Below are 72,089 nucleotides of genomic sequence, written 5' to 3'. Positions count from 1 at the left end.
AAAAGCAGTGGGGGATTGATCGTCTACCATTGAAACCCTTTTGGGGGTCGCAGAAGTTTCGGATCAATATGAAATTTGTTTTTCCTCTTCATCCATGTATTTGTGACCTTATTAACAGATTGGATGGAAAATAAACGTTATGGTGGGCCCTACGAATTTTTTAACAATGAAATCATTATCCTTGCTGTTATTTTTGGTGTGGTCCATTTGAGCTTTGGATATGATTAATTTTTTGTCTAATGCTCTAAAATGATCTAGAAAAATGGATTAACGGTGTGGATATAATAAATACATCATTGAGGCGCCCATGTAACTTTAATCTCCTTTGAACCGTTCGTACAACTCGGAGCTCGAGCAATGTCGGGGATCGCCTTCACATGACACATATCTACACCAGCTATATAGCTGGTGTGTGGTACACTAGCCAATCCGCTTCCATTCTATCCATGCATCCAAATGCAATGCATATGGGTCCATGTCTAACTGGGCTTGTATGCAGCTAAGTGAGTTGGATGCAGGGAAGGATGTGATGAGGTGGATCACCATCTTCCTCAAGGATTATTACTCCGAATTCACGGAGCTCTCTGGATTCCTCATAGAGTTTCCCCATATCCAAGGGAGATAAATAGAAATAATTTTTGATAAATTTAAAAATAAATTCATTGGTGATAAAAACAAAATTACAATCATTTAAATAATGAGTTCAAACCTAGGACAAAGTTTTAGACTCAAACTCTCTAAAAACATGACTTACTATAAATATTAAACTTATTATTTATAGACGGTCATAATTCCTACTAGACTTTATAGTTTTTGGCCAAAAAAAGTAAGTGTCAAAATTTTCCCAATTATGTTATTCTCCTAATTTTTCTAAGCCATTTTTATATTGGGCATGACTTCAACAACTCAAAATATCAAAAGTTATGATCGAATTAAAACTTACTATTTATAGTAAGAATGAAAATAAAATGAACTTTTGACTATCGATTTGATGGAATCTCACAAATCCGGCATGGACAACTCGACATAGTGGGGTTGGTTGGTTTCTTTGCATGCCAATGAAACTCAGAGAAGAAATTTCATTCCGTACGTATACATTTATTCTAAGAATATGACATAGTAATAGGTCCAAGCCTATCCAAAGCCAAGTTAAGCTCATCGCGCTAGGAGGGTCATGAGCTCATTGTTATATTATGTACCTAGAAAATTAATACGAGCTCTAATCTATTAGCGATGTAAATGGGACAGGGCTATCCTAGTGGGAGATCATGATAACAATGAGTACCTCATGGACATCTTGATATACTTAGTGTGTACTGACATTATGAACTCATACATGTGTGTGGGTTGGTTGAGGATTAAGTCATCTGTAGTCCTTAAGAACTAGAAATTGGCCATGATGGTCTTTAATCAAAGAAAATCACAGAGTTGTGAACATTCTATTATGAGATGTATGGTCATCTTGTGTGTGGGAACAAAATTGAGTTAGGATGGGCAGTCATCACCATCAGGAATCTGAATTGGTGTCAACGAGCCTTCTCTTTCAACCACTACGGAAGTGTGAGCGTCCCATGCATACAAGAACTAAGTTCAGACCTTTGGGACACTTACATTGGTTGGATCAAGATCAAGTCATTAATCATTAGCCTCGATCGAATGATCATCATGATTATGACTTGATGTTATATGAATTTGATTAATCCTTAGACTCGAGAATGTATAGGAGTAAATGACTAGTAGTCTTTAACTCTTTTTACAAGAATATATAGAAGTCATTGAAAGTTGACATGGTTGGATACTTCCCACAAGAATTGTTAATTCTTGCATAGGCCAATACTGAACCCATTAGGTTTACTTAGGGACTGTTTAATGACTTGATCTATTAGATTAGTGACTCATTAAGTGTTTTTTTATTAGGCACAACACTTCAAATGTTTTAATAAGCTTTTTAAAAGTTTTTGATCACAAAAGTTTTATTTTAACCATTAAAACTGCTTTGAATTACACTTGATAATGATCTGATGGTCCAAGTAAGATGATCCACTATTTGATCAGCATATGACACATATATCTAGTGTATGGCCACATGTAGATGCATGGATGAAACATATCAATGCACTTCTCTCACAATATGTTATGAAGTTGTGGTCAGGTTGGTGAAAACCATACTAAATATATGCACCCCTAAAATCCCTCCTTATCTATATGATTATTATCTCATAAGAGAATAATAGTAGAGAGCTAGCCCTGAACAACTCCACCCCTTAAGACATGTGAGAAGAAGGAAAAAAGAGAAAGAGAAAGTTTAAGAGAAGAAGAGGAGATCCACCCCATCTTCACCTTCATTCTCATGTGTGGCCGAGTTTTGTGGATGGTGTACTTCGTCTGCGGCACCTACCAGATGATAATATATTCAGTACTTATCTCAACTTTCCGGTACTAAGATATATTAGGAGGAGACCTGAGTTAGGACTAGGGTCGACTCTACAACGTTTTCTGCACCGTTGGATCATCTTCATAGGTATGATCTAAGCCTCTCAAGTTTAGATTCTTTAGAAAATCTGATATGATTGTCTACAAGATGTGTTGGATGAACATGCTTTTTGTCGTAAAACGTGGAGAAAAGTTTTATGTCTCTGGCAATCCATGAAAATCCATTACTCATTGCCACCCTTAGCCGCATGTGTTGAACTGAAAACCCAATAAGCTCAACATGAGTACATCTTTTAAAGCGCATGCGGTTTGCTGTCTTGTTAAGCCAACTCAAAATTTTGCCAATCACATGTATGTTGAGTATCATTTTTAAGTATTAACTTAATTATTAATCAAATTTTAATTAGTCAAGAAAGAAAAATAATTGGTTAAAAATTTTCTTTTTAGAGTTGTGGTGTTAATATGATTAGAAAATAAACCACATGTTCGAAGGGTACAAGAATGCCCATCAAGCCAGAATATCTGAGGGAAGGTGATCGCCTAAAGAAACATGCAAAAATCACACTGATGGTATGATCCAATCCATCATTTACTGACCTTACTTTCTACAGCCGTCTGTTTTCCAAGCTATCGATATGATGGTTAAGATTGCCTAATTAACATCAATGATTCTTTAGAAACATAAGCAATCCATGATGGGTCCTAAGAAATAGATGGATAGGATTGTTGATTAGACTTCTTTTTTTATGTAAACAAAATTTACGGTCCATACTAAAAGTCATGGATCGAATTGTTAATATTTGTATAAGTGTATTGGGTCCACACATGCCTGTGAGCATTTTCCGTAAACAACACAATAATTTAAGTTTTTAAGTAGAGAAAAAAAAAGTATTTTTCTAATAAAAATTGTAAATATGACTGTTTAAACAGAACAAACAGCATATGACACCATATCCATAAAAATAAAATTAAAAAAAATCAAAATCAAAATTTTACTAAAAAATCTTTAATTCCAAAGACATCCCGAGGCAATTCAAATAAAGCCATTTCATGTTACAATGCACATGACGCTCACAAAAGGACAGGAAAAACTAGAAATCATTCCCAAGGTAGAAATGGCTTGCTTGCATTAATCAAATACAACTCTGGAGTCCTAAAAATCCAAAAACACAGCTACTAAAATGAAATGAAATTCTACCTGGAGAGAAACTTATTTCTCCTGGCCCTTTATTCATACATAAGCTTTCCATATTAATAATGTGAATTAAGGTTGAAATTCATCTTCTCAAACTGCTCCTGAAACACAGAGCCACTGACCGACGAAGAGCTTATCGCAGTTGAGGTTTGGGTTGATCACACTGAAGAAGTTTGAGCTCAAGTTGAAATTCTCCGTCACTAAAGTGCACGTGTCACCCGCCTCTACGCCATAGACGGATGTGCATATCGGAGTCGAATCCTGCTTCCGAAAGCCGACTATTACATTACGTGATCAAAGAAAACAAAGACATTAATCAATATTGCAATGAGAAATGAAATGAATATCACTATAGTAATTAATTTAAGATCACATGAGCTATATATATAGCTAAACTACATGCATTTTCGACCATTCCTTAACTGATGATGACTCATCCACTGCAGTAATTTAAGATCACATGAGATATAGCTAAACTACAGCTGAATATCACACTGATAGATTTTGTGTGATGAGATATGTAATTCACGCCACAATTACAATATACATCTCATCCATTCATTGCTTGAATACTACAAGGATATATCCCCCCTTACGAGTGATTTGTGATAAATGGGCCAAACGATATTTGGCTGGTCTGATATGATGTATACATATGGCACGTTTTGAAGTGGATCAATCACTACCATTTGAGAAACTGCGGAAACAAACACATGATAGCATAATCCAAACCACTAAGATGATTTTACTTAAGTGACCCAAAACTCACATCCAAATATTCTGGCATCAGCCATGGAAATGAAGAGAAGAAATGAGAGCATCAAAACCAAGTTGAAGAACATGACCATGTTCTTGTTTTCCTTAGACATTTTAGCTTCTTCTTCTTCTTTCTTTTTCTTTTTTTCTTTTTTTGGAAAATGTGTGGAGCTCTCTCTTCTTGGAAGTGGCTTCTATAAACCTCTCTTATTTATAGTAGATATTGATGGAAGGAGCCAACATATAAGTCACAAAAAGTTCTTCTTGTGTGCTTTTTACAAAGAGGCCGGCCTCTACATAGTTCTTGATGTATCATTTGTAGTTTATATCTGTAATTTTGTATTTTCTTAAGCCCTTTGATGAGGATAAGACGGTTAATCAAGATTAAATCTAAATTCTACGGTTGTTAATCCATCTCAATCAGATCTTTGTGAACACAGTCACTCGATCTATGCTACTCGTTTGGAAGTAAACCCAATTCAAATTTTGATTGATTGATTGAGTTAGTGGGGCGACTCAATTTCAAAAACACCGCATCTTTTGGCCGGCACAGAAAATGCAACCCGAATGGTTGGCCTATTAAATAATAACTTTGCCCTTTTTAATTACTACTTGAAAAAAATGAAATTATAATTAGAAAAAAAAAAAAAAGCATTGGGCGGGCCGCTAGTTCCCGTGTTGCTCACAAATATACCTTCAGCGTCGAAGTATTTATTTACATCTATGTGCCTTTAGGAATTTTCTTGGATGCGAAAGTTACTCACTTAAACTTGGATTTCCATGTCCAATTGCATTTGGATGCTCTTAGCAAATATTTGATTTCCCTTTGTGTATTATTTTTTCTAATATATATCTATATATGGTAAAAGGTTCTATGCGGTCCAGCTCATGGGAACCTCCCATGAGGTCGAGTTGTATGGGCCCACCGTGATGCGTGTCGAAAATCTACCCCATCAGTCAGATGCACCATTCCATGTTAGGCCTAGGACTTAAAATTCAAGTCAATCTGTGACTGTGTGGTCCACATCACATACAGAAGTTGAGAGGGGCTACCCTCCATTAAAACATTCATAATCATTTTTTGGGCCCACTGAGATGTAGTTCACAAATCCAGCCCATCCATTATGTGTGTCCCACTTGGATGAGGGGTCAGACCAAGTTTTAGATGCATATAAATTCCATGTAGGCCCCCCCAAGTAATTTTATATGTTTTAGGTATGTCTTCACATGATTTTAGATGGTATGGCCCACCTGAATTCCGTATACGGTTGATTTTTGGGATATCCCATAATTTAAAGGGGACCCATCAAATGCACGGTGTCAACGTTGGACATGCATCACGGTGGGGCCCACGCAGTTCAACCTCATGGGAAGTTTCCCATGAGCTCACCCGCATAGAACCTTTTCCCACACACACACACACACAAATATATATATATATATATATATATATATATATATATATATATATATATATATATATATATATAGAGAGAGAGAGAGAGAGAGAGAGAGAGAGAGAGATGCAATATTAAGATAGATTTGTCCATTTGGACAGTGCTGTGAAAACCAATACGAGCTCTAATAGCCATGTAAATGGAATAGGGTTATCTAATTAGTAAGTACTGTTATCATGAAGTCTTACATGTGTTTGGGTTGGTTGAAGATAAGTCCTATATATAATCATTAAGAGTTAGAGATTGGCTACAATGGTCTTTAATCGGAGAGAATCACAAACCATTGATCTCAATATCCCGTATATGCCATGATTGTCACAAGTATGTGGGGTGCACCTATCAACATTTTATTATGAGATGTATGGTCATCCTTTATGTATGAATAAACTTGAGTTAGGATGGACAATCTCCACCATCAGAGATCTGAATTGGTATTGGCGTGCCTTCTCTTTCAACCCATATGGGAGTGTGAGTGTCTCATGCGTACAAGAACTAAGTTTAGACCTTTGGGACACGTACATTCTTTGGATCAAGATCAAGTCATTGATCATTAGCCTCGATGAGATGATCATCATGATTACGACTTGATGTTATATGAATTTGATTAATCCTTAGACTTAGGATATATAGGGATTACAATCTTGACTGGTAGACTTTGACTCTTCTTACTAAATTATATAGAAGTCATTAAAAGTTGACATGACTGGATACTTTCCATAAGAATTGTTGATTCTTGCATGGGCCAATACCGAAGCCATTAAATTTACCCAGGGATTGTTTAATGTCTAGATCTATTAGATTAGAGACTCATTAAGTAGTTTTTTTAAATTTTTTATATTTTAAATATTGGGCGCAACACTTGAGATGTTTTAATAAGCTTTTCAAAAGTTTTCGATCACTGAAGTTTTGTTTTAACAATTAAAACTGCTTTGAATTGCACTTGATAATGATTCGATGGTCTAGATCAAATGATCCGCTATTTGATCAACATATGACACAAATATCTAATATATGGCCACATGTAGATGCATGGATGAAACGGATCAATGCACTCTTCTCTCTTAATAAGTTATGAAGTTGTGCGTAGGGTAGTGGAAAACCATACTAAATGCATCCGTTAAATCCCTCCTTATCTATATGATTCTTATCTCATAAGAAAAGATTAATAGAAAGTTAGCCCTGAACATCCCCACCCCTTAAGACTGTGAGAAGAAGAAAAAAAGAGAGAAAGTTTGAGAGAAGGAGAGGAGATCCACTCCATCTTCTCCTTCATTCTCACGTGTGGATGAGTTTTGTGGATGGTTTACGTCTTTCTCGACACCTACCAGAGGATTAGATATTCAGTTATCTCAACTTTCCGGTACTAAGATATATTAGGGAGAGACCTCTTGGGTTGAAGCACTTGCATCGACTCTACAACATTCTGTACTGATGGATCATCTTCATAGGTATGATTTAAAACTCTCAAATTTAAGTTCTTTTAAATTTTTTGGTATGATTGTCTATGAGAGATATTGGATGAACATGTTTTTGTTCATAAAGCGTGGAAAAAAGTTTTACGTAGTTGGCAATCTCCATGAAAACCCATTACCCATTGCCACCCTTAGCCACATTTGCTGAACTGAAACCCAATAATAAGCTCAACATGAATACATCTTTTAAACACATGCGGTTTGCTGTCTTGCTAAGTCAATTCAACTGATTGCCAGCCGTACTTATTAGTCATGGCCCATGGTTGTAGCGGATACCAATCACATGTCTGTTGAGTATCATTTTCAAGTATTAGTTTAATTAAAATATTTAGTTATTAAGTAAGTTTTAGTTGGTGAACATAGGAGAGTAGTTGGTTAAAAAATTTCATTTTTAGAATTGTAGTGTTAATACGATTAAAAAATAAATAACTTTCTTCTGTATATTGAAAAGCCCACATGTTGAAGGGTATAAGAATGCCCTTCGAGTCAGAATCTGACAGGATGTGATCGTCTAAAGAAACATGCAAAAATCACACTGATGGGATGATCCAATTCATCCTTTACTCACCTTACTTTCTGCAGCCGTCTGTTTTCCAAGCTATGGATATGATGGTTAAGATTGCCTAACACCAATGATTTTTTAGAAACATAAGCAATCCTTGACGGGTCTTAAGAAATAGATGGATAGGATTATTGATTAGACTTATTTTTTATGTAAACAAAATTGACGGTCCATACTAAAAGTCATGGATCGAATTGTTAATATTTGTATAAGTGGATTGGATCCACATATGCCTATGAGCATTTTCCGTAAACAACACAATAATTTAAGTTTTTTAGTAGAGTAAAAACAAAACCTATTTTTCTCATAAAAAGTGTAATCATGACTGTTTAAACAGTACAAACAGCATATAACAACATATCCATTAAAAAAAAATTTAAAAAAAAAAAATCAAAATAAAAATTTTACCAAAAAAAATCTTCAATTCCAAAGACATCCCGAGGCAATTCAAATAAAGCCATTTCATGTTACAATGCACATGACACTCACAAAAGCACAGGAAAAACCTAGAAATCATTCCCAAGGTAGAAATGGCTTGCTTGCATTAATCAAATACAAATCCAGAGTCCTCCGAGGAATCCAAAAACACAACTAAAATGCAATGAAATCCTATACCTAGAGAGAAACTTATTTCTCCTTTTATTCATACATAAGCTTTCCATATTAAGAATGTGAATTAAGGTTGAAATTCATCTTCTCAAACTTCTCCTGAAACACAGAGCCACTGACCGGCGAAGAGCTTATCGCAGTTGAGGTTTGGGTTGATCGCACTGAAGAAGTTTGAGCTCAAGTTGAAATTCTCCGTCACTAAAGTGCACGTGTCACCCGCCTCTACACCATAGACGGATGCGCATATCGGAGTCGAATCCTGCTTCCTAAAGCCGACTGTTACATTACATGATCAAAGAAAACAAAGAGACATTAATCAATATTGCAATGAGAAATGAAATGAATATCACTATAGTAATTGATTTAAGATAACATGAGCTATATAGCTAAACTACATGCATTTTCGACCATTCCTTAACTGATGATGTCTCATCCACTATAGTAATTTAAGATCACATGAGATATAGCTGAACTGCAGCTGAATATCACACTGATAGATTTTTTCCATTGGGTGTGGTGACATATGTAATTCACGCCGCGATTACATCAAACATCTCATCCATTCATTGCTTGAATACTACAAGGATCACCCCTTAAGAGTGATTTGTCATAAATAGGCCGAACGACATTTGGATGGTCTGATATGATGTACACATAAGCCATGTTTTGCAGTGGATCAATCACTACCATTTGAGAAACTGCGGAAACGAACACATGATAGCATAATCCAAACCATCAAGATGATTTTACTTAAAGTGACCTAAAACTCACAGCCAAATAATCTGGCCTCAGCCATGGAAATGAAGAGAAGAAAAGAGAGCATCAAAACCAAGTTGAAGAACATGACCATGTTCTTGTTTTCCTTAGCCATTTTGACTTCTTTTTTTTCTTTTTCTTTTTTTTTTTTTTGTGAAAAATGTGTGGAGCTCTCTCTTCTTGGAATTGGCTTCTATAAATCTCTCTTATTTGTAGTAGATATTGGTGGAAGGGGCCAACATATAAGTCACAAAAAGCTCTTTCTTGTGTGCGTTTTACAAAGAGGCCGGCCTCTACATAGTTCTTGATGTATCATTTGTAGTTTATATTTGTAATTTTGTATTTTCTAAGTCCTTTGATGAGGATAAGACGGTTAATCAAGATTAAATCTAAATTCTACGGTTGTCAATCCATCTCAATCAGATCTTTGTGGACACAGTCACCTGATCTATGCTACTTGTTTGGAAGTAAACCCAAATCAAAATTTGATTGATTGAGTTGGTGGGTCAGCTCAATTTCAATCACACAACATCTTTTGGCCAGCGCAAAAAATGAAATTTTGATTAGAAAAAATGCATTGGGTGGGCCACTAATTCTCATGTTGCTCACGGATTAGTTACATCTGTGTGCCTGTAGAGGTTCACTTGGATGCAGAGATCACTCACTTGGATATTCATGTCCAATTGCATTTGGATATATATAGTATTCATTTAAGATATATTTGTCCATTCTGGTAAGGTTGTCCAAAAATAAATAAATAAATAAATAAAGATTCCGTTATCTAAGAGAGACCCAAATAAGACCCGTGTGAGACAAACGTGTGGCATAAGACCCGCATATTGCAAGAGTGCCATGGAATCACCCTCTTCAATAAATGCTCCTGCAGTGCCATCTTTAGTAGGAGGATATCAAACAACAGCATTTTATCCAAGTGGGCATGTAGGCAGTTATATTAAGTGAGTTCTCGGTGCATACAAGTAACCTACTAGGTGTCTTCTGGGAAGCAAATGGTTCAGCTGACAACTCGGCAAAGCTTGGTAGCAAGCAGCAGATCAACTGCCGATATGTGAGCCTTTCTTCCTTGCCCCGTGTCACGAGAGGGCAGATTCTCCTAGACAAAGTAGGCATTGGGGCCATCAGAGATCATGCGCCCCAGCCTCCTTTTTAGTCCTTCTTCCAGGCTCCTCTTTTCTGTTCTTTCGTTGGGATTGCTGGGTGTTAGGATTCCTTGTTGTATAGCATATGATAGGCGGGCAGGATATTTTTCCTTGTTTCCCTCCTGAAGATCCTAGGCTAGCTGTAATTGTGCGATATTTATGACAGCTCCTTTTTGAAAAAAAAAAGAAGAAGAAGAAGCAACCTACTAGGTGGGACATTTCATCACTCTCTACTTTTTATTTTTATCAAACAGTAATGTTAATTTCAACGAGTCCTAAGCTTGAGTAAAGGAGGATTAATGTTGTCACGCCCCAAATTCGGAAATCGGACTCATAGGAATTTCGATTGCCGAATCTGGTGCCGACAGCCTCCGTAGTACTCCATTCTCGGTTCCTAGCGTTCATACGCCAGATTTTGATCGTGGGATCCTACAAGGAGGATTTTTTTTTTTTTACATTTAACTCGTAATAAGCACAACCGCAAGATTACCCAATTCACAAAAGCAACATCATCATCATCACATATCCACTAATATAAACGTTTTGAATACAATGTTGAAAGGGAAAAACATAAATCGAAAATCAAGCTCCAGAAGACCGCTGCACGCTCCAAACTCAACACTGTTGCAACATAACATCACCTGCACACATCTATCGTGCATAAGCTTATAGAAAGCTTAGAGGGTGGTGTAAATGTGTGCACAAGGTAAGTACCAAGTATTCAACGCAATGCTATAGCCATACAATACCGAAAATACTAGTAATCCGTAAATCATACCATATCGGAATAAGAAGAAATATTGACAAGATCATGAATTATCAGGGTAAACAGAAATACTGACATGATCATGAATCATCAGGGTAAACAGAAATACTGATAAGATCATGACAAGATCATAAATCATATGATAACAAAGTAAGCAGAATACGAACAATTCCATAAGTCAATCAATATCAGAATACGCAATATAGAACAGCTATGCAAATGAGGAGTCGAAAAGAGCCAGGTATCAGATGCCGAGGATGCGATGCAATATGCGATTCCTGATGAGTCCATGAATAGCATCGGTCGTATCTAGACCATATAATGCAGAAACACAGTAACCTAAAATGTCATATGCCATGAATGTAATACAATATGCGGTGCAAATAGAACGACCATGCTGGAGTGTGAAGTCGGGATGATAGTACGCAGTATCGCAGGCTATGGGGTCCATCACAAGGGACTTCTATCCAAACCAGTCTCATACCTAAATTTGGATAGCTAGGTTGAATGTGGTAAACTCCTGATATCAGGTTAGTCGCGCGCCCAACCGAAATCTTGGCCATGCGAAGGTACACAGCGATTAGTTGTGCACCACCAGCCCGAGTGGATAGTGAATGAAATGAATGCATGAGTATGCAACTCCTACTCAAAAAGTCTACAAATCAGTACGGTTCTTCTCTGGGATCATCACCGGGGTTTAGTACACTCCAAATGGCACTGTCTCTCTCCCAGCAGTACAGTCCAAGTGAGCGTAAGAAACCTCACTATCCGTCTGGCCAATAGTCTGCCAATACCTATCTGGCACGTCGATAGCAGACCCATTCACGAGCTGGTCAAACTCAGCCTAGTAATGCCCCCTACCCTCGGGCGAGTAAGGCCACACCCCCTCCTAACCGACCACGACACAGTGGGAGACGCGGCCTCCTGGTATTTGGCACTCGGGCGCTCATGTATCCACTCGGTCTCGACGTTGGGGCGTCTCCTGGCCTCAGAGGTTTAGAGATTTTCACCCAGGGACATCTATGGCGCCCGCATGCTAAAACCAAACATTTCCGGTGTCCCATCTGGCCATCCACGATATGCCTGTGGAGGCTACAACCCTGATGTCGCTAGGGCACCAAGTAATCATAATGCAAGATGCATGAGTCATACAATCCAGTCATGCATCAATCCTGCGCATACCGTGTGCTTATGCGAGATAACCTCCGCCTATCAGGGAGTCTCATAACAACACGCTCAATGATATATACAATTATCACACACATCTCATAACAAACATGCAGATGATGCGTATGGGCATGTATCATGATGCTATGCTATCACATACTCATAATCGGTATCAATAATCAGCATCGACAATCGACCTCGACAATGTGGACATTTAACCGACATTGCCCCAAGGAATGGTCCACATAGATCCTAACATATAGTGGACCCATGACCTCACACAAGGGACAAATATACAACATTATGGGCCTCACTCAAGAGCTTAATACACATCACGGTGGGCCTTTCAAATGGGCCTAACATACATCACAATGGGCTTCGTACAATCATAATGGGTCGCGTCACATGGGGCTAATACGCATCCCATGGGCTACATCACATGGGCCTATATGCATCGGATGGGCCACATCTAATGGGCCCCGAATACATCACAATGGGCCACAACCCATGGGTCTCAAGTACATCGCAATGGGCCTCTCACACGGTCCATTATGCATCACATCCAGATGGGCCTTAATGGATGGCCATAGATACGTCACATTGGGCCTCATATACATCAAGTGGATCGCATTACATGGGTCACATATACATCACAATGGGCCACGCCCATGGGCCTTTATACATCACAATAGGCCTAACCCATGGGCCCCAAATATATCACAATGGGCCTCAACCCATGGGCCCTAACACCCCACAATGGGCTCTACCAAATGGGCCCTAATACATCACAATGGGTCTCAACCCATGGACCCCAAATATATCACAATGGGCCGCAATACATGGGCCCCATACACATCACTATGGGCTGCATCATATGGTTGGATATACATCATAGCGGGCCTTACCAAATGGGCCGGAAATACATCATAACGGGCCTCATCATATGAGTCGAAAGTATATCACAATGGGCCTCACTCGTGGGCCTTAAATACATAACAGGTGGGCCCAACACATGAGCCTCAAATACATAGCATGTAGGCTACATCAAAGGGTCACACCAATGGGCATCATATACATCAAGTGGGCCGCATCCATGGGCCGCACCAATGGGCACCATATATATCAAGTGGGCCGCATCCATAGGCCGCACCAATGGGCATCATATACATCAGGTGGGCCACATCCATGGGCCGCACCAATGGGCATCATATATATCAAGTGGGCTGCATCCATGGGCCGTACCAATGGGCCTCGCGTGCATCAAGTGGGCCGCGACAATGGGCCGCAATACATGGGCTTCAAATACACAATAGGTGGGCCCTGCACATAGGCCTCAAATACATCAAGTGAGCTGTATCAACGGACTACACCAATGGGCCTCAAGTGGGCTTGGGCCACACCAAAAATCATTTCAATAGTAGTTGTAGGTGTAACATGTGTATCACTGTAGACTATCATTCCATGGGGCACATGGCCCACTAACAGTGATCAACACTGTCCAAACATTGCCCGGGTAAAACAGCACTATCCAAACATTATCCATGTAAATCGGCACCGTCCAGCCATTGTCCACGTAAATCAATCACCACCCAAACGTTGTCCAGCATCGTCCAGCACAATCTGGACGGTATGGATGATATAAATACATCATGGGGTCCATGCTAGTGAAACAGATGGATGGACTATATATAACACATACATCCCACGGACCTACTGATGTCAATACAACAGCTATATAGCTATTGTAGGCACATCAGCCAATCAATTTCCCTCAGAGGCGGGTCCCACGTAAGGTCCACCATAATATAAAGATATATTATAGTATAATATACTATAATATAATACAATATAACATAATATTATAATATAATATAATATAATATAATATAACATCAAAATGCCCAGCCACAGCACGTTACTGGCGTACTTACAGCAGCTGTATAGCTGATGTGAGGTACACAACCCAATCCTCTCCCACCGTCCTTGGATTGGACGGTGCGGTTATAACCCAAATAAATCAAGGTGGGCCCCACGTCCTTATGGATGGTGAAGATAAAACCCATGCTGCATGGTGGCTTCCACAAAATTTACAGACTACAAATACTGCAGTTGCTGTTGGAGCTAGGTCATCCATCGGATGAACGGGTGGGATCTATCACATCCCTCATGCTCAGCCACAGTTTACTGACGTGGGCCCAGCAAACTACTGGCCCAGGTGAACAGACGGCATGGATTTCACCACATAAATTATGTGGGCCCCATGGAACTTGCTGACTTTTAGCAGCTATAAAGCTGCGTGCCGGCCCACCGTCCATCAGATGGACGGTCTGGATGAATGACAGATGGACGGTGGGGGTATAAAACACGCCACACGGTGGGGCCATAGTACTGCTGACGTCAATACATCAAGGTGGGTTCAACATGAGCGTGGCCCACCATTCTTAAATCAATCTGACGTTTGTGTGTTTCCACCACCATAAGATAGGGTCCACATGATTTGGACGGTTTGGATGAAACATACCTCAAGGTGGGGTCCATCTAAGTGGGCCACACATTACACAAAAAAAAGAGAAAGAGAAAGGAAGGAGCACCCACCTCAAGATCTCTTCGTCCTTCTTTCGCCAACATGATCTAGAGCTCCAAGGGGACGATTTCAAAGGTCGAGATGAACTTTGGAGGGTGGGGATGAGAGATAGGAAGGTGGGCCACACCAAGGTTCTCCATGGAAGCCATGGACGTTGGAGTTGCTTGAGCTTGCCTTTGGAGAATGAGAAAGAGAGGGTGAGAAAGAGATGGGTGATGGGAGAGAGGGATGGTGGAGTGACATGAGTGGTAAGGTTGTTCACACCCCAAGTGCAGGGTTGTGATGTAGTAATAAACTCGGTAAGACCGAGGTCGAATCCACAGGGACTGATACCTGTACGTTTCCTGAAACTAGGTAGAAATAGAACTAGTCTAGGATGCGATCTAAACAAAATAGAATTTAAGAAATAATTGTGGAATAATTATCTAAAACTTTAAGGAATTCAGAGGAAGGAAACTAGGGATTCAGAGGATCCACTTGTAGAGATCAGGGAGAAATTATGCCTGCTTCAGAAACCATGGAATTTAACTAGACTTCCTTTGATATAGTTTTCAAGAGGTGAAGGGTATATGAATTAGAATGGATTCCATCATCTAACCATGCCCAGGAGACAAAGCAAACAACATGATTAAACTAATTACCAACTAATCAACAATGTATGAGGATCAGGAAGGGTACTGTCATCCTACCATGCCCATGGAGCAATGATGAAGAACAGGGCTTCCTGACTTCATAAACATAAAAAGGGAAAAGAAATATTCAAAGCCATTGCAAACCCATTGTAATTTCAGTCACAACAGACCATTAAAGACTAAGAAAAATATTCCTTATAATAATCAACTAAATCAAATTCAGTTTATGAATTTTAAAGGCACAAAGTAGAGTCTCCCATCTCGCTACAGGCTTCACCTTTTAGCCCTAGCTAAGAGGTTTAGCCACACATGAATGGGCTAACTTAAAAATCAACAACAGAAGAAGGAGAAAGGAAAAAGAAAAACAACCAGGTCCAGGTCCAGCCCAAGCCTTCAGCAGCCCCTCCTTCTAATGCTTCCTCCACATGCTCATCTCCAAAACCGAGCTCACGTGCCGCCAAGATCATGCCAAATTCCACGTTCCAGCCGGCAGCCCTGTCAATCCCAGCAGCCAAACAAACCTCCGTTTCTCTTTCTCTCTCCCTGACGTGCAGCAGCAACCCACCTTCCACGTTCCTCTCCTCACGGCTACACTCCCCCTTTCCTTTCTTCCTCTCTTCTCCTTTTATAAACAATAGAGATGGTGGTGGGTGGATGTTTGAGTCGGTGCGTAAGTCGGTTAGAAGAGAACAAGGAGTCACGCACTCCTCTTTCGCAGCAACAGCGAAAGCGGATCCGGTTTCCGCATGCCCTGTTTACGGAACAAAACGCAAACGACCTACGTTTGGATGGATTTTGGGACAGCTGGTCGTCCTCACCGTCTGTTTGGCCTTCATGGATGGGGATAGTCCCGCCTTTTAGAGTTTATGGACGGTTCAGATCGCGGGTCCAATCACCGCCATGATCACACAACCCGCCGCGAAAGTCGGACGACGTCCGGCGCTAAAACAGAGCCTGCGAAAGGCTTTCGCTGTGACTTGGTGGGGCTCAATAACGACAGCGATGGAAAAATCCACGCCATCCATCGGTTTTCTCCCGAAATTCCGGTCGGGAAAGGATGGTTTCTGCCGTCCGTTGGTGCGGTCCACCGATGTTTCTCTTCCACCGTCTATCGTCCATTTTAATGATAGAAAACGGATCTCCAGAGTCTTTTCAATTTTTATCCACCTAGGCCTGAGTAAGATTGGCGGTGTGAGTCTCATGAACGGCTCGGATCCTTCGAAGAACTGCTGTGTGGGGCCCACTAACGAAAAACGGACGGACAGCGTAAAGACGCTATCCGTTTTTTTTTCGCAGAAGCGAGAGGGAGACGGGTCGCAGTCGGTTTGACCAAACCGGCTGGTCCGGTGCAGCGCACGTGCTTGTACACTATACGCACTTCCAACTCGTTTGGGGTCCATGATGATGGATCCCGGAAATCCGCTCCGTTCATCCGTTTTGTCTCCTCAGATAATGGGTTGAGACCAAATTTTAAGCATATCCAGATCTCAGGTGGGCCCAAAATCAATGGTTTATGGGCTGCTCTGAGCGTTGGGCCACTTGCAGAGGGATCCAATGGCTAAAATTTGACGTGTACGGTTATTTTTTTGTCCTCAGGCCACGTATGGAGTTTCAAACTGATCAGATGGTGGGAACCCTATGATCTTGCATTCTGGACACTTTTCAGGCCACTTAAGCTTCAATTTCTCGATTTTCTTGGATCCCTGGCGTGCAAATCTGTCGATCTTGGTCTTTTAGGGTCCGTCGCTTACCTGAGTGACTTTAGACTGTTAAATCCATGCTTTTAGTACCCTTTTCCAGTCCAAGCTCGTGAATACGCCCTGCATCACAAACATGATTAAATCAGGCCGTTAAACAATACTATGTTTGAAAATTCAGGCAATAACAGGGTCTGATATGCAATATTTGACCCTCAACAAAGGTACTTGTTGACTTTTTTTGGGGTTGCTTTGTACTTGGGTATGGGGAGAGTGATGGGTGTACTTTTGACAAGTGATGTGATTGATGTGATGGATTTGATAGATTCTCTTGAAATTTACAACGTGTGGTGTTTTCCTCAAACTGAACACGGCCCACACTTCCTGGCACGGGTATCGCCTCGGCGAGCGAGACGCGACGTCGGAACCGCGGCGACGACGCGGTCGCAAGGGTATAGGTCTCGGGTCAAGCCGACTTTGAAAAATGGGATACGAGCTTGGGTCGCGCGCAACTGCTGATTATAGGTCGCGAGCTGCCGGAATTCGAACGAGAAAACCGCGGAACCCTACAGAACGGTATGGGCTAGGATACGGGTCTTACAAATGTCATGTGGGTCAAAAAAGAAATTACTAAAATAAGTCAACTGTGAAATAGCTAGACTGACGACAATATGTGAAATTTGAAATTTTTAAAAGATTGTTATTGGATTGCCTTTTATGCATGCTAATGAAATTTGGAGAGAATTTCATTTTGTACATATCTTAAATTCTACAAATATTTCATGCTAATAGGTCCATGCTTGTCCAAAGCTAGGTTAGGTTCATTGGGCTGGGCAGGTCATGAGCTGACGCAGAGGTGAAGGTGATGAGGTCAATCACCGTCTTCCTCAAGGATAACTACTCTAGATCTATTGAGCTTCTTTGGACTCATCACAGAGATTCCTCGAATCCACGAAGAAAAATAGAAAAATAGAAATAATTCTAAAAAATTGATTGATGATGAAAATGAATTACAATCCTTTAAATAATGATATCATACCTAGGAATAAGTTTCAAAATCAAACTCCCTAAAAAAATGTGACTTACTATAAATAGTAAACTTACTATTTATAAATGATCATGATTTCTACTAGACTTCATGGTTTTCGGCCAAAAATAATAAGTGTCCAATTTGGCCTAACAACATTAACAACATTATTCTCCTAATTTTTCCAAGCCATTTTCATGTTGGGCACGACTCCTAAAACTCAAAGGATCAAGAGTTATGATTGAACTAAAACTAACTTTAAATAGTAAAATGAAATTAAAATGGACTTTCGACTATAGATCTGATAGAGAATCTTGCAAATCTGGCATAGGTAACCCGACGTAGCAGGTTGGTTAGCTAAAGTAGGTTTAGTTTGCTAGTCTTTAGGGTTCTGACAGTCCTGATCACTTCTACCTCCAATCAGGCCTTCTCTGGTCCATCTTAGCCATGAAAGTGTCCACGACCCCCTCTACATCATGAGCTCATTGCCACCCTTAACCATGTGCTGAACCCAAAACCCAATAAGCTCAACTTTCGAGTCCATCTTTCAAATGGATGCAGCTAGTTTCCTGCTAAGTCAACTCAACTATTGCAAGCTGTACTTATTTGTCATGGCTAGCAAATTGAAAATTATTATCAATAAAGTCTTAATTTAGTCAGAATACTTAGTTATTAATTAAGCTTTGGTTGAACTAAATTAGAAATATAGTTGGTTAGAAAGTTTTATTATTGTATTTGTGGTTTTAGTAAGATTATGATGAAATGAGGAGTTTTCTTCTTCACCCAAGTTAGCTAATACATACACAATACATTACAGCTCTTACCCTCTTGCTTTTTGAATATATATATATATATATATATATATATATATCTTTTGATCTTTTTCTACTTTTTATGCACTGTTTTTTTAGTTCTTCCCCATGAACTCAAGAGTGTCTTCTTTGTAACCTTGCTTATATGATTAATTTTCTACACATCTTTTCCAATCACGGCATGAGGCATGCCACATGCAACCCTTTCATTGCCATGTCATCACTACTACACAAAAATTACAAACTAGGATTGGGCATACTACCCCTATCTCTTTCGAGCTTGGGATGGGCTGGGGCTCTGAGGGGCCATTGTGATGTATGGCTTTTATCCACACTGTCCATCCTTTCTACCATATCATTTTAGGTTTTGAGACCAAAAATAAGTATATCCATGGCTCAAGTGAACCACACTACATGAAGCACTGGTGCTAATGACACCCACAGTTGAAACCTTCCTAAGGCCCACCAGGATATTTACCTGCCATCCAACCTATTCATAAGGTCACAGAGACCATAATTTTCTGCAATGTAGATCACAATGGCATGTGGATCAATGCCTAATTGGGAGAGCGACCACAACAAATCTTTTCCAACCATGACATGGGGCATGTCAGGTGCAACCCTTACAAAAGTTACAGACACGGATTAGGTACTACCCTCACCTCTTCCGAGCACGGGATGGCCTAGGACTGAGGGGCCACATTGATGTATGGCTTTTATCCACACCGTCCATCCGTTCTACCATATCATTTAGGTTATGAGCCCAAAAGTAGGCGTATCTACTGCTCAAGTGGACCACATCATAGGAAGCAGCGGTGCTAATGATGTCTACCATTGAAACCTTCCTAAGGCCCACCGTGATATTTACTTGCCACCCAACCTGTTCATAAGATCATATAGACAATGTACATCACAATAGCATGTGGATCAATGCCTAGGATGGTAATTGGCAAAGCGGCCACAACAAATTTGTTAAAAGTGTGACACCAAAATCACTATAGGTTAATTCACTTTTCCGAGCTCATATGACTCACGTTTCACATGCTAATAAGGCTCAAATGTTAATATATAGACCCTTAAAAGAGTATTTTTGATAATTTTCTATTGAAAGTGTGACTTTTAAGGTTAATTATGTTAGAGTTAAGAGAATTAAAGTTATAATTTTTATTTTTATTTTTTAGAGCCCTGAAGGGGAGAGAGCTAGAATTTTTATTGTTAAGTTCTCTCAATCCCTATAATCTTCTCTAAATATAGTACATTAATTGTTGCTTTATATTGTTTTTTTTTTTTCTATACTGGTTTTCCATGTAAAAAAATCATGTGCTCTCTATATGGTTGCTTGGAAATTTTTTTTCTTACTTGCTTTAATTCAGATTAAGGTACTTTCGCAAAGATGATTCTCCAACAGTATCTTCTCCAACCAAAACATGTGGTATGTCACATGCAACCCTTTTCATAGCATGTAATAGCTACTATACAAAAGTTATTAACGCGGATTGAGTACTACCCTGGGCTCTTCTAAGCTTGAGAGAGGTTAGGGTGTTGAGGGGCCACCATAATGTATGACTTTTAACTATGTCATTCATCTATTTTACCAAATCATTTTATCAAAAGTAGCATATCCACTGCTCAAGTGGACCACATCACAAGAAACGTCGGTGCTAATGATGCCCACCATTGAAACTTTACTAGGGTGCTCACATGTTCATTTGCCATCCAACATGTTAATAATGTCATATAAATTATGATTGTCTACCATGTAGCATATGGATAATACCTAGGATGGTAATTGGTGAAGAGGCCACGTGGCATCTTCCTGACCATGAGACGTGGCATGTAACTTGCAATCTTTTCATTGTCATGTCATCATTATTGGACAAACCCTTTCATTATCATGTCATCATTACTAGACAAGCGTTATGTACATAGATTGGGTACTACCCTCGCCTCTTTCGAGCAAGGATGGGTTGGGACTCTAGGGGCCACCATGATGTATAGCTTTTATCCACACCGTCCATCCATTTACCATATCGTTTTTGGTTATGAACCTAAAAATGAGGCATATCCACTGCTCAAGTAGACCACACCACATAAAGCAGTGGTGCTAATGACATTCACCGTTGAAACCTTTTTAGGGCCCACTATGATGTTTACTTGCCATCTAACCCATTCATAAGATCATATACACCTAGATGGCCATAACTTTGGGGTCCCTAACCAATGGCCCAACCTTGATGTATGTTCCTTATACCATGCTATCCATCCATTTTGAAAACCCATTTTAGGGCATGATCCAAAAAATAAACCAAATCCAGGTGGATCATAATACAAGAAACAGTGGTAATTTACCATTAAAAACTCCCCGGGCTACGGAAGTTTTGGATGAAGCTGATATTGGCGTGGCCTTTTAATTCATGTCTTTGTGACCTTATTAACAAGTTGGACCGTAAATAAATACCGCTGTGAAGTTTTTAATGGTGGGGAGTCAATCATGACTGTTTATTATGGTGTGGTCCACCTAAGATTTGGATCTACTTAATTTTTGGGATCATCTGGGCTGTTAAAATGGATGGACGGTGTGTGGATGTAAGGCACATACATCATAGTAGGCTCCACAGTTAGGGTCCACCAATCTGCTATGTGCCCGACCTGGATGAAGGGAAAACTCAGATATAAGCTTCATCCAAAACTTCTATGGCCTCTCATAAGTTTACAATGGCTGGTGTTTAATCTCCATTCAATTGTCTAGTCCACTTGAGCCTTAGATCTGCCTCATTTTTAAGCTTCTAACCTAAAATGACATGGCAAAATGAATGGACGGTGTGGATAAAAGCCATACATCACGGTGGTTCCTCACCGGCCCACACCGCGTCCAAATGTCACAGGCAAGAGTCAGCAAAGATATTGTGATCCGGAAATATAGATGTTTGTGTTTTGTCCACAAGTAAGAGTCAACAAAGACTGTGGAATGGAAATATAAAGCCAGCAAGAGTCCTGACTCCGTGGGCCCACCGTGATGTTTGTGATCTACCGTTCATTTGTTTTGCTAGATCATTATAGGGCACAGGACAAAAAATGAGGCAGATCAAGAACTCAAGTGGACCACACCAAAGGAAATAATGGGGATAATGATGCTCGCTGTTGAAAGCTTCCTAGGGCCCACCATAATGTTTATTTTCCATCCAACCTATTCATAAGGTCTTCGGCTTGAATGAAAGGAAAATACAAATATCAACTTGATCCAAAACCCATATGGCTCTTAAGAAGTTGTCAACAACAGACATTTAATCCCCTTCTTTTTTTTTTCCATAATTGTTCATATCCATTGTCACTAATTCTTGTGAAAGCCAATTAGAATGGATTATGTGTAAATAGGAGGGATTTGGATGGTGTATTTGAAAATCTTCGAGATATATAGAGAGGATTATACGATGATACAACTAGTGTTTATTGGACAATGACATGTCATCCACTAAGCGATTAAGTGAAGAGTAATTATGGTGAAGCAATTACAGGACATGATAGGTTTAGAAGCAAATAAAGTTAATTAGCGCTCAGAACATGGGAAGCATCCAAATTGCGAGGTTAATGGTATAAATAGCTAAGGAATATTAACAAAGCAAAGTGTCTCGTACAAATCAAACTAAATTAAACCAAACTTATCATTCAAATTATTCTTTTAGTTATCAGTCTTTTATATTCCTTAGGGCCTATTTTTTAGCGTGAATTTGGAACCCCCTGGATTCGAAATCCCCTGGATTTAAAATCCTTCTATTGTATTTAGCACCCTGAATTGGGAGTCAATTAACTTTAATCCATAAGTAGCTATGTATGGTATATTCACGAGGGTTTGAATTTAATTACTATATCAATTTTAATATCTTTAATTAGTGGACGTGTGTAATGTTTGACACAATGGTTGTTATAAGCCCACTAAAATATATGTTTTGCTCGAAAATGATGAAATCCAAGTCTCGCATGGGCCATAAGCACAAGATCATGTTTGAGTGACTAACCAATCATTTTTAACCGTTGATTTACATGGAAAATGTTTGGACTGTGCTGATCATAATGATATTAAAGTAATTATAGTGATGCAATTGATAATCTAATTCTTTTGGGATATGATTAGTGGGTTATGTGCCCAATAAAGTAATAGCCTAGTGACACACATATTACACATGCAACTCTTGAAAAGATTTTAGATGTAATCCAAGCTTTTATTGTAGATTTCAAACCCGCTCTTTGAGTAGATTTAAAATCCCTTGTTTGTTTGGCATCATAAATTAACCGAGGGTCCAAACAAATCAACCCTCGATTAATTTATGGTGCCAAACAAACAAGGGATTTGAAATCCCCTCAAATCCCCCCAAATCTATGATGCCAAATGATCCCTTAGTACAATCATTTTATCTTTATATGCTAATTACATTCCTTAATATAATCTTTATCTTTACCTGCTATTTATATTCCTTAGTGTAATCTGTAGTAGCTACTAAGTAGTTGTTAAACTTTAGTTGTAATTCAAGTATACGCTTATACATTGGATTCAGTTCAAGTGTCAAGTAGAGTTTTCCATTCAAAAAGATATTTTGCAGTGGTTCTTTGCAATTGACTATAATTTTTTTATTATTATTATTCTTTTATCTAAACTGAAAAATCCTTTCGTTTGGAAGTCAAAGGTGTAACCCATTTTTAAAGGACAAACCCACTCTTTGATTATCGTCTAATCATTTTAAAACACTGTGCAAATTACTACATAGGCGACTGATCCTATTCGATCTTGGTCACATTCTATATATTTACATATATTAGCATTTGCGGTCATAGTTGTTTGGCTTAAATTGAGCGCTTCACACTTAATTATAACATGCCCATATTTAACGGGTAACTGAATCCACTGTGTGGTCCAGTAAACCTTTGTTTCTGCCTCATTTATAGTAGCTGGCAAAACACATCACGATCAGCCCCAGAGAGTTAGGTCCTTGGTAGCGGATTCCTCGGGCAAGTCCGACATGGAGTAATGAGTCTGTCACGAGACATAACCCATTCATACCCATTTTCCATAAAAAGAGGGCCCAGTTGCAATTAAAACCATTGAGATAGTAAATGCATTTTTCTCAACATACGTAGCAATGCTGTGGATGGACGTGACTACTGCTTTTGTTCATTTGATAACTCCTCAACTGCCTTTTCTTTTTTCTTTTCACCATTTAAACAGAGGCCCATTAATCTCAATCCTAGGATGGAAATTCAAATTTCTTAATTAGGTTTTTGATGATTTTTTAGGAGGATTTGATAATAAATTAAAATAAAAAGGCATATTATGTAAAACAGAGGTCTCAAGTCGAACTGGTTGGACCACAGGTAATGGTCCAACCAGTGAATAATTTCCAACCTATGAAGTAAATTTTAAATCTAAACCTTCCAATAAGTTGGTTTCACAGTGAATTTTACTATTTGAAAAAAATAAATCTTATTCATATATCAACTGGGCCACACTATAAGACAAATTTAGTAAATGATAAATAGAAAAATGCAAGTATGATTCACTTAATGAGTATATGTGGCTGATTTGTTTCCAAGATGATCCTCACGGAGGGGCAAATTTATTGGATGGATTGGATTTTTCATGAAATTAATAAATTCGAATTTATTCTCTGGTTGGACTTTTTCTGTTGGTCCAGCCGGTTGGACTTGAAACCTTCTCAATGAGAGCGTGTTTTTTTGTTGTAAAATTACATTCATGTCCCTGATCGTCACTTTTTCATAGGGGAGCTATTTGATACTCTGGCTGCCTGTGACGCTTGATATACATGCACTCAGAAACGTTAAGCTTGGCATATACTAGCTCAAATTAAACCGAGTAAATTGTGGAAATAATACCCGTAATTTACAGTAAAAAATTCATATTGGTTGAGCAATCGTGATCTCTGATTCCCAGACATTGGTTCTTGAAATAAGACATTGGATATCCTTCATTTTTAACCGTCCAATTTATGTGGGCCAATCCGATAATCAGATAATCAAATAATCGTAAATTTTGGATATATGAAAATTGAAAACTACAACCCGTAATTTGGACGGTTTAATGTAAATTAATTTTATTCCAAATGTATAACTTGTCAGTAAAATTTTAAATGCCTGTGCAGCATCCATCACAGTTTGCTTGAGTATCAAAGTCTTCACTTTTCAAACGAGTTGAATATTGTTTCACTGGCAGCGGAAAATCCTATACTCATAATGCTTGTGTGAAATCCGGGCCGTTCATCACGTGGGTTTGGTCCCAAAATCAGACCATTCCTGTCATCAGGTGGGCCCCACGAGTATGAAAAATTAGATGGGTAGCGATAATTAATCAACGCTCCAAATTGAATGTAGTATTGTAGCCCATCTGATGACTGGCCGGGACGTGCGCATTGCCAGTTTATCTATTCGAATTCCTGACCTATTAAGTTCGGATGGGTGGACGGATGATATCCCCTATGTGGGGCCCACCAGATGAACTGCTTTGTTCTGCCACATGAGTGGAAAGAATGGTCAGGAACTCAGAAGATCTCTGCAATGAAACTTGCCACGAGTATATATCAACATTAAAATCCCCACCAATAAGAGAAAAAAATGGATTAAATATGTGGGGCCCACTTGCAGGTTTTGCTATTGGATGGCATGTGGTTTTGCAAGATATGGTGTCAGATTTGCAGGGGTTCTGCTGGGGCAACAGATGATGGGAAATAGTAATCTAGTCTTCCTATGTAGGGCCCACCCTGGAGATTCAATGTTGATATAGACCCATCTGACCTCACATTGGTGATGGATGGACAGCAAAAGTTGTATTGATCAGACCATCCTGACCGTCCAATCTATGAGCATCGGTTGGATGGTTATGATGAAAAAGCTCAAAGGTCCAAGTTTAACGGGCATACTAGATGGATAGAACCGTGCAATCACTGTGGTTGGACGGTTGTGATGCATCCACATTGGGGCCTATTCAACGGTTCAAAATTAACTGGCATGTGTGGCATGTGTTCTATGGAAGGGATGTGGCACTGAGTTTCTCTACAGCTCGTAACTGGGTGATGGATCAATCTGCACTGTCCATCTAGTGGACCTCGCTGCGGATGGAGCCTTTTTTGGTAAATCACACTCATCAGTCATCGTAGGATCATAGGCCTTGCTTTTCTTCACTTCACAGCACTTAAAGGTGGACGCGGATTTCCTGCGCATGGAACCAGGTGGGGCCCACTGTGATGTTTGTAAGAAATCCATCCCGTCCATCCGTTTTTTGAGTTCATTTTAGGTATCGAGTCAAAAAAATGAGCTGGATTCGATACTCAAATGGGTCGAAAATGTGAAAATTGAACGTCCACAGTTGAAATATTTGTGGGGCCGTAGAAGTTTTGAATCCAGCTAATATTTGTGTTTTCAGTTCATCCCAGTAGGAATGACCTTATGAACGGTATGGATGGCATGTAAACATCACTGTCGACCCCAGGGAAGTTTCAACGGTAGGAATTTTCCTAACACCTTTTCCTTTAATACGGCCCCCCTGAGTCTTGGATCCTGCTCAATTTTGATCCCAGATGCTAAAATGAGCTCAAAAAAACGGATGGAGGGAGTGGATTTCTCAAAAATATCACGGTGGCACCACCTAGGTTTCCAGAACTTCATGCGAAAGGCTTTGAGAGGAAATCCACAACCGTTGATTTGAAGGTCACTTTCAGATGGTTAGAATCATTCAATATATGTGCGTCTTGATCATCCAATTTTGATCCAAGGTAAGGTCACTTTCAAATGGTTAGGATCATTCAATCTGCGTGCATCTCCCTTGTCCGTACAGGTGGACCCATTTTTAGGTGATCCAGGCAGTAGATCTGATGGCCCCGGCAGATAGTAGCATCCTAACCGTTCAGATCTTTCCCCTTTTTATGGGACGGTTGTTGTATTTTTCATGGGAATTTGGAGAACTTTTCAGGTACATTTCTTCACTTTTGGGGCCATCGGATCAAGATCTGGACTGTTAAAAAATGACCCCACCTCGGGAATTGGAATTTGGGATATAAAACAAAGCTTAAGAAAACAGAAGGCTCGGATTTCCTGCATAAACAACAAGGGCCCACCATTCAGCTATCTACGCCACTGGATCCTCCCTGGATGGACGTCTTATCTGTTCACTTTGAGGATGCAAATAAACTTTAAAGAACACATATACAGCAACGGTCTATATTCATCTGACGAATGGCCCAATATCTGTGGGTGGGATCTTTCAATCTAGGAAATATCTGGGGCGTGGTCCATTCACAATATGTCTAATCAGATCAATGGTTTGGATCATTCAATATCACGAACCATTGCACGATCATCAACAACAACCATGTAAAAATAATAATAATAATAATAATAATAAATAATGTGTAGCCCACGTATTTGCGCAGTATGCACATGATTTCAATTCCAACCAGTGGAGCCCATATTTAATTAATCTAGACCGTTGGATATTCTTTCCACATCGTAGATAGACTAGTCCAAACAATTTCATCCATAGAAAAATCTTAGCCGTTAGATTTATGGCCTACTGCAAGAAGCACTGTAACCATAGTTCTCTAAGAGCACTGGAGCATTACTCGTTATTTGTAGAAAACTCTGGAGAGAAAAAAGAAAAAAGAAAAAAGAAAAAAAAAGGATGCCAGCGTAAAAAATAAAATATATAAAGGACTATTTGGTTACTAAAAACAGATGCCAAGCACTTTTTAGTTTTTTTTTTAAAAAGTACTATTTATCTTTCATCCCAGGTTGGTGGGATTGCAAAGGAGAAATTTACAACTGTACGACCCATTTAAGGCCCATTTAAATTTCTAAGCCCACTTCTTTTTACCTTTCAAAAATAAGCCCCAGATGTACGGACGGCTGGCCAAAGGTCGAAAATGCCCCCGCTTTTTCCTTCAACCGGATCGGTGGCGCTCGAAGACGAGCGCTGACGCTCCTCGAACTCCGAGTTGTACGAACTATTCTAAAGATATCAAATTACATGGGCCCCACACTTATGTATTTATTATATCCGCAGCGTTCATCCATATTTCGAGATCGTTTAGGAGCATTATCAAAAATAATAATAATCATATCCAAAGATCAACTGGACCACACCACAAAGAGCAGCGGGAAAATTGATTTTCACAGTTAAAAATTTTGTAAGGCCCACCATAACATTTATTTTCCATCGAATTTATTCATAAGGTCACAACAAAGACCAAGATAAAGAGGAAAAACAAATTTCATAATGATCCAAAACTTATGTGACCCTAAAAGGGTTTCAATGGTAGACATTCAATCCTCCACAGCCTTTTACGGTGTGGTCCACTTGATAGCGAGATCTGTCTTATTTTTCATCTCAAGCCTTAATACGAGTTCCCCAAATAGATGGACAGTTGGGATATAGCAGATACCTCATAATAGGACCCACAAAAAGTGACGGGGATTATAACAACAAAAAATAAAAATTAATAATAATAAATAAATAAAACTACGAACTTATGGCTTAGGGGTTTTCTATGGCTATGGATTATAACCATAGCAATATCGTAGGCCATTTCGATATGTCCTTTTATATGTATCGAAAGTTTGTATCAATGGTTTTTTGATTATTCGAATAAGGTCCAGGACTGTCGAACGAGTTTGCCTCAAAAATCTTATAATTTTCAATATATATCCAAGAGTATTCGATATGTATTAAAGGTTATTTTACCAATAACTACGAATTATAACCGTAGCCATAACTATAGTCTGTGCCAGTCTATGAATTTTTTTATTTTTTTATTTTTTATTTTTTTTACATGGAGAACTTTATTCTACCTACAATTTTCTCTAATACATATTTCTATCAATATGTATATATAAGCATATAAATTTTTTCTCTCACTTTTTTTCATTTCTTTCTTTATTCATTTAACAAGAATATCTTCTAAACCAAAATTAGTTACTTGACGTACCCTTGTGATTTTGGGGTAGAAGAAGCAACTTTAGCCAACCAACCTGGTTATTTTTCAAGTTTGCATCAGGTCAATGGTTGAAAATCTATTTCATTTACTTCGCGGTCAATTTCAATCAGTTCGCAGTCAATTTTATTCATTTCATGTACTTCGCGATTAATTCCATGCATTTCACGGTCAATCCCGGCGATTCCGTTTTGATTCATGGTCATTTCCATGCATTACATGGTCAATTCCCTTCACTTCACGGTCATTTCCATGCATTTCACGGTCATTACCCTACACTTCACGGTCATTTCCATGCATTTCATGGTCAATCCTGGCGATTCCGTTTTGATTCATGGTCAATTCCCTTTACTTCACGGTCATTTCCATGCATTTCATGGTCATTTCCCTCTACTTTACGGTAATTTCCATGCATTTCACGGTCAATCCCGGCGATTCCGTTTTGACTCACGGTCATTTCCATACATTTCACAGTCAATTCCCTTCACTTCACGGTCATTTCCAGGCATTTCAAGGTCAATTCCCTTTACTTCATGGTCATTTCCATGCATTTGACGATCAATTCCCTTTACTTCATGGTCATTTCCATGCATTTCACAGATAATCCCGGCGATTCCGTTTTGATTCACGGTCATTTTCATGCATTTCACGGTCAATTCGCTTCACTTCATGGTCATTTCCATGCATTTTATGGTCAATCCCGGCGATTCCGTTTTGATTCACGGTCATTTCCATGCATTTCACAGTCAATTCCCTTTACTACATAGTCATTTCCATGCATTTCACGGTCAATTCCCTAAACTTCACGATTAATTCCATGCATTTCATGGTCAATCCCGGTGATTCCGTTTTGATTCACGGTCATTTTCATACATTTCAAGGTCAATTCCCTTCACTTCACAGTCATTTCCATGCATTTCACAGTCAATTCGCTTCACTTCGCGGTCATTTCCATGCATTTCACGATCATTTCCCTACACTTCACGGTCATTTCCATGCACTTCACGGTCAGTCCCCGCGATTCCATTTTGATTCACGGTCATTTCCATGCATTTCACGGTCAATTCCCTACACTTCACGGTCCTTTCCATGCATTTCACGGTCAATTCACTTCACTTCACGGTCATTTCCATGCATTTCACGGTCAATCCTGGCGATTCTGTTTTGATTCACGGTCATTTCCAAGCATTTCACGGTCAATTCCCTCCACTTCACAGTCATTTTCGTGCATTTCACGGTCAATCTCGGCGATTCCGTTTTGATTCACGGTCATTTCCATGCATTTCACGGTCAATTCCCTTCACTTCACGGTCATTTCCATGCATTTCACAGTCAATTCGCTTCACTTCACGGTCATTTCCATGCATTTCACGGTCAATCCCAGCGATTCCGTTTTGATTCACGGTCATTTCCATGCATTTCACGGTCAATTCCGTTCACTTCACGGTCATTTCCATGCATTTCACGATCATTTCCCTACACTTCACGGTCATTTCCATGCATTTCACGGTCAATCTCAACGATTTCGTTTTGATTCACGGTCATTTCCATGCATTTCACGGTCAATTCCCTTCACTTCACGGTCATTTCCATGCATTTCACGGTCATTTTCATGCATTTCACGGTCAATCCCGGCAATTCCGTTTCATTTCACGGTTAAGTCGCTTCACTTCATGGTCATTTTCATGCATTTCATGGTCAATTCCCTTCACTTCACGGTCATTTTCATGCTTTTCATGGTCAATCCCAACAATTCCATTTCATTTCACGGTCATTTCCATGCATTTCACGCTCAATTGGCTTCACTTCATGATCATTTCCATGCATTTCACGGTCAATTCCCTTCACTTCCCGGTCATTTCCTGTAACACCCCGGGTTTTCAGGGGCCGTGTAAGAACTCGGCTCCCGAATTTCTAGGTGTCATGGGTGCCCTAATGGGCTTCATATTTTAATTACATTTGGATGATTTCATAGGCAATGAATGGATTTAGCAAGGCATGAAGCAGAAGTACGTCATAAGCAATATCAATTGCTACTAATTATAAAAATATCTAGACAATGAATACAAAGTCATCTAAATAGGGAACTAGTCCCACCCATACACGACCCAAAGCGACTAAGGCCCTGGTCCATACCCTACGTTAGCCCGAGCTCAACTAAACGGATCCGTCAAAAGTCTAGAAGCAAAGAAGCTCCTCTTCCCTATCCTTGCTCACCTCGCTCGGCTCATCGAGCTCCGCCTCACCTGCATCTAGAAAAAGGTCTGGTTGGTGTTTTAAAACACCGTCACAGAGTGGTAGTGAGTGATCAACTCAGTGGGTGCTATTACTCTTAAGTTATCATAGGCATCAATTATAATATGATCTTAATGAAAAGCAGTCAATCATAAACATTTAACTAATCTTATTAACGTGCATGCATGCAGGATGATATGATGCATGCCCTCGCCACAACTCTCCCTCGAGCGATCCATCTAACGATCGCATATGATAACACTCCCTCAGTGCGACCTCGACTGCCGAGTCACCACCCTAACTAGTGCGATGCAATGCGGTCGTGTTAGCCAAGTTATTAATTAGATCCATTCATCCAGCAGGTTGGGAAATCTGGTACACCCCACATATCAATGCCTTAAACTGGTTGCGAGGCCAAGACCCCCCAATGCGTGAGGCCGAGACCCCGCGGTCCGTGATCCCGTCGGGTTCCTCATCCCCGACTTCAAGCACATGAGGAGTGCCGAGAGAAAGGGATAGCTTGCGGTCACTACAGGGAGGCGCGGTACCCCAGCGTAGGCCGACAGCTCGGACACAGTGTCCCATTCCACCATGCCCGGCTCACGAGGCTGTGGACCAATTTCAAGTGGGTTATTGATGGGCTACAACGGTTATAAGGTGTTCCAGGTTCCATACATGTGTGAGCAAACGGGGTTAACAACAAGGTTGGTCAGATAGTAGGCTAGACCGCATGAGTCAGGCGAGTACGTGACGAAACGGCATCGGGTGCAAGCAACCCATGTAGTCTAACTACTGCCGCCCACGCACACTCGTCCAAACCAATGGGTTTAGCCTCGAGGTGGCCTTCCAACAGAACCACCTTTACTCTCCTCATGTTCCTTACCAACCCAAGGGTACAACTAGTGATTCATAGCACGTCAACTACCAATGTATCATCTAGCATAAATAACATCATGTCCTTATACCTTTCCCATACAATTCAAATTCTCATGGCAAGCAAGGTTAACAGTATCATGAAACAAGTGCATGTGAGATGTGGGTGTGTGTGAGGGAGTTAAGCACTTCCTCCATCTTAAGAAATCATATACACAAGAGTAATGAAATCATACATAATATGAAGCAACAATATATAAAAAATTAACACGGCATGAACATATGATCATCTATACACCAAATCATGTGAGAAACACGAACGACATCATGAGAGAGAGCCAAACATGTAAATCCATACAATTTCAACCTACATACAATTCCTAAAATTTTCCTAGACTTTCAAATATAACATCCAAACAATCAAAATCATTAAGCTTGTACTAAAATTGGTGCTAGGCCACCTAAGAACAATAGTCCGCACCTATAGATTGTTGGAGACTTGGAAAACGACCTAGGAATAAGGCTTTTGGGGTCGGACGGCCGAATTCCCTAAAACAACCATTTGCATGTTAAAAATCCATGAAATTCCTTCTCATCACAAGGGTTTTAAGGAAAAAGGGGTGAGGAATTTACCTACATAATCAACGAAAGCGGTTCTTGCGGTTGTGGTGGAGGGTTTTCTTGGAGAAGAGGTGGAGAGTTGCAAGGTTGAGCTTCCTTGGGCCCCACCATCAACAACACCCTCCTTCACTCTCTTCTTCCTCTCTCTTTCTCCTCCTTTCTCCTCTTTCTCTTCTCCTTTTTCTCTCTTCTCTCTTTCCTTCTCTAGGGCAAAATCATATGGGGATCAGAGAGGGTGCCCAAATGAGGCCCTTTTATAATGCCAGATTTGGTGAAAACGGCCCCAAGTGTTGGGTTTTTACTATACTAGACCTATAGGAGGGTCTTTTCAAGATCTAGGGCCCACTATAGGGTGTACATATTGATATACACCGTAGGATAGTTAGCCCTAATGATGATCTACGTATGAACATGATCGGCCCGCCATTTAGATGCGTCGATCGACAGATACGATTAGAAGTCTGTTCAACGGTCACCGATGGTCGATTGGGGCCACGACTATACGGATATGACCAGGAAAATATCTTTACTCTACGTGTGAATTTTGGTCGCAAACCGACGGTCCGAAATCCTCAACTTTGCATAAGAGTAGATGAGTCAATTCACTTAAATTTCAGATCCTTTCTTTAGGGTATTTGCGCTTCTCATGCACTTATCCTTTGGCTCAAGTTGAGCGGTTCTGGACACTACCCAAGTCTGACTCCGCGATGGACGTCGAGCCCAGTAAAATGAACATTACTCTATAATTTTGGAACTAATGGCCCACCAACGAGCGGTCTAGAGCTTGTTCGGAAAATTGGGGCGTTTCTGAAATGAATTAGGTATTGAGATTTCTCATAGGCAATGATCAGGGTTTGGATTAACTATATTTATAGGGTGGCCTATTTACAACTAGTAGAAGTGGAGATTTGGTCATGATCACTCTAAACTGTCGGTTTTAGGCTAAAAGAGTAATGAGGTTCCTTTGGTCTATTAGCCAAGATCCGGACCTTGTCTAACTCGGCTTCGGTTGGATTTTTAATTTAGTTATGATTGTCTTGATTTATTAGTGATGGGTTGGTTAGATTTGGGCCTCCCGTGAGTGAATCATGGGGTTAAACTTGATGTTCAGGTGATCGGGAAGATTTGTTGGCTTCATACTGTTGATAAACAGACTTGTGCGGTTCTTTACTGGTTCTACCCGTGTTTAAAATATCATTAAGTGCTAATGGTCATTAAGTGATATTATAAGTTAATTAATAAAAAAAATTCAAGATTTTTTTTGGAAATCCAAAACAGTGAAAATCCATGATGTTACATTTCCATGCATCTCACGGTCAATCCCAGCAATTCTGTTTCATTTCACGGTCATTTCCATGCATGGAATTGATTGTGAAGGGAAGGGAATTGACCGTGAAATGCATGAAATGACCATGAAGTGAAGGGAATTGACCGTGAAATGCATGGAAATGACCGTGAAGTGAAGCGAATTGACCGTGAAATGCATGGAAACGACCGTGAAATGAAACGGAATTGCCGGGATTGACCGTGAAATGCATGAAAATGACCGTGAAGTGAAGGGAATTGACCGTGAAATGCATGGAAATGACCGTGAAGTGAAGCGAATTGACCGTGAAATGCATGGAAATGACCGTGAAATGAAACGGAATTGCCGGGATTGACCGTGAAATGCATGAAAATGACCATGAAGTGAAGGGAATTGACCGTGAAATGTATGGAAATGACTATGAAGTGAATTCAATTGACCGTGAAATGCATGGAAATGACCGTGAATCAAAACGGAATCGCTGGGATTGACTGTGAAATGCATGGAAATGACCATGAAGTGTAGGGAATTGACCGTGAAATGCATGGAAATGACCGTGAAGTGAAGGGAATTGACTGTGAAATGCATGGAAATGACCGTGAATCAAAACGGAATCGCCGGGATTGACCGTGAAATTCATGGAAATGACCGTGAAGTGAAGCGAATTGACCGTGAAATGCATGGAAATGACCGTGAAGTGAAGGGAATTGACCGTGAAATGCGTGGAAATGACCGTGAAGTGAAGCGAATTGACTGTGAAATGCATGGAAATGACCGTGAAGTGAAGGGAATTGATCGTGAAATGCATGGAAATGACCGTGAATCAAAACGGAATCGCGGGGATTGACCATGAAATGCATGGAAATGACCGTGAAGTGAAGCGAATTGACCATGAAATGCATGGAAATGACCGTGAAGTAAAGGGAATTGACCTTGAAATGCATGAAAATGACCGTGAATCAAAACGGAATCGCCGGGATTGACCGTGAAATGCATGGAAATGACCGTGAAGTGAAGGGAATTGTTCGTGAAATACATGGAAATGACCGTGAAGTGAAGGGAATTGACCGTGAAATGCATGGAAATGACCGTTAAGTGAAGCGAATTGACCGTGAAATGAAACGGAATTACCAGGATTGACCGTGAAATGAAACGGAATTGCCAGGATTGACCGTGAAATGAATGAAAATGACCGTGAAGTGAAGGGAATTGATCTTGAAATGCATGGAAATGACCGTGAAGTGAAGGGAATTGACTGTGAAATGCATGAAAATGACCGTGAATCAAAACGAAATCGCCGGGATTGACCGTGAAATGCATGGAATTGATCGCGAAGTAAATGAAATGAATAAAATTGACCGCGAACTAATTGAAATTGACCGCGAACTGAATGAAATGGATTTTCGACCATCGACCTGATGGAATCTTGAAAAATAACCAGGTAATTGGTTGGCTAAAGTAGCTTCTCCTACCCCAAAATCATATAGGGTACGTCAAGTGACTAATTTTGGTTTAGAAGATATTCTTGTTAAATGAATAAAGAAAGAAATGAAAAAAAAAAAAAACAGAGAGAGAGAGAGAGAAATTTTATATGCTTATATATACATATTTATAAATATGTACTATAGAAAATTGTAGGTAGAATAAAGTTCTCCATGTAAAAAAAATAAAAAGAAAATAAATAAATAAATAAAAATTTCATAGACTGGCACAACTACAGTTGTGGCTACGGTTAGAATCCGTAACTATTGGAAAATACCTTCAATACATATCAAATACTCTTCGATATGTATAGAAAATTGTAGGATTTTTAAGGCAAACTCGCTGGACAGTTCTGGACCTTTTTCGATTAACCGAAAGACATTCGATACATATCGAAACACATATCGAAAGACCTTCAATACATATAAAAGGACATATCGAAATGGCAGGGGCTACGGATATTGCTACGGTTATAATCCGTAGCCATAAGTTCCTGGTTTATTATTATTATTATTATTATTTTATTTTTTGCTGTTGTAATCCCACCGCTTTTTGTGGGTCCTATTATGAGGTATGTGTTATATCCAAACCGTCCATCTATTTGGCAAACTCGTATTAAGGCTTGAGACGAAAAATAAGATAGATATAGCTATCAAGTGGACCACACTGTAAAAGGCTTTGGACGATTGAACGTCTACCATTGAAACCCTTTTAGGGGTCACAGAAGTTTTGGATCACTATGAAATTTATTTTTCCTCTTCATCCAGGTCTTTGTGACCTTATGAATAGATTGGATGGAAAATAAATGTTATGGTAGGCCCTACAAAATTTTTAACGGTGAAAATCAATTTTCCCGCTGCTCTTTGTGGTGTGGTCCAGTTGATCTTTGGATATGATTTTTTTTTTTTTTTTGATAATGCTCCCAAATGATCTCGAAATATGGATGAACGTTGTGGATATAATAAATATGTAACTGTGGGGCCCATGTAACTTTGATTTCTTTTGAACCGTTCATACAACTCGGAGTTCGAGGAGCGTTAGCGGTCGTCTTCGAGCACCACCGATCCGGTTGAAGGAAAAAGCAGGGGCATTTTCGACCTCTGGCAAGCCGTCCGTACACCTGGGGCTTATTTTTGAAAGGTAAAAAGAAGTGGGCTTAGAAATGTAAATGGGCCTTCAATGGGTCGTACAGTTGTAAATTTCTCATTTTAAAGTTCCTGACAGCTATATATATGCATGCAAGTATACTCAAATCCCTACTCTTGAGAGCTTGCATTTGAAAATGAAGAGAGTGGCTGTAGTGCTTTTTGTAGTCTGTATGATTTGTTTTCATGAGGTTGATGGGGTTGGCCTTTCTTATGATTTCTACGAGAAATCCTGTCCACAAGTTGAGATGATTGTGAAACAAGGGCTGGGATCAGTTTTCTTATTGGACCCCACTATTCCTGCTGCTTTGCTCAGGCTCCTGTTTCATGACTGCCAAGTTCAGGTGCATCTCTCTCTCTCTCTCTCTCTCTCTCGAGTTCAGGCGCATCTCTCTCTCTCTCTCTCTCTCTCTCTCTCTCTCCAAACATGTGAAGCGGGAATCCCCGCGTACGTTTCAAATTGAAAATATTAAAATTGCACGGACGATTGATAATTACACATGCTTGTCCAGCCTCACGAGCAAACAAGGTACGCGGGTGAGAGCTGAGCTTTTCAGAAGGTTGGAAATAATGCTTGGATATACTACTGTAAAAATCAGGCAATTTCGCTCTTCAGGTGGGCCACATCGTACAAAGTAAATTGAAGGTTGTATGCTTGTTCTAGCCATTCATTTGTTTTGATGTGCTGTGGCTCACCTTATCTGTAAAATGGTCTAATTTTCAATCCACAAGATCTACAAAGTTCAGCTCACCTAATGGAAAGCTCGGATCTCACACACGTCACGTGAGAGTACACATGCGCCCGCCCATGGATGTGTACGGCTCCCACACGTGTGCGCAATTAAACCTACATGCTACAGTGCACACTCTCTCACCTATCACACGCATGCACCTTCTCACACGATTTTTCGGCCATTGGATGCATTAAATAGATTTTTTTGGTTGTCTCGCATTTAATACATCAAAAGGCCATTAAAAAAACGAGCCCTCTGGGAGTGTTGCAAGCCCCAGTAAGTGATTAGTTCTCGTGGAGTTTGTAAATGTGTGGCCCACCCATAAATGACTGACCGTGACCCAAGAATCTGTCCATTGAATGTAGACCGTTGGTGGGTTCGAGAGAATTTATTGGCATGGTCCATCCAAGGTGGGGCCAGTTAGAGCAATGGTGTAGATCACCTAAACTTGCACCTCTCATGTGGAGGACCCATGTCCAATCTTGAAGTTCTCTATTGTTGCCTTTAGTGAACTTGGCCCTAGTAATTTAGTGGGAAAATCACTGAAAAGACCTGATTTGGCCTTTTGATTGTTCCAAATGTCCTCTAAAATAGCATATATGCAAAAACATCCTTGTAATGACTTCATTATATTTTAAGTGACTATTTTACATTAAGGGTTGCAACTTGGATTACTAAGCATGAGTTTCGGTTAGGCTGACTCAGTTATTGGGGTCCTCAGATCAAGTTAGGGTTGGAAAACTCCATCCTAACATGAATTTGATTGGGTTTGTTTGACACATGTGGGTGTTAGGGGGCAATCTCTAGTGGGCCCCATCCACACATGGTAGGGAAGAGAGCTGCCAGCCCTCCACTGCCCACCGCTTCTCCCTCTTATTTAGGGCATGTTTGAATTTCCAAACCATTGGTAAATTCACGGGAAATGAGTAATGATTACTCTTATGTATGTTTGAAAACTCATAGGTATTTCCACTTGGAAAACCGGTCCAAATAGATTAGTTTAAATTTGTGGGCCCCATTGTGATATATATGATGTATTTGTGCCGTCCATCCATTCTAGAGACGTGTGTGTGTGCAATAGAGGAGGAAGACAAGAGGGGAAATGGTTGGACCCACTCGCGTTCTCAATCGAAATCATGTTCATTGGCTGTAATTGTTGTTGTCAAAGTAAGTAAATTGACTCGTCTTCCCATTTGTGGTTGATTTGAGTAGGCCACGAATTTTCTTGTTTCAACATATTAATTCGATCGTAATTTAATTTAATTGTGTCACTCGATCCATAATAACTTAAAATGAAATGTAACATATTATGTTATCTGCATGGCTTTACAAGGTTGACTTAGTTGTTAGGGTCCTCAAGTTGAGGTAGAGTTAGAAAACAGATTTGAAAGCTGGTTGAGTCTGGGTTGAACAATTCAAGTTCATGTGTTATGTCATGCTGACAATAATTACATGTATTCAAGTTGGGTTGGGTCGGTTTAGGGTTAAGTATAGAGGAACTCAGGTGTCATTCTATTTATTAGGCATCTTGGATGGGAATTTGGGTCAAGTTTGTAGATTCAATCCTCTTAAGGTGTGTTGGGAAGCACAGAAGGTGAGCCCTCAAGATCCGACGGTCTACACGAGTTTTGGAAACCTCACAAAGTAGAAGATTAATGCTCCAACGGCTAGAGCTGGGCAAAAGAAACCCGATCCGGTGGATCCGACCTGATCAGACACAATCCGACCCGATCAGAACCGAACCGACGGTCTGGATCGGTGCGGATCGAGTAGCTCCATTCAGATCCGAAATCTTTTGGGTCGACTTCGGATTGCCCCTGATCCGACCCGACCCGACCCGAAAACTCAATCCGAATGGATCCGGACAGATTCGAACCTACCCGATCCGGAGTAGCTCTTATTAATACTTCTACTTTTCCCTGTGGTATGGTCCGCTTGAGCTTTGAATATGCATCGATTTTGGGTTCAACGACTAAAATGATTTTCAAAAACGAACGAACGGTGTGGATAAACCACATGCATTCAAGGTGGGCCCCAACAATACTTACTATGTATAATAAGAAAGTGTTTGCTGGTGTACCGCACACAACTATGTACAGCTAGCTATAGGCACGTGTCATACCAAGACGATTCGTTGGAAAGTGAAAACGAATTCGCTACTCCCCTGCCACCAGCCAATGGCTGGCGGTCGATGCTCTGTGGGCCCCACTATGATGTATTTGTTTCATCAATGTCGTTCAATTATTTTTTTAGATCATTATATGGTATTACACAAAAAATGAGGTATATCCCAATCTCAAGTGGACCATATTATAAGAAACAGTGTTGAATGTACATCTAAAAAAATTTTGGGGCCCATAAAAGTATTGGATCGAGCTAATCTTTGGTTTTTCCCTTCATCTGGGTCTTTATGACCTAATCAACAGATTGGATGTCAAATAAACAATACAGTGGGCCTTAGTATGATTTAAATGATGGATATCTAATCACTATTGTTTTCCTATGGTGTGGTCCACCTGAGATTTATCTCCCCATGATAATTCAGTTAAAGCCCTAAAATCTTCTTTAAAAATGGATGAACGGAAGGGATGAGATACATACATCATGATGGGGCCCACAGATCACCAACCACTGGCCACGGGGCCGGTGTCAGGGAGAGTAGCCAATCCGTCCCGTCTTCAGTGCGCCGGCGCTCCTCGAGCTGCGAGTTGTACAAACGGTTCAAAGGTGATCAAAGTTATATGGCCCTACAGTGATGTATTTATTATATCTACACCGTTGATACATATTTAGAGATCATTTTAAAGCATTATCCAAAAAAATGGATCATATCCAAAGATCATCTGGACCACACCACAAATAGCAACAGATAATGATTTTTAGTATGGTCCCACTACTTTTTCTAGTGTGGTCCACTTGATAGTCGGATCTATCTTATTTTTTGTCTCAAGCCTTAACACTAGCTCGCAAAATGGATGGACGGTTTGGATATAACATATATTCCATGATTAGACCTACATAACTAAAGACATCTTTTCGTGGGCAACAAGTTGCCGTAGCTGTCGTGCAAAGCACGTTTGCCGCTGCAGAGCCTCGTGCTCTGAGATGTACGAACAGCTCAAATGATATCAATCTCATATGGGCCCCACAATGATGTATTTATTATATCCATACCGTTTATCCATTTTGCATGATCATTTTAAATCATTTGAAAAAAAAACATATCTGAAGCTAAAATGACCACACCGAAAATAGCAATGGGATAATGATTTTCACTGTTTTTAACCATTTGAATTGCCCAACCCGATCCGACTCGGTTTCTCCAAACGAGTCGGACTCGGTTCGGGTCAGACCAACCGTGTGTCGGGTCGAATTGAGTCCTATGTTCCGGACTCGGTCCTGGATCGGAACGGATTCGGGTCAGCCTAGTTAGATTCCGGACGGGATCGGGTTAGCCCTAATCCAATCCAACTCGGTCGGATGCCCACCTCTACTAACGGTCCGCCTATCTACTACTGGAGCAGATGGATCTATTCACACATTTGATTCTACTGTATAGATGGCCCCGGATCACGATTTATGGATTAGATCGTCCCAAAGACAAGCCAAAATGGACAGAATACTGTGCACATTATATCTTTCTATATACTCTCAGTATTTCTTATGATTGATTGCATTTTACGAGAGAAAAGAAAGGAAAAAGCCGAAAGAAGCCTAAACATATGGGACCCACCCACTAGTGATTGCTCACCAGTGGGCCCCACTAGCCTACGTCCAACAAGGTGTGGGTTGAGCTCATGTTGATTTTCAACTTGACCAAACCCACCCGAGTTGCATTCCTAGATAACATTGAGATTAGCTGGCACTGTAAGCAATGGTTGTTTTAGTTACTGCTTTAGTTGGGGTTAAGGGCCTGTTTGGATGTACTTCCTCAAAATGAGATTTTGAGAAAAGGATTTCAAGCCTGCTTTTCAGGTGATCTCAGTAATCAAGTCAATGTAGGGGAGGAGATGGGGATCCACAAATTACATCCAAAGGCACAACAACAATAACCATTTGGATCAAAATAGAGTTTCCGCCCCCCAAACCTCTTTGGAGGGTACATCCAAATGGGCCCTAAAGGTAATAATAGGGCCAAAGAGGAAAGAACAAGAATGTCTAGCAAATACTTTTTAGAGCAAGGATTTTTTTATTTTTTTATTTTTGTAAATATGTGATACTTGGGGACATTTTGGGCAAACAAAGTCTTAATCAAGATTTTGATAATATTCCCTTTTTATTTATTTGTTGTTTACAAAGTTTTCAAATACATTATTGAATCCAACCTTTTTTTTTTAACGAACAAAAAAAAAAAAAAAAATCTGATTTTTGCATAAATGAATTATATACCCCCGTGATCACATTGTGGCCTAACAAATGTAGGGCAAAAGCTAATATCTCTCTCTCTCTCTCTCTCATGGTGTGATTATTAAAGGCATGTTTTGATTCATAGAGAGCATGGGAAAGAAAACAATGTTTCTTGAAAAATCTTATTTCTAGGAAATCATGTGAAAGGAAGCATTATTTTATTTCTCTATTTTTCAAGATTTATTTTAGAAATTTAAGATCTATATATTTTCAAATTTATTGTTTGACAAAATAAAAAGATTTTAAGTAGTCACTAACCTGTGCCAAATTAGCACATGTGGAATACTTGAAGATGACTAGTATCATATATGGCATATGCAGATGCTTGAAGCTGAATTATGATACATATAAGGTACTTGAAGTTATATATCGCACGGGCACATTTGGCACTTGAGCAGATAATAGTACTTGTGCATATTAATACCGTGGGCAAATGTGGCATATTTGGAGCTATTGAAGATTAATGATGGCAGATATGCCACATTGGTGCATGTGGAGTGATCACATATAGGCTTTATGAGAATGTGAATAGTGGTACATGTGGCACATTACCACATATTGGTGTAAGGAGAAGATGGATGGTATCATGTGACACATTAGCACATGTAGGAAGCTTTACACATGTGAGACACGGGAAAAGATAAATGGTGACATATGTGGCACATTAGCACATATGGCATAGTGGCACATCCGGGCCTTAACCAAAGTTGGACAGTGATTCATTTGCCACATTGCCATATATGATATGTGAGATAATTAAAGATGAATGGTTGTACATTTGAAGTTAACCTTTAAGAAATCATTTTTCTTCGATCATGAGAAAATGTGTTTCTCAAGGGTAGAGGAAGGAAGACAAGTTTATTTATTTTTAAAAAATAAAGTGAGAAATAATATTTTTAATATTTACAAGTTCTCACGAAGGATGCATTGACAAACAATAAAAAGTTAGTTTAATGGAAAACATTATTTCTTTTTCTTTTCTTTCCATACATTCAAATAGGCCCTAAGATATATGTAGTTACCTTCACTAATGCATTTGACTTGCTTGCGAAAGGGCTGTGATGCTTCAATCCTGCTTGACGATACAAACATAACATCTGAGATGGCATCCGCCAAGAACTTTGGGATTCGAGGAAGGGAATCGATAGGCATCATCAAATCGATGGTTGAAAAGGAGTGTCCACAAACGGTCTCTTGCTCAGACATTCTCGTGTTGGCGGCCCGTGACGCTGTCGCTTCCTCTGGTGGGCCTCAAATAAGAGTTCCTCTGGGTAGGAGAGATGCCATTACTTCGAGCTACCATCTTGCCGATGCTTCTCTCCCTCTCTCAACCACAGGAGTAGACGAAATGCTTCGCATCTTCACCGCAAAAGGGATGTCTGTGGAGGAATCAGTTGCAATTTTAGGTAATGGATCGGAATAACATGTGTTCACATACAAATGAATCCCATACAAATAAGGGCATCCACATGCATAACATGGGAAAAATATATGTTTTACCTTTTTTATTTATTTTATTTTAGTGAAGGAAAAAGCTCAATATATTATTTTTCATTAATAGAATTTGCTACCGAACTACTAAATATGAATAACATGTGTTCATATATATATATATATATATATATATATATATATATATATATATCCGAATGCTCAACTGTGTACCAGTTCGCATGGAACTCGTGGGAATTATTTTGAGAACTCATCATACATGATATGACTCTAAAATTTGAACAATCCACGTAGAGCATCACCTCATGAAACCCTAGGCTTAATTTTTACTTTGACCTGAAACTTTGGTGGGCTATGAAAAATGAAAATAGTTTCCTCCTTTGATTTGCATTTCTCTTTTTTAAGGCCCACCGAAATTTTATATTACAGTGAGAATTTGTCCCTTGAGGTTTCATCGGATTCCGCATCACATGGAGCGTTCATATTAGACGCCCATAACACGTGTGCAAAGGTGTGCATGTGCGTAGGTGCGCAAGTGAGCATGACTACTCTCTCTCTCTCTCTCTCTCTCTCTCTCTCTCTCTCTCTCTCTCTCTCTATATATATATATATATATATATATATATATATATATATATATATCATTTACTTGATCAGCAGGCCATTTCTTTTCTTTTCTTGTCTTTTTTTTCTGGTCCAACTCATGTTTACAGGCACTATCTAATTAATGGCCTAGATCTCTGACATCCACTCCATCTAAAGGTGGGAACCTACTCTGCATGGTAGATGTGATTAGTGGACCCACATTTTATCAAAACCCATCATCAGTACCACTTGTATTTTGTAATCCATATGACAAACCTTCCCTTGTACATAGAATTGTATGTAATACAAATGACAATATTCATGCTGTTCTAATTTATTTTTTCCAATTTTATTTCTACAGGCGCTCATACGATTGGAATTACACACTGCATAAACGTCATTGACAGTTTGGACAGACCCAAAAGCCACAACAGGCGAACAGAATCGCATTTCCAATCGTTCTTGAAATTCAGCTGTCCGAAAGCAATCCCAGCTGCGAAATCTTTCTTCGTTGGAAATGATCTTACCAACTTCGCATTCGACAACCAGTATTACAGGGACACAATCAGCGGCCGTGGGAATCTGAGGATCGATTCTGATATGACCACAGACCCACGAACAGCTCCGATCGTAGCATGTTTTGCAGTGGACCAGGCCTACTTCTTTCAATCATTTACATCTGCTTTCTTGAAATTATCTTCTTATAGTGTCCTAACTGGAAATCAAGGTGGGGTGCATAGGAGCTGTAATAGAGTAGATTGACAGGTATTATGGTTATGAAATAACAGTAGTGGCCAAACGAATTCAATGGTATAGATTGATTTCATCAAAAGAAAGGCCAATGAAAAAGCAACCATATTTGTAGTTGATACTTAGTTTATTGTGTTATAATGTTCCATGTGTAAATTGAATGCGGAATAGCAAAGTAGAGATCATATGAATTAATTAGCATACCTTGTTGAGATGCTATTCTTGTTGGGTTAATGCCGTAGTCTTCCTCTCCTTACACCCTTAAAGAAGTTAAATTTTAACTTATGTTGTATGTAGTATTAGAGACTCAGCCTTGTTTATATACATTAGAGAGGGTTAAGGATTTTGGAACCCTCTCACTCCACACAAATTTGGTATTTACAGTTCCACTAGAACACTGTCTGTGTGTCACACTTCTAGCATACCACGCTTTGCACAAATTTAAATGCATCACAACTTAGTGGGGTCCACTGGTACACCCGATCACACTATCCAACCCTTAGGATAATCCAAACCGTTGACCACTAAGGCTCACTTTGTAGAATTCTTACATTCTATGGTTTCAGATGTGTGATATGCAACCTCAAGACCATTTTTTAGAGGGGTGAAATGTTAAGAATGCCATTCTTTTTTCTCTTTTTCTTTTTCTTTCCCTGATAGAAGGGTTGGAGTAAAGCATTGTGGGGTCCACAAGCATTGTGTATGAGATTAAGCCCATAAAAAAGGTCGAAGATGACCACTATTGTTTGTTAGCATGAGCATGCACTTGACGATTCTAACTGTCCACTGGCCATCCTCCAATCATCCAGTTAGGATCATATCCTCGGTCTAATTTTTAGGTTATGACCATCACTAGTGGAGCCCAAAAATCTTCACGATTTAATTCAAGATAGATGCATGACACGTGTGCAATTTCTGTGTGCATGGCACATGGAGCATCACACCTTCGCAGAAGAGCATCAAATCTTTATTTTCAATGTGGACTGGTAAGCCAAATGCATTACAATGAACGGCTGATAATTATTCAAACATATCATGACATTGAGAAATGAAAGGCGTAAGATCGAAGAATGCGTGCGACCCAAGTGGGCCCCACCTATGAATAACAAAGACGATTGGATAGGAGGAATTAATCCACCTTAGATTGCAAATGAACTCAAAATATCCATGGTTGGATAATCACAACCATATAACCAAGTGCATGCAAACTAGCCAGCAAGAGCATAAATGCATGGTCTCAGGCCCTTATTTGAATGGTCGTGATCATCCAATCAGGATGATATCAAGCCCATGTGCAAAAGATGGTGGACCCCTCTTATCCAAACCGTCCATCAAGAACAAAGGTGGGCCAAGATGGGCCCCACACATGTACTAAGTTCTCTCATTCTTAAGGTTGTTTATAAAGCCACTCTTCTGCATCAATGAAAGACGGACTCAGTAACTCAGCCCACTCTTTAGCACTGAGTTTCTTTTCCCACCGCACGCGCTTGGACATGTCCGAACCCGATCCTGTGTTACCCAGCTCCGAATACGTTATATTATTCCTGAAACCGTTACATCACAAAAATAGCTTAGATACGTGCGTAAGTGATTGCGTTGTGGGGCCCATTGTCCATAGACCATATTTGATTATCACATTGATCGAATGATCATGACCATCCAATCTTAAGTATAAGTGATTGGTGGTATAAATTTGATGAGAAAAAAAAACTAACGGTTAAGATCATTCGATCATGCCAAATTTTTGCTGTGATCTATACACACTGGGGCCTGGAATTTGGATGGTTTGGATGATATGTCACTGTTTAAAAAATTGGGGTGATCGAATCGTCACCATGCGATGATATATACCATCTTCCATTTAATCCAGGGAATGTTGGGGCCCACCAGATCAAAGGTCTAGATCCACTGATCCATTATTGTACAAATTTAAGGTTTGACAACACTGTTATGTGCTGTCATACTTTTATGAGGATCATATAAATCCTCCCTGAATGCAATTTTCAGACATTCCATCTTCAAACAAACCATAAATGTCACACATGCAGACATGGCACATGTGCTTGATATCCTGGCCGTCCAGTAGGGTGGTCCCACAGAGAATCTTTCAAACTATGTAACATGGCATAGCAATCACTGATCAGACCATCTTACGAGCGTACCAGATCCCATAACACATGTGGGGTGTTTGTATTTAGTGATTGAAGATGGTGGGCCTTAGAATCAGGTGTAGGTGAACTTACTCATGGCCTGCATATGTCCATGCATCCCAGCCTTCAGGGACCACAACATCTGAAATATCTGAATTGTGGAAAACAACCCTAGAAGAAGGCCCCCAAGCTCTTCCAAGAAAGACCTTCCCAGTCCCAGCCACAGTACAGAACTTGAACACAAACCCATTTGGGTCAGTTGGGTTTGATCTCCTTTGAGCCGTCACATACCCCCCATGAGGCTCGTCCTTCACTGCTGTTACATGCAGCGTGCATTTCTAAAGCAAAAACAAACAAGAGATTTATAACCGCCTGTTACAAGTTTACAACACTGGGAAGTGGGAACATAAGCCATGGTTTGACGACTCGTCCGAGTCGAATCTGAGTCATGTGAGTTGACTCGGTTTCTGTCATGAATGAGTCATGATGGTACCAAGATTCACCACTGACTCGGCTGAGCCCTGACTCGACTCAGACTCTAACGAGTCGCTGAATCCAGGGTAAAAACCGAAAATGGATTGGCTACTCCCCTGCAACCAACCAATGGCTGATGGTCGGTACTCCGTGGGACCCATCATGATGTATGTGTTTCATCCATTCCGTCCATCAATTTTTGTAGATAATTTTAGGACATGAAACAAAAATGAGGTATATCCCAAAATAAAGTGGACCACATTACAGGAAACAATGTTGAATGAACGTTGAATGAACATCAACCATTAAAAACCTTTTGGGGCCCATAAAAGTTTTGGATCAAGCCCATATTTTTTTCCCCTTCATCTACGTCTGTATGACCTAATAAACAGATTGGATGTCAAATAAACAATGCAGTGGGCCTTAGGAGGATTTTAATGGTTGATATACAATCGCTATTGTTTTCCTGTGGTGTGGTCCACCTGAGATTTATATCGATCTAATTTTTGAGATAAAATCCTAAAATGATCTGTAAAAATGGATGAATGGCATGGATGAAACACATACATCATGGTGGGGCCCACAGAGAACCGACCATCAGCCCCCGGGCTAGTGGCAGGGGTAGTAGCCTACTGACCATGCGTGAGAGCTATCCAAACCGTCCATTAGATGCACCCATGTTAGGCCTAGATCCCGAAATCCAGCCGGGCCACGCCCGAGGAACAACGGGGGAAATTGGGTAGGTGGACCCCACCATATAAACCTCAAGTTGGAATGTGGGGTCCACCTTGTTGTGTATATGTCACTGAACCCAGCCATCAGGTGCGGCCCACCGGGATGAAGGGACATGAGGAAACTCAGGCCATTCAAAAAGTTAGGTGGGCCACGACAGGTGAAAAAAGGGCCCCCTGTGATACATATGCCTTATATCCGTGCCTTCCATCCGTTATGAAAACTTATTTTAGGGAATGATAAAAAAAAAATAAAGTCATCCAAATCTCAGGTGGACTATAATAAAGGAAACAGTGGTAATCCACCGCAAAAGTTTCGGATCGAGCTGATATTTGTGTGGTTTCTTCATCCAAGTCTTCGTGACCTTATCAACAGGTTGGATGGCTAATAAACATTCTGTTGGACCCCGTGAAGTTTTTAATGGTAGGGATTCAATCACTACTGTTTCGTGTGGTATGGTCCACCTAAGATTAAGATCTGCTTAATTTTTGGGATCATACCCTAAAAGGAGCTTTCAAATTGGATGGACGGTGTGGATGTAAGTCTCATACATCACAGTGGTTTAGATTCCACATAAACATCAATGGTGGGCCCCTCCAAACGTCATTGTCCATATTTTTGGAATGATCCAGCGTTGATCGACCCGACCAGTAGAAATCAGGACCGTAAAATCTCAATGTGGTGGCCCCAAACCCAATCAAACCGCTTTAGATGTTTAACGTACCTCGTAGATGGACTGGCCCATACCGAAGATGAAATCAACGGCTCCTTGGATGTAGCATTGATAGAAGTAGTGTCTCCCTGTATTATCCCACAGTGTATCTTGAACGCTTTTAAACGAGCATTGATAGAACGCAATCTTGTCTCCGTACAGCGTTACTGCAACTGCTTGCGTGAATCCCAGGAGGTCGACCGGATGATCATATGCATTCTGACCACAGCCACGGCCCACCCCAATGGAACCGATCATCAATAAACAGATGATAAAATCCATCCCGATACATAACTCAGGTGGGCCACACTAATATGACAAATACCAGCCGTTCAATCAATGGCCTTTGATATGGACGGTCAAGATCATTTACCCAAAAATAGGTCTAATCAACAGTTTGATCCATATATTTGTCAGAGACCATCATGGATTGCCTATGATTTTAAAGAACCGGTTTGTTAAGCAATCATAGCCATCCATTCTTGGCTTGGGAGAGGGATGGCTATATAAAATAAGGTCAAAACAATGATGGATCGGATCATCTGATCAGTGCAAATTTTCATTGCAGCCCACAAAATATGTTCTGAACTTAATGTACGGTTCAGATCGATCAATTGGACACTCTAAGTGAGCCGACAAGGCACCTGAATCTGATCCAACCCATTGAAGGCCCTTCATGTGTAGACCCGGTTGATGCACAACCAGACATTGCAAGTAACTTCGTTACTCATGAGACCGATATGCTAGGCGACCTCAGTAAGAAGAGATTAAAGGGGACACTTATGTCACACGTGCTAACATGCCATGTCCGAGGGTAATGCAGAGCGGGTTGTGAACAATTTCATGGCCAAGATGGACCAGAAAAGGCCCGATCAGAGGCTGAACAATTTCATGGCCAATGACCCCAAAAGGCCCAATCAGAGGCTGAAGTAATCCGGACCATCAGAACTTTAAAACTGGCCGATCTCCTAAACCATAATGATTTATCCGATAGGCCATTTATGATTTTGGGGGAGGAGAAGCTACTTAGGCCACCCAACCTGCTGGTACTTTCTGTTTTTACTATTTCTAGTAAGTTTTATTGAATTATATTGAGTTGTGTGCTAATGTGAAAAGGTATTTGAAAAAATTAGGAGAATAAAATGTTTAAGCCAAATAAGATAGTAGAAATCATGATCATCTATAAATATTAAAAAGCTTATTATTTATAATAAGTCATGATTTTAGAGGGTTTAAGTTGTATTTTGATTCTGAAACTTCTTAGGATTCATATCATTACTCAAGGGGTTATAAACATGCTTTTTTTCTTTTCCTTTTTTCTTCTTTTTTTTTTATAAATACTATCTAACTATTTATTTCAAATTTCAAAAAAATACTTCTATTTTCTTATTTTTCTTATATATTGGAGGTATTTTTGTAAGGAGCCCAAAGAAGTTATATAGATTCGGAGTAGTCATCTCCTAAGGAAAATGGGCTATCCCAAAGGAAGATGGTGCTCAACCTATCCTTCCCTACGTCAAAGAGATTCAGGCCACTCATGCCACTCATAATTTGAGCCATGACAAATGTGCTCAGCTCGTATGTTTGTCCATCTTGTATCTAGACCATGGGTATCTTTTTCCCAATCATTTCATGTTCCCGTGTGTGTGTGCAGAGAGAGAGAGCCATGCTCACCTGCACACCTATGCACATGTGTACCTTTGCATACATGTCATGAACGTCTAATATGAACAGTCCATTTTTCATGGCCCACCAACGTTTTGGATCAGCAAAGTTTCATGATGTGCTCCTTTAGATGGACCATTCAGATTTTGGAGTCACATCAGCATATAATGATTTCACCGAAAAGTTCGCATGAGTTCCGTGGGAACTGGGCATTAGCGTGTGTCTATATATATATATATATATATATATATATATATATATATATATATATAACTCAACTAATGAGTGAACGGTCCTGATTTTTTGGATTGGAGCATGTCCACCATGTGGCCCACCTGATGATTGGCCACTGAATCTCATCACATAACGATTGCCTGCTTAAGTCTCACCTCATGCCAATCACTTTAACACTTACTCATCAACGAAAGATGGATGGTAATCCAGTTTGGAAACCATACTTAGTTACACTTCAGGACACTTTCACACAGCCGTCCAATCTTGATCAGACGGCTGTTGAGAGTGTGGACCACCACCAATAAGTTATTAAGGATCCTGACCTCGAAAGTAATGTATTTGGCAACGAAATTATCAGCCCGAATGGCGAAAGTTGAACTCTCCTCGGTATTCTTGGCATCGTCCCATGTAATCATCGTAAACTGGGCCCCTTCTCCTTGGATGTATATGAACGGTTTATCTTCAGGGACAGTAACCTTCTCTCTACATACACATACATACATGCAATGTTGAAAGATCAAGAGATTATTAGATATGGTCATGAAAATTCCTGAATTCATGACTCGTCGGAGTCAACTCAGAACCGGTGGAATCTGTCTGGTTTAGCACCATGAGTCAGTAGTGAGACGAACCTGACTCGACTTGACTCAAACGAGTCACCCCTGACTCGACTGAGTCGATACTCGGCTCGGGAACGAACGAGTCGGTTAGAGTTAGCCAGTGTTAAAACCATGTGCATAATGCAAATATGGCTTTTTAATCTATTCCATTCAAGTGGGGCAGATGGTTCGGTGGACCTTTGGTCTTTGGGGCCTAGTGTAGATGGACCATTAATCTCACAAGATGATAAAAAATATCAATTTGTGGCTTGCAAAGAATGAGATTGGTGGCCATGATCTTTTATTCTGGGAGACTTTTGGGGCCACGGTGGGCCACATCAGATCAACGGCCTGGATCACTGAACTGTAGGCATCACTGGTATAAACTGGAAACCTGGCTGTCAATAGTCTGGGCTTAACGGCTCGTTTGATTTTTCAAAGTTCGTGTAAATGCCCTTGAAATGGGTAATTATTAACATTTCACTCGTTCTGAAAATTCATCTGAATTTTTTACCTTGGATACTATTCAAAGGAGTTAGTTTAAATTTGTGGACCCCAAAGTAATGTATATGATATATCTATTCCATCCATCCATTTTATGACAATATTTTAAGGCATGAGCTGAAAAATGAGGCAGATGCAACACTCAAATGGCCCACACTGAAAGAGAGAGTGGCCCTCATAGGTTTTTAATGATAAGTGTTTGATTCCTTCTTCCCGTGGCGTGGTCCATTTGAGCTTTGAATATGACTCATTTCCTGGCTAATGTATCAATTCAAAAAGCATAATAGATGAAAGGTGTGGATAAGAGACATGCATCTCAATGAGACCCACAAATATGTTGGGCGTTATTGATTCATGGGTTACAAAAAAAAAAATTTTTAAAAGTAGGTGGTAAAATCAAACATCGTGAAGAGTGAAGAGTGACGTAAATACCAAAGAAATAATTATAACCCATTTATACGGTATTTACATTGAAAAATCAACCAAGCCTATTGTGAGTACTCTGTGGAGCCTATCATGATGTATTTGTTTTATTCACACCGTCTGTTCATTTTTGCAGCTCCTTCTATGGCATGGGCTCAAAATTGAAGCAGATCTAAATCTCAAGTGGACTCCAACGCATAAATAAATAAACAAATAAATGAGAATTAAATGCCTAGTGTTGAAAAAGTCCTGGGGCCATGAAAGTTTTAGATCAGCTGTTATTATGTTTCCCTTCATAGGTTTACATCATTGGGAGCCCTAGGAAGGTTTCAACGGTACATATTGCTGTCCCTACTCCTTTCTGTGATGTGGTATCCTTAAGCTTCGGCTATGCTTAAATTTTAGGCCATGCCCTAAAATGAGCAGAAAATTAGTACGGACTATGCTTAAATTTTAGGCCATGCCCTAAAATGAGCTGAAAAATAGTATGGACCACGTATGGATAAAACACATAAATCACGGTAGACCCCACAGGGTCTGTAAAGGGTTGAGTCGTATCACTGGACAATCCGCACGTGATTAGACCGTTGATACGACAACCAAAAGGACAATCCTAACCGTTCTATCACGACTTTGAAGATCCACATCCAATTCAAAAAAAGGCCAAATATTAAACGGCTAGGATCTTCCGTTCTGGGGTTTTTTGGGTCATGACCCATGAAATCAAGAGTCTGGATCACTAAGCAAAATTCCGATAATTATCATAATTACCGATAAACGCCCTTACGAACATGGATAAGGATCCACTGAGAATTGTACGATGGAACGGAATCAATGGCCTGTTGGACGGTGTAGAAATCACCGCCACCCTTCCAATCAACGGTGATGGTCTTTGCGATCGGCGCAGATTCAATTCGATTGCTTGATCTCCAATCATCAATATCCCTGACACCGAAACAGAACATGAATTGCATGAAAATGAAGAAAAATGGAAGCCCAACAAATTGCATTTTGGATAAATTGGTGTAACCAAACAACCCAAAATGTGTAGTTCGAGGCTGGTTTCCGCTAGTGATTTATAGATAGGCGATGGCCCACGTCTGGAAAGAGTAGAGAAGTGCATTCATCTGAGAGATTTTGCATTTGGGAAGTAGAAAATCTGGGAAATTGATTTCTTTCTATTTCGAAATTTTCTGTTTTGAGGATGATTTGAATGCTTTCTCTGGATGTAGGCATCCAAAAGGGAGGAATGACAGATTGATGGCCCACGAATTCCTGCTGATGCGGATTGTGTGGGGAGGAAACGGATTGGCTACTCACCCTGCCATCAGCCCCGTGTCTGGTGGTCGGTGCTCTGTGGGCCCCATAATGATGTATGTGTTTCATCCTTTCCGTTCATCCATTTTTTCAGATCATTTTATGGCCTGATACAAAAAATTAGAGGGATATAAATCTCATGTGGACCACACCATATGAAAACAATAGTGATTGGATATCCACCATTAAAATCCTCCTAAGGCCCACTGTACTGTTCGTTTGACATCCAATATGTTGATTAGGTCATACAGGCCCAGATTAAGGGCAAAAACAAAAATCAACTTGATCCAAAACTTTTATGGCCCCCAAAATATTTTTAATGGTCCACGCTCATTCAACACTGTTTCCTGTAATGTGGTCCATTTGAGATTAGGATATATCTCATTTTTGGTCTCATATCGTAAAATAATCTTCAAAAATAGATGGACGGCATGGATGCAATACATACATGATGGTGGGTCCCACATAGCACCGACCATCAGCCATTGGCTGGTGTCAGGGGGAATCGCCAATCCGTTTCCGTGTGGGGAGGCGCTCACCACCATTTAACTGGTGTGAAGGGACGTGGATTGTGTCCTACCCCCCTCTCTAGCCACGAACGGACAATACTATGGGCGGGCCCACTGTGATGTTTTATCGATACTGTCCATTCCTTCTCTTATATCATTTTAAGACATGTGGATAAAAATGAGGTAGATCCAACGCTCAAGTGGACCACACTAATTAATAATCTCTGGTTGCACTAAATGCACCAAATAATAATCTGTGGTGTGGTCGACTTGAGAGTTGTATCTTCTTCCCTTTTGCAAAAATCACTTATAATTATATGAGAGAAGGTATGAACGGTTTGGATAAACAGACACATTACGGTGGACCCACGCATTAAACTGCCCGTTCGTGGCTAGAGACGAGAGAGGGTAGGACGCAATCCCCGTCCGGTGCGAAGACTCTGTGCTTACCCGCGTGATGAAATCGGATTGCGTACTGAGTTGCTCAGTATGCTCTTATCGTACTGAGTAAACTCATTTGGGCCCACCCTGAATGTATGTAGTCTATCCACTCCGTCCATCCGTTTTTTCATCTAATTTAAGGGGTTGAGCCCAAAATTGAAGTATATCCAAAGATTAAGGGGATCATACTACAGGAAATAGTGAGGATAATAATTTCCACCGTTGAAACCTTGCTACGCCTCACAATTGATGTTTATTTGTCATCCAACCTGTTCATAAGATCATATAGACATGGACGAAGGGAAAACACAAATATAATCTTGATCCAAAACCTCTGTGGCCCAAATATATTTTCAACGGTAGACATTGAATTTAACTTTTTCCTTTGGTGTGGTTCATTTGATTAGCTTATCTACTTTATTTTTGGGTTCAAGCCTTAAAATTACCTGATAAAATGTATAGATGGATCGGATAAATTACATAAATCATGTTGGAGCTCACAGAGCATACTCAGTACGCTAAGCGTGCTGAGTTACTCACCACGCAATCCGCTACCTTATTTAATTGTCCAGGTGGCTCCACGAAGTGACGTGGTTGTGGCAGGAGCCGTTGACTTCCAAAAAGAATACAAGAGCCATACATTCGGCCATCGTACACGTGGCATGTATGCGTCTCATCCAAAACGTCCAAATGATGTGGCATATCTCCAAGAATCACAGTGATTGAATGATCGTGACCTCTTATTGATCAATGTTTCATTTTTTTTAATTTGTATTGTTGAATTTTCTTTATATAAACCGTCCATTCAACGGCCGACAGTGAGCCTGTAGGGAGCATCCATTCAGTGTGATTTTTGGTTTAAGATCCATCTGAAATGGGACCTAAAATATGGAGGGTTTGATTTGAGGCATATGCCTACAATATGGAGGGCTTGATTTCAGGCATATGCCACGTATGGAATAGCTTTGTATATTGTGCATCGCAGATCTCTGAATATACAGCTATAGAAAACGCTTTAATAACAAATATGCATAGTGGATTATTTAATTTTTTAAGAAATTAATATAAAAAATTAATAAGAATTGCGGTTGCTCATTTTATATATATATATATAGGAGGAATTTATTTGACCACGAGAAACATTTTAAAAACACATTAAGAAAATAATAAAATTTCAATAAAATCTCATAACATATAAAAGATATATAATTACATATGTAGAAAATAAAAAATCACAAAACAATTGCACTTTAAATTATATGATAAGGGAATAATTTATGCATATATAGATAGACAGATGTGATGCAATTACATCCAAATTTAATAAAATACGTGGAATAAAATACAATTAATACAATTAAAAATAAAAATAAAAAATACCGTGTACCCATATCCACATAGGGTTAGGAGGTGGCTAAAACTAATCTTTCATAACCCCACAAAAAGTTGACCATGTCCTACAATGTAAAAAGCCATGAAATAACTCCACATAAATATGTTTCCATTACATAGGGCCACAATTTATACATGGACAAATAAATGGATGTAATGCAATTACATCCAAATCTAATAAAATAGGTGTAATAAAACACAAATAATACATCCAAAAATTGTTGAGAGGTAGCTAAAAATTGTTTACTCTATATATTCCCACTAGAAGTTCGCCTTAAATCATTTAGAGCAGTTACTTCATATAATGATGGTACTTTGCTCAGCTAATGAGGCCTTGTATGGCATATTTCTGTCACTTATTTTCTCACAACTGCACCAATATACTCATCAATGGATATTGTTGGGGGCAAAAATACAAGTCCGGGGACTCGGACTTAATGCCTCGGGACTCGGACTTGATACCTCGGGTCGCCGAAGGATGCGTCAAATCCGAGGCATGGTTCGCTAAACCGAGACAATGGTTGAGTCGGTTCGAACGACTTATCAGCGTTCCGGGCATGTGTCGGGCGGACCGCCTTGCAAGACCGACCGTCGCTAGGTCAGATCTCATCCCGGATATCTTGGGATAAGATCTCCGACCCCGAAGCTCACGGGATCGGATAATGGCTCAAGATGGGCACGATCCTATCTCCGTGATACCCGAGAAGATCTCGCGCTCAATATCAGGAGGACCCCAGCAGCTATAAAAGGAGGACCCTTGTCACCTTGAGAAGTACGAAACAAATTCCTCCTAAAAACCTTCCAATACTTTGAGACCCCGAGTCCAGGCCTGACTTTGGCATCGGAGGGTCCCCTGCTCGAGCCAGGGTCTCCTTTGTTTTCTTTCTGTGCAGGCATACAAGGGTCCAGGAGGACGAACCAGACAATTGCATCAACAGATATTGTATAGGCAATGTAACTGCAACCATCAATTGTGGTTATAGTTGCAAGTTGATCAGCTCATATATCCCCTTGAGTCCTGAATTTGCAATATTATATATATATATATATATATATATATATATAAAGAAATAAATTTAAATAATCTGACTACTTTTCACCAAGTGAGTTTGGATATGACTCTTTTCTCATATTATGATTTCGCCACTAAAAATGTGTTTTTATGTGAAATTACTCAGGTAGAATTATCAAAATACACCAACAAACTTTCTCCTAAAAAATCTATTGAGTTTTAATAATTTTTTAATTTTCAGTATGTATCATCGATATATTTAATATTTATAATAGCATGTAATTCTAAGAAGGGCTCTCGTGTAATGTAACCTAAAATCCATAATATCACGGTATATTGCAGTGATATAGATATTTTAATTAATATGAGAGCTTTTTACAAATTTTTTTAGGCATCATATTGTCATGTGTGATACCGTACGACATAAGAAAAAAAAAATTGTATCATATAAGCACTTGTGCCCATATAGTTAGAATGCCTTTTCACATATTGGGCCACTTAAATATATTTTATACATTCTAACTCATAAGTATTAGGAGGTGATGACTTAGGAAATGGACAATCTCATATGATAAGGTAAATTTGCTAAGTACACATGGTTGATTGAATTATCAATAGGATGAATCCATCTTATTTCTTAAGTTAACTATGGTAATTTTTTACAATTGTTCAATTAATCATATCAATTGTATTATCTAATAAGTTTAATTTTTTTTATACATATGTCATCTTGAACTAACTCTTTTTTATTAAAGTTTAAAAGTACACAAATATATTTAGAGAAACATAGAAAGAGCAAATTAGAGAATTGCCACGTGGGTAGTTGTGTGTCTGATAGGTTACTTGTTTGTCGAGTCACTACTCACCTAAGTCGAGATAAATTGGTCTAACTCACCCAAGTCAAGGGTCACTAGGCATTCCGTGTTTAGAGTAAACAACTTTCAAACATGATTTGCATGGTACTATATCTAACAACAACATGTGCTTGTCCCAAAAATTGGCACATCGATCAGACGGTGTTACGGTTTTAGTTCTTAGGTGGGTAGGATGTAAACTCTGAATGATGCATTTGAAAGACTTGGAGTCACCACTAGCTGAGAATGGCCTAGAATCTATGTTGGCTAGAGCCGTAGAATCACCTAAGGTATGTTTTGAAGAGATAGTAGAGATGAAGATAGATAATAATAATAATAAATGCAAAATGTGATGTATGATAAATGCAATAATAGAAAGAACTAAATATATTACTAATCCACTTAAATTATAAACTAGGGAGATCATGATGTCTCGATGTAGGGCGAACTCAAGGAGTTAATAACTACTTATTAAGGTTAGATAATTGTAGTATGCACATAATTAAAAAAGAAAAAAATATATTTTAGGCGAATTAAGCTTTTAGTGCACCAAGAAACTATGTCGCTTCTAAGTGAAATGACAACCTAAGAAGCATCATTTCCAACCATGTCATAAGTCATATTCCCTTCATACCCGGTTGTTAATAGCCTAGGCTCGGGTACATCTCCATCTATAGGGAAAGGACCCGATCCCCACTCGCCCGAAAATAAAACCAAGTTGTTCACTCCATCTATACGTCATATTTCCTTCCCCGCTCTCAACATACACCAAGCTTTCCATGTAAATCCCTAGACATAATATGAAAGATTAAAATCCTATGGACGATGATCACAACCCAACTCCATTAATCTTACCAACCTCACGTTCCTCATAATCATCCTCCTCTTCTTCGGCTTCTCACTCTCCTTCATCTTCCATTTCCGCCTTAAGACCCTCAACCCCTCCCAACACCAGTGGGACTTTAATTCTCTGTGGCCCACTCGCTTCCTCCATGTCTCCTTCGTATTTTTATGGTCCCTTAATGTAACATCCTGTATTTTCACTGTTTTGGATTTTCAAAAATTTTTGAAAAAAAAAATTGTGTAATTAACTTATAATGTCACTTACTGACCGTTAACACTCAATATTAATTTATACACGTGTGGAACCAATAAAGAACCGTATAAGCCCGATTAATCAACCGTAGGAAGCCTACGAATCTGCCCGATCACTTGAACATCAAGTTTAGCCCCATGATTTACTCACATAGGGCCCAAATCTAACTGACTCATCGTTAACTAATCAAGACAATCATAACTAAATTAAAGATCTAATCGAAGCCGAGTCAGATAAAGTCCGGATCTTGACCAATAGACTAAATTAACCCCGTTACTCTTTTAGCCTAAAACCGACGGTTTAGAGTAATCATGACCAAATCTCCACTTTTACTAGTTATAAATAGGTCATACTATGAACATAGTTAATCCAAATCCTAATCATTGCCCATGAGAAATCTCAATACCTAATTCATTTCAGAAATGCCCCGATTTTTTGAACAAGCTCTAAACCGCTTGTTGATGGGTCACTAATTCCAAAACTATATAACAATGTCCATCTTACTAGGCTTGACGTCCATCGCGAGAGTCAGAACTGGTAATGTCTAGAACCACTCAACTTGAGTCGAGGGACGAGTGTATGAGAAGTACGAATACCTAAAGGAAAAAGCTGAAACTTAAGTGAATTGGGTCGTCAACTCTCATACAAAGTTGAGGATTTCGGACCATCGGTTTGCAACCAAACTTCACATGCGGAGTAAAGATATTTTTCTACTCATATCCGTATAGCCACAGCCCCGATCGACCATCGGTGATCGTTAAATAGTCTTCTAATCATGTCCGTTGATTGACACATCCAAATGGCGGGCCGATCATATCCATACGTAGATCACCATTAGGGCTAACTATCTTACGGTGTATATCGACTTGTGCACCCTATAATGGGCCCTAGAGGCTAGAAAAACTCTCTCATAGGGCTAGTATAGTAAAAACCCAACACTTGTGGCCATTTGTACCAAATCTGGCACTATATAAAGGCCTTCTTTTGGGCACCCCTCTCCCCATACGAATTTACCCTAGATAAAGGAAAGTGAGAAGAGAGAAAAGGGAGAAAGAAGAAAGGAAGAAGAGAGGAAGGGAGAGTGAAGAAGGGAGAGAGTGTTTGTGTGGGTGAGAAAAATCTTGATGCTTGTAGGGTTGGTATTTCCTCAACAAAACCGGTGGGTACTACAAAACCTCCACCAAACCCACCCATGCCAAGAAGTGGAGGTAAGAATGATATATTTTTCCTTCAATAGAGCAACCTAGTGTAGATTTCTAGGCATTAATGTTGTCTTTCTTGATTTTGATTTAGGAATTGGCGGTTTTACCCAAATCCTCAAACCCTAAGATCTCAAAGAATGGAAATCTCCTCTTAAGGTGATTTAAGAAGGAGTCTAGAGAAACTTAGGAAGGACCTCACTATACTATGATCTCATTATACCCAAATCCTCAAACCCTAAGATCTCATTATACTATGAGTCTAATGATTTTGATTGCTTGGATAATGTATCGAGAGAATCTAGAGAAACTTAGGAAGGACCTCACTTCCAATTTCATCAATTAATATGAATTGTTATGAAATGTTGTTGCTTCTCATGATTAATATGGATTGTTATGGAATTTTGTTGCTTCTCATGACTTGGTGCAAATGAATGCTTGCATGTTCATGTCGTATCGTTTCTTGTATGATGTTGCCTTATAGTATGTATGATTCGTTACTCTTGTGTATTTTTCGTTCTATGGGATATATGAAGTGCTTAACTTCCTTACTAACCCACACAAAACACATGCACTTTTGTTTCCTGATATTGTTAGCTTTGCTTGCTAGGAAAAATCTGAATTGTATGTTGGAAAAATATGAACTCATGAACTTGCTTATGCTAGTTGATAATCCTGATAGTGGCATAATATAGACTACCATCAAACCCTCGGGTTGGTCAGGAATATGAGGAGAGTGAAGGTGGTCCCGTTGGTAGGACTATCCTAAAGCTAGACCCATGGATTTGGGCGGGTGCGTGTGGGCGACAGTAATTAGATTACATGGGTCGCTTGTACCCGATGTCATCTGTCACGTGCTTGCCTGAACTCGTACAGTCTAATCTACCTACTGACCAACCTTGCTTGTTAACCCTATCTGCTTACACATGTATGGAACCTGGAACATCCTTCAACCGTTGTAGCCCATCGATAACCAAATTGAAACCGATCTACCGCCTCGTGAGCCGGGCATGGTAGAATGGGACACTATGTCGGAGTTGTCGGCCTACGCTGGGGCGACGAGCCTCCCCGTAGTGACAGCAAGCGATCCCTTTTCTCAGCACTCCCCATGTGTTTGAAGTCGAGGATGGGGAACCCGATAGGATCAAGGATCACGGGATCTTGGCCTCACACTTTGGGGGGCCTCAGCCTTGTAACCAGTTCAGGGCATTGATACGTAGGGTGTATCAGTTTTTCCAACCTACTAGAAGAATGGAATTAATTAAGAACTTGGCTAACACTACCATCGCATCGCACTAGCTAAGTTGGCGACTCAGCAGTCGAGGTCGCAATGAGGGAGTATTGTTCATACGCAATCGTTAGACATAGTCTGTCACGCCCCGAACTCGGAAACCGGGCTCACAAAATTCCCGATCGCCGAATCCGGCGCCGACAGCCTCCGTAGAACCCCATTCTCATTTACCAGGTTCCGATCCTGGGATACTACAAGGAGGGTTTCAAATCATTAGTCTGATTCATAATGAGCATAACAAAAGCATAACCCACAAACAATAAGCACAAGAACACCACTACAAAATCCACTATGATCAAAAACTTTTTAGTACAATGCGACAGAAAGGGGAAATACAATGTAACAAAAGAAGCAAAACTCCAGAAGCTCAGCTGCACGCTCCAACTTGTTGGGGACCCACAACCCCTGCCCCTTTAAATCAAATGGCTGGAAGTGTCTCTCTCTTCTTCTTTTTTTTATACGTGTAAGTGTGTGTGAGTTTGGCCAGCCCAATGGGCCAATGGATGGGTGATTTGGATGCCATACAAACATTTTGGTGGGGCTCACTATCAATGGGTCCCACATGAACTCTATAATAAATTAATTTTATATGTTTTCTCCTATGCATCCCCACCATTAATAGCATCATCATCATTATTGCAATTATCTTCACCATCAATCATACTATCTTCATCATCCACACCATTAATCACATCATCATTAACATCATCTCTACCATACATAAACACAACAAAATAAAATAAGAATGAGTAGGGTGGGTGTACTCACCTTGATGAATTAGATGGATGGTTGAGATGAAATTAATGGTTGAGATGGATGGAAGGGATGTGATTGATGGCCCACTAAGATCAATCCTCTCTCTCTCTCTCTAATTGTAGAAAAATGGTGAAAGGCTAAGGGGTGGAAGTGTATTTATAGAGAAATGGATAAACTTTTGGTTAAGTTAGGCTAATGTGATTAATATTAGCTTAGGCTATAATTTTGATAATTAACTCATGATTTGTAATTAATGGTGGATTAAAGAAGCATGGGATGGCATGGTTTGATGATGTCATACATGAGGTGTGGCATGGAGAGATGTTGACTTTGGGGAGCATATGAGAGATGGGAGGTATGGGTATGTGACATCACACACATGGGTAGAGATTCTCTCACCCATGTGTGGCATGTACATGTGTGCTTGACATGTGTTGTGCACATGTGTGGAATGAAATACATGGTGCCATGCGCACATGATACAGTTATTATTCTTCACGGCGTATCTCACTAACGGAGTATCATACCGACGCACGGGTGGTACCTCCACGATCGCGGCGATGGGGCGGTCGATATGAGATAGGTTTCAAGGTCTTGGGGTTCTGGTCAGTTAGGTGCGTACTTATGAATGATCAATCCATGTCTAGCTTAAGGGCTTCAATCATCATAAGCATGGAAAATAGTACCGAATAGACCAGGTGTTACAATCTACCCCCCTAATAAAAATTTCGTCCTCGAAATTTCTAGTTCTAAGCACAGTATCAAACTCACAACATAGAATCCAAACATACATCACCAAATTTATCAAACAATCATCCATCAAACACTAGAGGTATTGCTCACAGCTATTCCCTCATGCCTGGGTGATAGGTATAGCCTCTACATTCTCAAATAGAGGATCCTGTTTTAACTAGGTTCTCAAACCGGGAATCTTAAATTCATGTCTCTAGATTCACACAAATTAGGGGTACTAACAGCATCTAGGTTTTCGATCAACGACACTAGGAGACCTAGTTTAAGTTCCTCTAAGTTTTTCACTTGCAGACCTTGCTTGTAATTGATCCCAAATCTTATGCTCTGATACCAACTTCTGTCACGCCCCGAACTCGGAAACCGGGCTCACAAAATTCCCGATCGCCGAATCCGGCGCCGACAGCCTCCGTAGAACCCCATTCTCGGATCCCGACACCCATTTACCAGGTTCCGATCCTGGGATACTACAAGGAGGGTTTCAAATCATTAGTCTGATTCATAATGAGCATAACAAAAGCATAACCCACAAACAATAAGCACAAGAACACCACTACAAAATCCACTATGATCAAAAACTTTTTAGTACAATGCGACAGAAAGGGAAAATACAATGTAACAAAAGAAGCAAAACTCCAGAAGCTCAGCTGCACGCTCCAACTACAGCGAGACTATGGCTGCGACTGCGTCCTGGCGTCACCTGCACGCATCAATCGTGCATAAGCTTATGGAAAGCTTAGAGGGTGGTGTAAGTGTGTGTGAGTTTGGCCAGCCCAATGGGCCAATGGATGGGTGATTTGGATGCCATACAAACATTTTGGTGGGGCTCACTATCAATGGGTCCCACATGAACTCTATAATAAATTAATTTTATATGTTTTCTCCTATGCATCCCCACCATTAATAGCATCATCATCATTATTGCAATTATCTTCACCATCAATCATACTATCTTCATCATCCACACCATTAATCACATCATCATTAACATCATCTCTACCATACATAAACACAACAAAATAAAATAAGAATGAGTAGGGTGGGTGTACTCACCTTGATGAATTAGATGGATGGTTGAGATGAAATTAATGGTTGAGATGGATGGAAGGGATGTGATTGATGGCCCACTAAGATCAATCCTCTCTCTCTCTCTCTCTAATTGTAGAAAAATGGTGAAAGGCTAAGGGGTGGAAGTGTATTTATAGAGAAATGGATAAACTTTTGGTTAAGTTAGGCTAATGTGATTAATATTAGCTTAGGCTATAATTTTGATAATTAACTCATGATTTGTAATTAATGGTGGATTAAAGAAGCATGGGATGGCATGGTTTGATGATGTCATACATGAGGTGTGGCATGGAGAGATGTTGACTTTGGGGAGCATATGAGAGATGGGAGGTATGGGTATGTGACATCACACACATGGGTAGAGATTCTCTCACCCATGTGTGGCATGTACATGTGTGCTTGACATGTGTTGTGCACATGTGTGGAATGAAATACATGGTGCCATGCGCACATGATACGGTTATTATTCTTCAGGGCGTATCTCACTAACGGAGTATCATACCGACGCACGGGTGGTACCTCCACGATCGCGGCGATGGGGCGGTCGATATGAGATAGGTTTCAAGGTCTTGGGGTTCTGGTCAGTTAGGTGCGTACTTATGAATGATCAATCCATGTCTAGCTTAAGGGCTTCAATCATCATAAGCATGGAAAATAGTACCGAATAGACCAGGTGTTACAATCTACCCCCCTAATAAAAATTTCGTCCTCGAAATTTCTAGTTCTAAGCACAGTATCAAACTCACAACATAGAATCCAAACATACATCACCAAATTTATCAAACAATCATCCATCAAACACTAGAGGTATTGCTCACAGCTATTCCCTCATGCCTGGGTGATAGGTATAGCCTCTACATTCTCAAATAGAGGATCCTGTTTTAACTAGGTTCTCAAACCGGGAATCTTAAATTCATGTCTCTAGATTCACACAAATTAGGGGTACTAACAGCATCTAGGTTTTCGATCAACGACACTAGGAGACCTAGTTTAAGTTCCTCTAAGTTTTTCACTTGCAGACCTTGCTTGTAATTGATCCCAAATCTTATGCTCTGATACCAACTTCTGTCACGCCCCGAACTCGGAAACCGGGCTCACAAAATTCCCGATCGTCGAATCCGGCGCCGACAGCCTCCGTAGAACCCCATTCTCGGATCCCGACACCCATTTACCAGGTTCCGATCCTGGGATACTACAAGGAGGGTTTCAAATCATTAGTCTGATTCATAATGAGCATAACAAAAGCATAACCCACAAACAATAAGCACAAGAACACCACTACAAAATCCACTATGATCAAAAACTTTTTAGTACAATGCGACAGAAAGGGAAAATACAATGTAACAAAAGAAGCAAAACTCCAGAAGCTCAGCTGCACGCTCCAACTACAGCGAGACTATGGCTGCGACTGCGTCCTGGCGTCACCTGCACGCATCAATCGTGCATAAGCTTATGGAAAGCTTAGAGGGTGGTGTAAGTGTGTGTGAGTTTGGCCAGCCCAATGGGCCAATGGATGGGTGATTTGGATGCCATACAAACATTTTGGTGGGGCTCACTATCAATGGGTCCCACATGAACTCTATAATAAATTAATTTTATATGTTTTCTCCTATGCATCCCCACCATTAATAGCATCATCATCATTATTGCAATTATCTTCACCATCAATCATACTATCTTCATCATCCACACCATTAATCACATCATCATTAACATCATCTCTACCATACATAAACACAACAAAATAAAATAAGAATGAGTAGGGTGGGTGTACTCACCTTGATGAATTAGATGGATGGTTGAGATGAAATTAATGGTTGAGATGGATGGAAGGGATGTGATTGATGGCCCACTAAGATCAATCCTCTCTCTCTCTCTAATTGTAGAAAAATGGTGAAAGGCTAAGGGGTGGAAGTGTATTTATAGAGAAATGGATAAACTTTTGGTTAAGTTAGGCTAATGTGATTAATATTAGCTTAGGCTATAATTTTGATAATTAACTCATGATTTGTAATTAATGGTGGATTAAAGAAGCATGGGATGGCATGGTTTGATGATGTCATACATGAGGTGTGGCATGGAGAGATGTTGACTTTGGGGAGCATATGAGAGATGGGAGGTATGGGTATGTGACATCACACACATGGGTAGAGATTCTCTCACCCATGTGTGGCATGTACATGTGTGCTTGACATGTGTTGTGCACATGTGTGGAATGAAATACATGGTGCCATGCGCACATGATACAGTTATTATTCTTCACGGCGTATCTCACTAACGGAGTATCATACCGACGCACGGGTGGTACCTCCACGATCGCGGCGATGGGGCGGTCGATATGAGATAGGTTTCAAGGTCTTGGGGTTCTGGTCAGTTAGGTGCGTACTTATGAATGATCAATCCATGTCTAGCTTAAGGGCTTCAATCATCATAAGCATGGAAAATAGTACCGAATAGACCAGGTGTTACATAGTCGTTTGAGGGAGTGTTGTGGCGAGGGCATATATAATATCATATATCATGCTCATATAGTAACAAGATTAGTTATGTGTTTATGAATGATTGCATTTCATTAAGTTCATAATATAATTGATGTTTGTTACAACTTAAGACTAATAGCACCCACTGAGTTGATCACTCACTCCCACTCTGGGACGGTGTTTTAAAACACTAACCAGACTCTTCAGTAGTTACAAGTGACGCAGAGTACGAGGAGCCTTGTGGCGCGAGCCTGGATAAGGAGGACAAGATGTCCTACTTCCAGTTGATGGGCGGTTCGCCGTAGATATTGTGGACGGATTTGGATCGCTGAGTAGGGGACTCAGCACATCATTCTTTTCGGACATATTATTTTTTTTGTAATTTTATTGGGCAACGCCTTATGCGACCCATAGTTATATTTTTGGACTTGTATATCTTTAGTCGCTTCCATTTTAGTAGTTTAGGTGTGATTGTGATTCATGCCCTAAGTAATTCCTTGCTGCGCATTAAACTGGATTAAACTTAAAACAACAAAATTGGTCATAAGTGATACCCGGAAACTTGGGAGTTGAGCGTATGCACGACCCCCAATTTTTAGGGCGTTAAACTTAACGAGCCCCTCTGCCTCTCCCTCCCTTCCGTGCTCCTCACCCTCCCATAGTAACAATTCCTCTAATTAAAATTTTAAAATCTTGTCAATTTAATTTCTCACTATTTTATCATAATTTAATGTAAAAATAATAATAATAGTTGAAGTAGCTCATTTTATACTTATATATTTAATATTTTAAAATTATTTATTAATTTCAAATGAATTTTCTATGACTTATTGTCACATTTGTAAATGTTATCATGAGAAAAATATCAAAATCTGAAAATCTCTTCAAATATTCATAGGCTGGGAAATTTTCAAGAACAAAATTTTCTTTACTATATTACTCATTGGCGCACATGCATAAGGATACTAAGAATGACTTCATTCTGAAAGCTTGTGCAAGATTCAAGTCGTTTAGTAAATGATCCCTATCATATATATAGAGTGACCCAAAACTTAAATGATTCTATGTATCACAAAATATTTTATAGAGTGGTACTACACATATCAATTATATTGTTGAGATACAAAAATATATCAGTATTACATGAAAAATATCACATATATAGGAGAAATTTATCTGACCATGAGAGAAATTTGGAAAACATCATGAAAATGATATAAAAAAAAATTAATAAATTTTCAAAAAATGTTAAAAGATATGTGATTACATATGTAGAATGTAAAAATTTACAAAATAATTATAAATAAATAGGTTCTCATTATATAAGGAAACAAATTATGAATGAACAGACAAATGTGATGCAATTAAATCCAAATTTTGTAAAATACATGTAATAAAACATAAATAACACATCCAAAAATAAAAAGATATTGTGTACTCATATATATCCACATAGAGTTAGGAGGTGGCTAAAAATTATCTTCCTTGTAAGTTAATCTTCTCCTAAAATGTAAAAAATCACAAAACAACTACACATAAAAAGGTTTTTATTATGTAGGGGAACAAATTATGCATGGACAGATAGATGAACATGATGCAATTACATCCAAATATTATAAAATATGTATAATAAAACACAAATAACACATTTAAAAATTAAATGATACCATGTACTCATATCCACATAAAGTTAGGAGGTGGATAAAAATTATTTGCCTATCCCTATAGCTTGTTATAATGATTTTTATGAAAATAACATAGCACATCATAACATCATTGTATCAACAGGAATTGGTCTCCATCGACCATATGCAACAAAAATAACATCCCTATATCATAATATCATTATATCAAAAGGAATTGATCTTCATAAACCACATGTTAATTTATTGTAAGATTATTTTGCAGCACGACATAATAAAAGATTGGATTCCATTAGTACAAAATCCATATATAATATCAACATCTTAACAACTAACAAACTATCTACTACTCTAAAAGAAGTTTTTTTTTAAAAAAAAAAATTATTAAAGGAAACAATCTATATTCCACACGCACTCTTTTCCATATGCATACATGTATAAATGTACATATGCACTGCTTACATTTTTTTAATGGGGTGTCTTTGTTATGACCTACTCTAGCCACACATCATTTAAAAATCTTTATAATCATTAGTTATTTTTAAAGTTCCATCATACATATCTCAAGATTTAATAATTCATTATTATTAATTCAAATGACTACCATTATAATGAATTGATCTATTGGCCAATAATCTTTATAATAGTAAAGAGGATAAATTGAAATTAACTGACTAATTTTTGCTGAATATTCTCTAATTTTGTATTGAAAAATGATGCAATAATCCACTCCTAAGATGGCCCCATATGATGGGCCTTAAGCTTGATGAAATAGGTCTTTGAAATTTATACTCTCACTTTCCATGGCCAACGAACAAGTCATGATTAATGACCCAGATCTTCCTCTCAATTATTTCAAAATTTTCTGACAGAGAGTGTGACCATCTAGCACATAGGCCTTGAGTTCTAGTCTTCCTTCTCTCCTTCACCCTAATCAATACAAAACTTCCGTGGCCCCATGAATGTTTCAACAGTGAACATTCCATCCCACTTTTTCCTATCGTGGCCCACTTGAGTTTTAGATCTGTCTCATTTTGAAACATTAATCTATGGCCACTGTTTCTTGTTGTGTGGCCTACTTGAGTTTTAGATCTGCCTCATTTTTCAGTTCAGGTCCTAATATTAGTTGGCAAAGCAAATAGATAGAATGGATTTTGCACAAACATCATGGTGGGCCCGATATAGCTTCCAATTTCTTGTCATCCAGGTAACAGGCAATGCGCGTCTTGTGATTATGCTCGCAAAATGAATGCTCCTAATTTATTGCATGTGTGGATCCTCATGTGGGTCAGGCGGGATTTGGGCCAGGTTAGAAAGGCCTAACTTTAACTGGTCAAAAAGATCCTAGACTAGCCCATCTAATAAGTGGGCCTTAATTCCAGGCCCAATCCCACCCATTAAAGTTGTAAATGGGTCTGATAACAGATACCTACTTTAAAATAAATTTTAAAATCGAGTAAAAACTCTCGTACCTTAATTTGATTTTCTCGGGTTGGGTATAAGTTACCAGTAAACATGTATCCATTTCTAATCTTATATTGATGTAGAGCGGATTATGGATACTTTCATGGCAAAGACGGACCGAAGAAGGCCCGATCGAAGGCGAAAATGATCCAGACTGTTAAACCTTAAGGGATTGTTTGGCACCATGGATTGGAGGGGATTTGAGGGGGTTTCAAATCCCTTAGTTGTTTGGCAGCATAAAGTAACTGGGGGTTTCAAATCCCGAGGGTTTCCAATCCCCTCTTTGAGGTGGTTTGTAATCCACGGTGAGAGCTTGGATTACACCTAAAATCATTTCATCAGTTGCAGGTGTAACATGTTTATCACTATACACTATCATTCTATTAGGCACATGGCCCACTAATGATGATCAGCACCATCTAAACATTGTCCATGTAAATCAACGATTAAAAATCATTGGTTAGTCACTCAGACATGATCTTGTGTAATTGTGGCCCATCCGAGACTTGGAATTTCATTATTTTCGGGCAAATCATATATTTCAGCGGGCTTATCACAACCATTGTGTAAAAAATTACATATCTCACTAATCAAAGATATTAAAGTTGATTTAGTAATTAAATTTAAACCCCGATAAACATACCATGGATAGGTACTTTTGGATTAAAGTTGATTCACACTCCAGGTGCCAAATACACTGGGAGGATTGCAAATTCAGGGGGTTCCGAAGCCACGGGGTTCCAAATCCACGCTCCCAAAGGGGCCATAAAACAATTGTATCTCACAAACTGAAATGAGTTTTTCGACATATTATATATGATTTTAGGTAGGAAAAGCTGCTTTAGCCAACCAACCCACTATGTTGGGTTTCCACGCCGAATTTGCGAGATTCCATCATATAGACAATCAAAAGTCCTTTTTATTTTTATTTTTACTATAAATAGTAAGTTTTAATTTGATCATAACTTTTGATTATATGAGTTTTGGGAGTTGTGCCAAACATGAAAAGGGCTTAGAAAAATTAGGAGAATAATGTGGTTAAGACAAATTGGACACTTGCTATTTTTGTCTGAAAATCATGAAGTCTAGTAGTACTGATGACCATCTATATATAGTAAGTTTACTATTTATAATAAGTCACGTATTTAAGGTGTTTGAGTTAGAGTTTAAGTCTAAAACTCTATCCTAGGTTTGAACTCATTGTTTAAAGGATTGTAATTTTATTTTTATAATCAATCAATTTATTTTCAAATTTATTATAAATTATTTCTATTTTATCGCTTGTGGATTTGAGAATCAAATTTATTATAAATTATTTCTATTTTATCGCTTGTGGATTTGAGAAAACTTTGTAAAGAATCCAAAGAGAGCTCGATGATTTGGAGTGGTTATCCCTGACAAATATACAGTCCTTTCTCTCAAGCATTGTATAACTCGTCTGCCTCATTTTCACAGGTCGAATTTGAACCTTAGCTGCCATTTGGTGGTCACGAGTTGGACGGTCAGAATCATCCTACAAATGTGAGTTTAGTATTCCATCCAAAATAGGGCCCAATATATGGATGGTTTGGATTGGGATGCATGTTTGCCCCATCTATATAAGGTCCTGATTTGCATCACGCTCAACAGCGTTGAGTGTCAGGCTTTGAACTATGGACCGGGCATAGATATCGGGTATAGATGTTACCATATCCGTATCCGACTCAGTTATAAGACAGGCAAACGGGTATCAATTGCCAACCCTAGTCAACTGGCCATAAAATCGGACTCGGGCCCCATCCAACCGTCCCAAGCCACTCGAATCTAGCCAGGACCCAAAACCATTTTTCAATTAAAAAGAAAAAAAAAAAGGTCTACTTAAATGGAAGCACAGGAAATGAGAAGCTCAACAGAGAAAGAGCTGTGGCAGTTAATGAGACCAGATCCGGACCCCATCCCACCATTTATTAAGAATTCTCTATTCTGCACACATGGCACTTTGAGCCATGTGCCTTAGTAGTTATGGCCCTAGTTCCCTAACATGGGGCTGGTGGCTCAGTCTCACCTACCATGCCACATATCTTGTTTCTCACCAATTTCGCGGAGATTTTCAAATTTTGAGTTTTTTTTTCTTAAATTCAAAAATCTTTTTGAAAATAAAAATATTTTAATTTTTTTATTATATATTAATAAACAAATGTAAATTTTTAATTAGAGCGCATTTGGATGCCACCAAATAAGTTACTTTTTTTTTTATTTAAAACTTACAGCAGTAGATAAGTAACTTATTAGATTTAAGTAAGTTTGATTTAAAATTAATTATAAGTAACATTTTTTACTTAAATTTACTTAATTATTTGGCTTAATAAGTAGAAATCAAGATAAGCTACTTAAGGTATAAGTAGCTTATTTTAAGTAACTTATGATTCAAACTCCCATAAATGTCTATATAGAAAATTCTTTAAGAATTTTTATCACAAAAACCTTTTGAAATTTTGATTTTACCAAAAAGTGCCTCCACAAGTAAATTTACAAGGCATTGATGAATGAAATTGTGAAGCCTACGTAGCATGTGTACAATATCTAACTTGTCCAATATATACACATGGCAAGCCATGATGATGTTTTTCTTAGGAGATTTTTAAATTTTGAGGTTTTTCTATAATGTTATTTTGAAAATC

The 72,089-nt window shown here is 39.4% G+C and overlaps 2 protein-coding genes across 2 annotated transcripts; one reads left to right on the top strand and one right to left on the bottom strand.

The window, feature by feature from the left end:
• Positions 1-36,868: 36,868 nt before the first annotated feature.
• LOC131225241 (peroxidase 29) lies at positions 36,869-44,881 on the top strand. Its single transcript, XM_058220732.1, has 3 exons — positions 36,869-37,080; positions 42,932-43,283; positions 44,276-44,881. The coding sequence occupies exons 1-3, from the start codon at positions 36,874-36,876 to the stop codon at positions 44,674-44,676; spliced, it is 960 nt and encodes a 319-aa protein (XP_058076715.1). The 5' UTR covers positions 36,869-36,873; the 3' UTR covers positions 44,677-44,881.
• Positions 44,882-45,731: 850 nt separating this feature from the next.
• LOC131225999 (probable pectinesterase 29) lies at positions 45,732-53,248 on the bottom strand. Its single transcript, XM_058221631.1, has 5 exons — positions 52,929-53,248; positions 50,955-51,114; positions 48,745-48,951; positions 46,908-47,152; positions 45,732-46,208 (listed from the first exon to the last, which is right to left on the bottom strand). Exons 1-5 carry the CDS (start codon positions 53,165-53,167, stop codon positions 46,052-46,054), a joined length of 1,008 nt encoding a protein of 335 aa, XP_058077614.1. The 5' UTR covers positions 53,168-53,248; the 3' UTR covers positions 45,732-46,051.
• Between the last annotated feature and the right edge of the window lie 18,841 nt (positions 53,249-72,089).

The sequence above is a fragment of the Magnolia sinica genome, chromosome 14, assembly GCF_029962835.1.
Source record: "Magnolia sinica isolate HGM2019 chromosome 14, MsV1, whole genome shotgun sequence".
NCBI classification, from domain to species: domain Eukaryota; kingdom Viridiplantae; phylum Streptophyta; class Magnoliopsida; order Magnoliales; family Magnoliaceae; genus Magnolia; species Magnolia sinica.
The sequence above is the reverse complement of the archived record's forward strand: the minus strand, read 5'-3'. Positions and strand labels throughout refer to the sequence as shown.

Bases quoted from the DNA above. Each gene is read 5' to 3' on its own strand.
- LOC131225241 (XM_058220732.1), top strand. From the start codon at position 36,874: ATGAAGAGAGTGGCTGTAGTGCTTTTTGTAGTCTGTATGATTTGTTTT. The intron at 37,081-42,931 runs GTGCATCTCTCT...TGCTTGCGAAAG, and splicing joins TTCATGACTGCCAAGTTCAG to GGCTGTGATGCTTCAATCCT. The intron at 43,284-44,275 runs GTAATGGATCGG...TTATTTCTACAG, and splicing joins GGAATCAGTTGCAATTTTAG to GCGCTCATACGATTGGAATT.
- LOC131225999 (XM_058221631.1), bottom strand. From the start codon at position 53,167: ATGCAATTTGTTGGGCTTCCATTTTTCTTCATTTTCATGCAATTCATG. The intron at 48,952-50,954 runs GTCAGGATCCTT...GGCTGTGGTCAG, and splicing joins CCAAATACATTACTTTCGAG to AATGCATATGATCATCCGGT. The intron at 46,209-46,907 runs GTAAGTTCACCT...TAACGGTTTCAG, and splicing joins TGGACATATGCAGGCCATGA to GAATAATATAACGTATTCGG.